The following is a 72089-nucleotide window of genomic DNA, read 5'->3' on the forward strand; positions in this document are numbered from 1 at the left end:
CCTTGGCCAGGCATGGAAGAAACCTTGACACAAATGTAAGCCGTCCGGCTAACTCTGGACTTCCTTGATATTCTGCAGGCTTCTCATACTGATCACCGCTAGGCATTTGTCGGGGTTGGCTTCGATGCCCCTTGCCGATAACATGAATCGGAGGAACTTTCCTCCGGCTACGCCGAAGACACACTTTTTCGGATTTAGCCTCATGTCATGCTTGCGGAGTTGTTGAAATACTTCCGCAAGGTCGGTTATGTGTTGGACAAGGTCTCCGGACTTGACGACCATATCGTCTACATACACTTCCATATTTTTGCCGATTTGGTGTCGAAAAATTTTATCCATCAACCTTTGGTAGGTTGCCCCTGCATTCTTCAACCCGAAAGGCATCACCCGATAGCAATAATTAGCTGAATCCATGATGAAGGCTATTTTTTCTTCATCACGAGGATGCATGCGAATTTGATTATATCCAGAGTAAGCATCGAGGAAGGTGAGAATTTTGTGTCCTATTGCACCATCAACCAATCAGTCAATGTTTGACAATGGGTAAGCATCTTTGGGGCATGCTTTATTGAGGTTAGTGTAGTCGGTACAAATTCTCCATTTTTCGTTTGGCTTCTTGACCATGACCACATTTGCCAACCATGTCGTGTATTGTACCTCCCGATTGAATCTGGCATCACTCAACTTGGCGACTTCCGTTTCGACTGCTAGTCTTCTATCGGTGCCCATTTTCCTCTTGTGTTGGGCTACCGGTCGTGCTTCGGCACATATTGACAACTTGTGACACATGAAGTTTCGATCTATTCCAGGCATGTTCGATGGTGTCCATGCGAAGAGGTCCTTGTTCCGAATGATTACTTCACTTAAAATGGAACGATCTGATCCACCATCAAATAAAAGTAGATTAAATAAAAGTGATAATTTGATCAAATGTAATAAATATTTGTATTTACGTAGAACTATCAAAATTATCAATCCGGTCTATATAGTCTGACTTGTCCTACCAATTTTAATGTCCAAATTTTTTTAATTCGATCTGATCCACCATGGGTTGATAGGCTAAATACGTCAGCCCACCAACCCACCTATTTTTTTTTAAAAAAAATAATTTAAAATAAACTACAATAAAAAATAATCTCTAATTTAAAGTAAAAACTATCAAAAAAATTAATTTAAATTAAACTCCAACCTAAAATAATCTATAATCTAAAGTAAAAATTGTCAAAATAAGTATCATACATACAATATTAAACTTAAATTAAAAAGTGTACGACTTTAAATAATCAAAAAATAAAAATAAAAATCCTTTCATGGGAGTGATTATTCATCAATATTAAACTTCATTGGAGGTTTGAGTAGATAAATTTATAGCAATTTCATGTTGTTTAAGTTTAACACCAACTTTATCTTTATCTACAAAAAAATGGTATCTTGTTAAAATAATATATATATAATAATAAATGGGTTAAGTGGATTGTTAGTGGGTTGAGGTTGATAGGAGTGTAAGTGAGCCAAGTTGAAAGTGGGTCAAACTACATTTTTTGACCTATTATGAAAATTTTTATTTTTTTAGCCCAACTCGACCGATTTTCAAGGTGGGCTGGGTTGATCCACGGGCTGGAACCCATTTTGGCAATTCTACATTTATGGCACAAAAGAACACCTTTTTATATAAGAAAGAAAGATAAAGCAAGCCTATAAGAACTTTTTGAATATATAAGAGGAGAGATCAATTTTATCTAAGAATAAATTTACCTAAATTTATAAGTTAATTTAAATTAATGAAATAAAATATTAAATGATTTTTAAAATTTTTAAAAATTTAATTTATGCATTAAGAATTTTATATTCAACCAAAATTTACTCTTGTTAAATAGATCTCTCATCTCTCTCTCTCTCTCTTTATATATATATATATATATATAAAGATTCGTTTATTTTTAGAGTAAGTCTACCTATACTTACTCCGATCAATAACTTATGTTCTACATCAAATTTCAATGATCCAACAATTGAATTTAAAGTTTTTAACGCATAAATCAAATTTGCAAATTTTTAAAAAATTTGAATACCATTTAATACTTTGTTTCATTAATTAAAATTGACGAATGATATATTTTTATGATTATCTATTAATTTAAATTAATAAAATAAAATATCAAATAATTTTTACATTTTTTTAAAATTTACAGATTTGATCTGTGTATTAAGAACTTTAAATTCAACGATTAAATCTCGTTAAAATTTGATATAAAATATAAATTATTAAATGAAGTAAAACTTACTTTTAAAATAAATGAATCTCTCCTAAAAAAAAAAAAAATATATATATATATATATATATATATATATATATAAAATAGAGGGAGTTAATTTAAATTAGCACCATTAATTAAGTCAGAGCAATGTTTTTTTAAAATATCAATAATTAATGTTGAATCTAATTATCTAAACATGTAAAATTCCATGTTGGCAGCTAACGATGAATCGGTGTGGACCAACTGGGGAAAAATCAGAAAGCAAGAAAGAAAAACATTCAGCTTAGCAAAGCAAAGAAGGTGAGTGAGTGAGAGCGCGAAGCAAAGCCTTGGAAACAGCACAGGCAAGTTTAACAATGGGAGCGCGCAAGAGACTCTCTTCTGCTGCAAATAGCAAACCCGATGAATAACCCATTCTCGCAGACCCTCCCAAATGGGCTCTCCTTTTGAACCTCTCGTTCTTCTCCCTCCCTTACTTATACCTCCTCTGCCTCCACTTCGCCATCGAATTTTTTTTGGTAAAGTGTGACACTTTTTCTTCGTTACCCCTTTTAAAAAACACACTTTTTTTAAATTATTTTTTTATAGTTAATCTTAAAGGTTAAATTACTTTTTACCCACTAATTTATTAAATTTAGGACAAAACTTAATTATAGTTATTATGGTTATTTAGGTGATGATTAGTGTTGAAGTTTTTTCCTGTAATTAATATAGATCTCATTAATATATGTTTGCATAAATTTAAAATAAAACTCCAATTCTGATCGATACACCAACGGCACATAAATTTTTTTAGCTAAGTTTTGTACTTATTAAAAAGTCTAATTTGGTATGTTAATTTCTAAAATTTTGAAATGTATTGTGGTCTTTTTTCTTTTCCTCTAATCAAGACTAATGGATGGATGTCATTTTCTTATTATACCAAGTGTAAAGCCATTACTCTCGATATGATGGAAAGGGACCATATTGCATCATTTAGAAAATTAAGGGAATAAATTAGAGCTTTTAATAATAGAGGAAAAAAAAAGTAATTTAGCCTTCATGGGTGGGTTAGCTAGATTTTGATTTTCCTTCTTTTTAATAATATAATAATATATTGAGCATTTGGTTGGATTTGGAGGGAATTTCAGTTTGAGTAGGGTTTGTTTGGATACAAGTTATAAGTATTTTTTGAGAGTTTCTCTACCGAAAAAACTTTTTATTTTTAGTAAAGAAACAGTACAAAACACTTCGAAACTTATATTGAAATAGATTCTAATACTTTCATTCGTTTGTCAATGGAATTCTTGAAGAATAGGGTTAATAATAATACATTCTCTTTTATTGGATAAAATCATGAGTGGTACTCATTAAATAAGAAGTGAGGCTCATAAAAAAATTGTGATTTTAAATAAATTTCGGTTAATAGTAGAGAGAGCGTTCTAAAGAGTATGTTACTGGTATTTTTCATTTTTGAATTTGACATTTTCAGTAGTGGAAGTGTGTCATTAGAATGAGAGGATATCACATCAGCAAATGGGTAGTTTTGGCTAATGGTTTAATTTAATAATCAATTATTAGATTTGGAACTTGTTGCATACAGAGATCAGAATGTTTGGGTGTATAAGAGTGAAAAGAGAAAGTTAAATTGAAAAGAATTAGAGGAAGGTTATTGCTGTACATTATCAAAAGCTATGAAAATGCAGTTAAAGAAGGATTTATTTATGTCATGTCATGCATGCATAGGAAGGATTATAATCTGCTTTCATAAATTTCTGGACTATTTTTGACTGTGCTGCATTTTTCTTCGCAGGCCTGATTCATTAGGCTTAGTTGTTGGTATTGTCTTCTTGGTTGTGGCAATCTTGTTTCACTATTTTAACTTCACAGCTGATTCAAATGTAAGTACATATTGTAAGTTATGAATATGGTAATATGACTATTTGGTTCAGCACTAATATCTTGAAACATATATCAATAGAAGAGTGAAGCACTGTATTTATGAACTGTTTTTAATTTTACGGTGGCTCGTTGAATACAATGCTGCATTAGCATGCATCTCTTTCATGACGTTGCTAGAATTTGTTGATGATGTTTTTGATGTTCCGTGGAGAGTGTGAGTATATAAATTTTCCTGATTTTCTTCCTGGATTTGTGCTTAATGTTAGAAAGATTTCGTTTTTGATTTTATGTCAATGTGAAGAACAGAAAATTACTACTCCCATCAATTGCTGCACGTCCTTTGTTGATGGTACATGCTGGACACAACTATGGAGTCTATAGTTATACCAAAGCCACTTGTCCTACACATTGGGATAGAGGTTTTGGATCTCGGTAAGCTTTCAGTACCTTCATGCAAATGGCTTTGGAGAAGTTACTAATTACTATAAAGATACACTATTTTGATTTTGTTTTAAGGCAGGATGGATATATAAACTATATATTGGCTGTTTTCTGCACAAATTCCATAAATATACATGCTGCAATTAATGGCCTTGAAGTTGACCAGACAGTAGTTATCTCATCAGCTGTAAGCCTGTAAGTATCAAAGCGTGTAAAAGTTATCAGAATCCACTTTAGTCATGGAAATTGATGATATTGTGGATGTGCAGATCCTGATACACAATATTATGCAAATTGCAGCATCAACTGATCCTGAATATAAGCAAAAACATGCATTCTCTATCCTGAATATTTTTGTTTATTCAATTTTATTCAAGTTTTCATTTGCCCATATATTTAAGGCCATTTGGCCAGAGATGCTCCATCATTCTTGAAGTGCCTTTTTATTCAAATTAAGACAGCACCAAACCTATAAAAGTAGTTCCATTTCATTAAACAAAACTATAATGTGGCATGCAAATGAAAAGGACAACCTAAACCTTTTCCTCCGTCCCGGCCTTCTCCATCACCCTTTATTCTTGGCTTGAAACAGAACCCTCTAGTTCAAGGCGAAGAGAACACTCACGAGAACGAGCAAGGTTTCTACCTTTTCTTTAGTTTTCTTCAACTATACCATTATCAACAAATCAATAACACTCGCAACTCCCACATTTCCTTACCTCTTATTCCTCGTCTTATGCTTAGTTTTCTTCAACTTTACCATTACTAACGACAAATAACAAACACAATCATCTAAATTTTTTTTCTCATTTTCCTCTCTACAATGAATCACTCCAAACTAAATGATACAAGCATTGACATTGAACCCTCCAATAGAAGAGTTTCCTTTGCTGAAAACCACCCAAATGAAGAACCACCCCATCATCAGCACCAAACCAATTGTAACAGCAGTGTTCCCTTGCTCCTGCAGCCATCATATGCGAGATCAAAGTCCATGATCTTCGATGAACTGCGAAACTTTCGCATGAGCCTCAAGTGGTGTGCCCTTGACCACTCTTCATGCGTTGGAAAACTCATCTCCTATATCACTTTCATCTTCTTCACCATCATTGTTCCTCTTGTCACATCCATTTTTGTTCAAGTCCCTGCCTCCTCCCCAGAAGATGACCCCGTCTCCTTCAACAAGCTTGTTCAACTCCCTGAATCTGGCCTTGCCATTATTGCCTTCTTCACTCTCTCCAGTTTCTTCAGAAGGTACCAAATTAATCACCTCATCGTGTTGCCTTTAGATTTCTTGCAATTAGACCAAGTATAGTTTGAGTTGTTTCATGTTATGTTCAACTTATATATAACTGCTTAAATCCTATGTGTTGTTGACTTGACACAATGGTTAGACACTCTCGAATCATAACCTATGGAGTCTGTAAAGCATGAGTACTTCAAAATTCATGTCACACATAAGCACTTGTTGGGTTCAGGTACATACCCGAAACATCTTCCAAAAACCAAAAAGTAAATACTTAATTTGGATAAACGAGTACTTTTTATATACTTATTGGACCAGTAACTAAGTACCATAAATAAAAACAACATCTTTAAACAAAAATAATAAAAATCAAGTTCTCATAAATATTATATTTGCTCTCAAATCTCAAGTTCCGGAGAAGAGTTTGACAAATTTAATTCTTCGCAAGATAGATGAAACTTGAAACTAATTGATTGGTGGGTTATATATGGTCCTCTGGACCATAGACGTCTTCTTATCATGAGAAAATATGAAGCACATACATAGTAGGCTCAATTCTAAGATGGTTGGAGGTTTAGTTTTTATATATACAAATATGTGTCTCCTCTCAAGGAAGGGAAAAAGTAAAGAGTTATAGAGAATGAGACATATATAACTACTTAAATTCAATGAGTTGGCAACTTGGAAAAATGGTTAAATACTATATAGACTAGACAATTATTTAGTGAAAAATCTCGCATTCCATCTTTTGAACTAACAGTTGTCATAGTACTGTAAACGGGATTTGTCTATGATCCGGTAAACTTAATTATGTTAGTGATATATTTGTTTGTTTGTTTATCGATGCAAATGTATTGCAATGCAGGTATGGGCTTCGACAGCTTCTGTTTCTAGACGCATTGCAAGAAGACACGAGCTACGTGAAACGCGGGTACACACGGGAGCTAGAGAAGGCCTTCAGATACTTGACATACATAATGCTACCCTCCTTCTTGGTGGAGCTGGCGCACAAGATCATATTCTTCTCAGCGGTTAAGGTTTCGTTGCCACACACGAGGTCGGGGTTGCCGGTGAACTCGATAGCGTTCGTGTTGGTGTTGGTGTCGTGGGTGTACAGAACGGGGGTGTTCCTGCTGGTGTGCGTGCTGTTCAGGCTCACGTGCGAGCTCCAGAAGCTGAGGTTCGAAGGGGTCCACAAGCTGTTCGAAGGGTGCGGGTCTGAGGCTGGGGAGATATTCAAAGAGCACGTCAGGATTAGGAGACAGTTGTGGGTTACCAGTCATAGGTATCGCTTCTTTATTATTGGCTGTGTTGTTACCATCACTGTTAGTCAGCTTGGTGCTCTCTTGCTCGTTTTGGCTTCCAAGGCTCACAAGACTTTCTTCAATTCTGGTGACCTTCTGGTAAGTTATTTTAGTTTGATAGAGGAACAACTACTTTTTTTATTTTTATTTTTTTTATGGTTAAAGTGGTTTCTTTGATTGTTACTCAATGTCTAACTTAAACCATATTCTTTGATTAAGAAATGTAAGTGCTGAAATACTTTCGTTAATGACTCTAATACATTATGTTGTAATATATTAAGATTAGGAGTTTAATTTTGGCATAAAGATGCTTATACAATCCACAAATTAGAAATCATTTTAAACTTGACATTTTAAAGTAATAATTAGAAAAGTCACTTTATATAATAATAGGTTGAAAATATAAATATATATAAGAGATAACTTCAACGAAAACATTTGTTAATACTATTATTATAGTTCTCTATCACATTATTGTCGACATCATTGTTACAACAGCTACCACCTCTACCACACTGTTGTCACATTACCATCGTCATTGTCATTATTATTACTACTGTCACCACCATTGTCAACAATGACAGTGACAATGGTGATGGTGGTAACATAAGAGGAGGAACTACGATGATGGTGGTCTGAGATAACTTTATTTGTAATATTTTAATTTAAGCTACTTATTTTAATCTAATAGTTGTTTTCATATTAATAAGTGTTTTCATTTGAGTCATCCATATATATATATAGAGAGAGAGGGGAATCTACTTACTCTAAGGAGCATTTGGTAGGAGAAAAGTTTTTTTTCATATCCAGGAATCATAATTCGTAGGAATAATTAAAATGTTAGGTTACTCATAAAATTTTTTAAGAATATTTATATATGATTTGTGAAAATTAAAGATTTTCATGTTTGGTTGCGATAGTATATTTTTCTTGAGTTTATAAATATTTTTTACAAAAATATTTTTTTATTAAAATAAACTCATTATATATATTTATTTACTCAAATTTTATTACAAATATGATATTAAATTATTTTATAAGTTGAAAACTTAATAAAATTATCTAAATGCAGAATTCAGCAAAAAAATAAATAAAATACTACATTATAATTAAGAAAGATAAAAATATATTATTTCATTTCATTCAAATAAAAAATAAAAAAGTGTTAATAAATACTATTAAAATATAAATAAAATAGACTTTAATAATATTATTAAAATTGACAAGGTCAATAAATAATAAGATACAAGAAAAAAGAAAAAGAAATAGAGATATGGAGGGAGAGAGAGAGGGGGAGAGGGAGAGGAAGAGAGGAGGGAGAGTAAGAGAGACAGAGAGTGAGAAAGAGAAATATAATGAGAGAGAGAGTAAGAGAGATAGAGAGTGAGAAAGAGAAATATAATGAGAGAGAGAGAAGGAGAGGTAGAGAAGGATAGAGACATAGAGGAATTTGGATCCTCTCCTGTAATTTTCTCTCTCCAACCTCTCTTCTGCAACATTAATAGTCATTAGATATATCTAATGACTCAAATTTAATTATTTAAGAAGTTACATTAATTATAAGATTAAATTTTAGCCATTAGATATATCCAATGACTATTAATGTTGTAGGAGAGAGGCTGGAGAGAGAAAATTGCAGGAGAGGATTCAAATTGGACACAGAGAGAGGGAGAGTGAGAGAGAGAGAAAGAGAAGAAGAAACTAGAAGGAGAGAGAGGAATAATATATTTTATTTTAAAAGGGATACCGTGATTTTTTCATATACATAAAACTTACCCAACCTTGGGAAAGTTAGATTCCCACGTCTCCCATAGGAATGTTTCTGTGGGAAAGTGAGATAAATATGGTTCCCTTTCATATTCCTAGGAATGTAAAATATTCCACATACCAAATGCCTTCTAAGAATATGTATTGTTAGATTTACTCTACTTAATATATAAATCAATTCTATAAATTTAAAAAAAAATTGAAAACTATTTAATACTTCCTTTCATTAATTCAAATGAATAGATATTCGTAAAAATACTTTATGCGTTAATTTGAATTTATACAATGAAACATCATATGTGTTTCAAACTTAGAAAAAAATTCTTTAACATGATTTATACATTAAAAATTTCTAATTCAATAATTGAATCATTTGTAGAACCCAAGTTATTGAGTATGATGACTGAATCTCTTTCCTCACACATATATGTGTGTATTTCATTAATGAATTAAATTAATTGCTAAATATGTATTCATCAATAAAATTTCAAAATTGATCATACGAGGACTAATTTGAATGAAGAAATACATATCTTTCAACCTTGATCAATGTGATTTCCATCCTTTGTGGACCAATATGATGGGCCCTGTATTTTTCAGTGATCATTCTGAAATTTATATTCTTAAATTTAACGTAATGCCATGTATTTTAGGTGTCATGTTTACAATAAACTATTTGCCTAGAAAAAAGAATGCTACTAATTGAGATTTGAGAGTGAGAATTTTGTAATGCAGATTTGTTCAGCAGTGCAGTTAAGTGGGTTCTTCTTGTGCATTTTGGGTGCAGCGAGAATCACACACAGAGCTCAAGGAATAGTGGCAATGGCCACACGATGGCACATGCTGGTGACTACTGCATCTGCTGAATCAGAGCACTGCAAAACTCAAGTTTCTGAGGGGCTAGCAAGTGACAGTGATTCTGAGGATTCCTCCAACATACACATCTCAGTAATTCCACCACAAGTTTCTTCTTTCCTAACCAGACAAACTTTAGGTGAGTTCAAAATCTCTCCAAAGAAAGTGTTATGAGAAAATAGATTGAGAATTTTTTTGAAACACTTCTATTCTATGTATTGTTATTAAAATACAAACTATTATGCATAATAAGTTGATTTTTACAATAATTACTTTTAAAATTATATTATTTATGATTTTTAATTGGTTAACAATATAATACTTTTAATAATGATGGTATATGACCATTAGATCCATGTATTATTAGGAAACTTGTTATTTGTGTATACTGTTTTTTTTAAAGAAAAAACAGTTAACAACTTAAATTAATTACTTTTAGAATATCAAATTAATAAAAAAAATTAGAATGCTTTTATTAATTTTAATTTTATAACTTTAAACACATTTCAAAATTTGTAACTGTCATTGGTTAATAGTATTATGATATGTATCTAACAATTTTATGTTACATATCACCTTAAAATAGTTGATAATGTGACATAATTTGATATTGCAGTGACGTATTTGCAACACAATCACAGGGGAATTACAGTGTATGGGTATTCACTTGATCGAGGATTTCTTCATACTTTGTTTGCCTTCGAATTTTCTCTTGTGCTTTGGATTCTGAGTAGGGTCGTTGTCTTGTCCTAACCTGCCTCTTTGGTTTTGTAAGTCCTAGAAAAGGCTTTGCATGAACAACCTCCTTTCTTTTGTAATTATTATTTTTCAAATTACGTCCTATTTATGATGTTGCTAAAGAAGTTTTTTTGTAGAAAAATTATTCTTTAGTTTTGTAGAATTGAAACATTTGGCCATCAAGTTCACCTCTAAGAAAAAAAAAATTGGCATGATAAAGAAGGCCAAATATGTTGTTGATATGATAATAGTTGTTTGTATTTTTAAATTTATATATTATAAATGAATAAATAGAATTTTTTAAAATTATTGTTAGTCTATGAATTTATCAATGCTTACAAATAGAAACTTTCTATTCCATCAATATTTTCATGTAGAAACTTTCTTGATGTCAAATCATTGAGAATGTTTTGTTGTTTGTAATTTGTTCCAACTTTAAAATCAAATCGAAATAAGTTTGATCCAAGATCTAGAAAATGTGTGTATTTATGATTCAAATCCAAGGTCAAAAGTTATACATTGGTTGATCTAAAATTCAGAAAAGTTTTCATCTTAAGAAATGTGGTATATTTTTGAACAATTTTTTTTCTCTTAAGTTCCACATATTCATAGAAATGACCACCTAAATCTCAATATGCCATTATCAACATCATTTTTATTATATCAATTTTTTTAAGAGCATTTCAACTAAGTATTGGAAGGTGTTATTTTTATGTATTATTTTGATTAAGTGTTAGAATATTATCTTCCAATTAATCTCATTATAACAAGGCTACAATGGAAATTCAAGTATTTAGAGAATCAAGACCATACATCAATGATGAAGGTCAAGACAAAAGTTATCAACAATCAAGATTTGTTGGTAGTTATAAATAGTTGTAACTTGTTTCCTATAGATACTAATTTGTACCATGTAATAAGGGTTGAAGCTTGTAAATACCTTACATATCTTAAACCTCAGCAACGCTCACAGATCAACAAATTATTACAATGTTATCAACCACAATTTCCTTTCTAGTAATTTAGATTTGTTTACAATCTCTTTCTCCCTACTTGTTCTTCTCCAAACTTAACTTTTCACTTCTTAATCTCCATTTCTTCTTAAAACATAATCTTTTCACTTCTTAATCTCAATTTCTTCTCCAAATTTTTACTATTTTATATTTATGCAAAATATTTTTCTTTCTACTTTATTTCAAGTTGAGAACCAATAGGTTACTAGTTTGAATAAAAAATAACCCACATGGTTATGGAAGATTTCGAGCTCTACTTAAAAAATTGTATTAGATTCTTGTAATCAAATTCCATCAAAAAATAAATTAGCATGCCAATGAGACTCTGGTTACCAAATTTTACAAAGAATTAGTCTCGAGTTAAGGGTGAGACTAAGAAGTGGTAGAATAATGACAATAGTAGCAATCCTGATTCAGAAAATATTGTCATTTACAAAACTCCATAACTTTCTAAGTCTAAAAGCAATGTTGTTCAAGAAATTCATGAATCATTTTATATGGAAGATAACAATGTTATTTCTATTCTGAATATAATTTGGAAAACCTAAGGGCTATTACGAATATAAAACATGAACACACTTTACATAATAGAATTGAGAATGTTTTGACTACTTAAATAAAAAATACTCTTTCGGCCCAAATTCCAAATTCGAGGGTGGTGCTACCCTAGCAAGGGAATGCAAATACAAATATTAATACAACTCCTTTGAGTAGATGGCCTTGAGGAATGCCTAATTGGAGGCTACAAAATTTGAATATTTAAATGTCCCTTAATCAACTACAACCAACTTTGGCACCAATGACTGCAATTTCAACTCATAATATGCAAAAATATGAATTCAAATTTTCAATAACAAGATTATCAATTTATTCCTTCTCAAATGCAAATAATGGGCATTCAAACAAATGAAAACATGTTGAGAGATAGTGATAATCTCACGGTGGGGATTATGAATCAAAATCTCAAGTTCATAAGACAACAAATGGATCATAGTAATCATAATATTGTATATATGCTTTCAACACAACTATCAACAATATTGACTCTTCTATATCAATTAATGAATAAAATAAGGGAGAAATTAGATGGCCAAATTCATCCCTCAAACTCAAAAAATGAAAATATTAGAAATAAGGGAGTTGATAAAGAACAAACTCATGGAGTAGGAAATGTAAATGTTTTAAGGAATCTTGTGACAATAAATAAAGAACAAAATGTAGATAGATTTCTAAACCATATACAACAAAATCGAAACCTTCAGATCAACCTAATCAAATTTATAATGAGAATATAGATTATGTGATTGAACAAGTATCAAATAGGCATGATTTCGACATAGGTTATTGTAGTCAGCCTCATTTTGTATCGACTTTTCTGAATTTTGTGTTATAGACTGAGTTACCTATGGGTTTTAAAATTCCTAAATTCTATAAGTTTTCAGGCTACTTAGGAGAATCCATTGTTGAACATGTGGCTCAATACCAAATTGAGTGTGGTGATATAGTGAATAAAAAATATCTTATGATGAAATATTTTTCATGTTCATTAACAAAGAATGCTTTTACTTGGTTTACTACTTTGCAACCAAATTCGATTTTTAATTGGCCTCAATTAGAAAAGATTATTCATGAAGATTTCTTTCGAGGTGAAACAAGAGTCCATTTAATGGATTTATTGAATGTTAAAAGATTTCATAATGATTTTATTGATGATAACTTAAATAGATTTAGACAAATGAATGTTAAGTCAGATGAAGCAATTCCCAACAAGGTTTTGAATATGACAAATATAATACGTATTTTTATTACTAATCTATGTAGTAGTGTTTCAGATATGAATAAGAACAGGCAAAACTAAAGCATGAAGCAAGGTCAAGCAAAATAAGGATTCAACAAAACAAGCCAAATAATATAAAGATCATGGCTTGCATATCAGACGATAATACATACCAAACGAAGAAAAGCCAAGAAAAATCCAGAGCGCAATATAAATAAAAAACAATAGCACAGCAAGACCAAGACAAAGTTGGCTCAAGCAACAAATAAACATCAGACGAAGCTAAAGGGTCAATCATACATATTCAAGTCAACAAAACAATCATCAGTCGTTGGATAATCCGAGACGAAGAAGCATTCCAGATGGAATAAGAGTTATTCATCCTCAAGACTGATCAGACGAAATGAAAAAGTCAAAGTCTAAACCTTAGACGGAGACTCATTTTCCAGACGCAAACGAAGCATGATGAAAAGCATTTAGAATCCACTAGTCACAACAAGGAAGAGCACACAACATCTCCGGTTATAAGAAAAGAGCACGGAGTTATCAAAGATATGAAAAGAAAGAAGAAAAATGCAAGAGCATGAATTCACAAGTCAAAGCTGCGTGTGTCAGGACAAGTACACCTACTTTTCAAAGAAAGGCAATGCCTCCGCAGCTACAATGATCGAAAAAGGACAAACATACCTAGGTCATGATTGAAGTCAAAAATAAAAGGAGACAAATTATGCAAAGGACTTCACGTGACACAGATTAAACAAGCAAAACATTTAATGCAAAATCAAACGCATTAAATGAAGAAGATCTATGTAGCCATGAATGAACGCTTATCTATGCCAACGGAAAGCATCGCCTCAACGGACACATTCAAATTCAAATAACGGGAAGATCTATCACAAGGCTATAAATATCAAGACCTGAGAAAAAAAGAAAATAAGATAGAAGGAATAAGCAATAAGCCAAAAACAAGTGTCAAAACAACCTTACTTCTCTTCTTGTGCAAAATTTAAATATCAGTGTAAAACTAAGATAGCCTATCTTAGTGAGTGTAGAAATCAGTTTATCCTCTCTGTGAGAGTTACATACACACTCAAAACACATTCTTGTAAAACTAGGGTTGAAAACCTTAGTGAGTGTTGAAATCATTTCATTCTCTCTGTGAGAGTTACAAACACACTCAAAACAACTATCGTCTGTAAAGCCTAAAGAGACTAGCGAAAGAATACTTGGGTAACCAGAAGTGGTTTAAGAATACTAGCACAGCAAGTGAAGTTGATGAACCAGTAGTGATTGAGAATACTTGGGGAACTAGAAGTGTTTTAAGAATACTAGCGTCAGTGAGTGAAGTTGACGAACCATAAGTGGTAAAGAATACTTGTAATCCGTTGTGATTAGTGGAACCCTTCAGTTGAAGGAGACTGGACGTAGCTCAGAACGAGTGAACTAGTATAAAAACTCTGTGCATTATTTTCTATGTTAAAAACGTAGTTTTTGCTTATACTGATCTATCACAAAATTTGTTTACTATTACTTAATTTTTAAATCATACATAAACGAAGTTATACTTGTTGAATTCAAGAAACCATTATTGAACAGACGATAGATCTTTAGATGCAAGGCATTTGTTAAACAATTATGCATTTTTGTCAAAGCATTTATAACCATACTTTCAAACGGAAAGAAGCACGTTTGTGAAAACGGTTTTAAAATCGTTCGTTCACACACATTCAACTCCCCCTTCTGTATGTTTTCATTAAACTTCAATGAAATCTAGGTGTTATACACAAAAGCCTAAACATGAGTTAGTGGTAATGATTGCTACAATTCTATATTTCTCAATTTGAAAGAAATTATTTGGCCTTTTCCCATTTTGGGTCAAGTCCATGGCACCTAAAATGTGTAGTTTTGACTCTTATCATTTGTTTTAAAGTTTTGGAAATTTATAATCACTAATTTGAGTATAAGATGATGCTGAAACACATGGATTAGTAATGAAGTATGTACATTGGTGTTCTACCCCCAATTTAGGCTTATTTAAGCACTTGCTAAGGTAAATGTAGAGATTTTGACTAAGTATTCATACTATTCTTACTAAATTATCTAGTTAGGTCACATATAGTTACTTAGCATAGTGGTGCATCTGGCTTCTTAATATATATCTAGTCTATAACTTCCTATACTCAAACACTCTTAATAGTTACCTATATTAATTCCATACATTTTTCACATCATATAAGGTATTTTACACATGATTAAAGTCCTTAACTTATAACTACAATTAAATAATACTCTTTCAACAAAATCACCATTAAAATGGCCTTTAACGTGCCTCAAACCACTCCAATCTACTATCGCAAATTAATCATTTCTTAGGATCAACTTATAGCATTAAATCACACTTTTAAGCCTCCAAATAACTTTTTCACTTTGATCCCACTTTTAGGACAACCATTATTATTTAGCATTTGCATCCTATTCCACTTACTAAATCATGATCTTGCAATCAAGATCATCGTGCTTATGAATTATACTTTTTTTACACTAATACAAACCTTAGTTCATCACTTACTCTATGGAGTTATGAGCAATTCACTAAATGCCTAGGCTACCATTTTACCCTTCTACATAAACATTCTTCCTAATCCTATCTTAAAGGTTTCATAATATATCACAAAGGATTCACTAGGTTCAGGTAAAACTAAGACATGAGCACTAGTTAACATACTCTTAAGCTCTTGAAATCTCTCTTCACACTTGGCATCCCACACGAAGGCTTGATTTTTTCTAGTCAACTTAGTCAAAGGTAAAGTTAATCTAGAGAAGTTTTCTATAAACCTTCTATTGTAAACAACTAAACCTAAGAAACTCCTAATCTCAAGCACGAACTTAGGGGTTTTTCCATTCAAGAAAAACTTCTACTTTGGATGAGTTTACTACTATACCTCCCTCAAATATGACATGATCTAAAAATCTAACCTTCTCAAACCAAAACCTACACTATTATGATTTCTCTCAACTACCTAAATAAGGCTTGGAGATCATTAACAATAGTAAAATTGTTTCTACAAACAACCATTACTTCTTACATAAGTAAGAAGTAAGCAAACAATTAAACAAACAAAAGAAATCAAGCCAAACAAACAAAGAAACAAGTCACATAAAGTGCACAAAGAAACATAACAAGTACATAACACATTGACTGAATGAACCAATCATCCATTGCTTTTTTGGTTCACAAGAAAAGTAAACACATCAAATAATAGTCTAAGCAAAACAACAACAAACAACCGATCACAAATTAGAGTACACATGGAAACATGGTCATGATACAACACACAATCCGGTTTGAATTGACTTGACTCTAATACCACTAAATGTAACATCCTTTGCCCTTCTTGCTAAAACATATAATAAAAAAGTCTTTCAAGTAAAATAATTTCATTAAAAATAATGGACATATATTTTTGCATAAAATACCTTAAGGATAGAGAACTCACATTTGCATTAAGTTCATAAAACTAAGCATAATAACAACTCTATAATTTTTTTCATAGATAAACTACTATACAAAATACGTGAAAGAAATAAGAGAGTAAAGGACTTTGGCACTCAAAAGGATAATATAAGTCATAAAAGAAACTAAACAAAAGGATCCTAATGTAAAGAAACAAATCAAGCAAATCAACTAATCTCTACTAGCATCGATGTCAAATCCTATTAGAGCACAACACAAGCATGTAGCCTCATCATCAGTACCAATCTCTCAATGATCTTAACCTAAAATGGGGTTCAACCAAATTGAAAACAATAAGAGAAATAGAAAGGAAGTAAGATACATTTCACTCATATTCTTGGTGTGAGATAATGACAAACAACCACAAGAAAAACTTAAGCATATAATATACAATTATAAATAAATCACAACAAACGTAACAAAATATGATCCATGGAATTATTAATTCATCAACAAACACAATACAATTACCAAATGTGAGATGCACTGACTTAACATGATTCTACATGCATGTGACACCAATCAAAAACACACGTCACCCGAAGGCTTATAGGGTATCCTAGGAGTACATGTTGATAATGGACACCCAACCAAGGCGTCTAACACCCAACACTTTCACTTGGGGGAAGATCCACCAGGCACAATAGGATAACAATGTTGCAACAAGTTACATCTCATGCACACAACAAGCGAAACTACGACTCCCAAATTTAGTTGTTACCAAGGTTGTGAATCCCCAAATTAAAACCATAGGTGGAACCTTCTTGGCCATTGTATTCCACATCGATACCCCGTAACAAAAATTAATTTTATGCATATGATACATGTCATACAACAAAACACAATGCAAGACTCATACACATCATTACTTAACCCATGTTCAAAATATTTTCTTTATCATTTTATCTCGGCTAGGCACTCATGCTAAGGCTTTTAGCATGGCTAAGCCATCAGCTTAGACTTCATAAGACTTTGCCTACACAAGGTTCATACATCTCATAACTTAATCATAAAAATACTACTAGTCACTACAACACTCTTAACCTCATTCTATAACTCTATGAATATATCTATCATCATACAACCTCAAGGAGTTGTTAACTTAGTCATTTCAAAGGACCTCAATTATTTTTACACAATGGGTGGTGCTAGGCGAGACTCACCTTGCACTTGGTGCTCACCTTGTACGACCTTCATAAAAAGCACCCTTTGCTCTTTAAAGGTCTTTCACCCAATGTGACTATATTAACACCCAATGTCAAAGCCATAAAGATCTACTTGAACTCTCACTCCAAGCATGGTCATGTTAGCACCTAACGTTGTCAAGGTAGAGAGTCTCCTGTTGCTCTCAAGATCATGGTGCTCAATGCCATGTCCCCAAGAATAATGTGATGGCCATTTCGTGCCCTTTCTTATAGAAATTGTGAAAATCGCTCAAGTCACAAATTCTCAGTTTTAACTCATCCTAATCAGTCAAATTGAAGCATGATACATTAATTACTTGTTTATCACACCAATTTCTTAATCTCTAACTACATTATTCTTCAACTTGCTTTATAAAATTGGGTTTCTACATGAGTCTAAGGGTTCTTTACTTTAATTCATATTCACATCTAACATACTCATACACATTTTAAAGCATTACATAATTCAAACAAAGGCAATATAAGACAAATGAACCATTAAATCGTAGAACACAAGCAAATAAAGGACTCTCAAGGTCTCCTACAGAGCAACATAAAACAAACAAATAGGATTGAGGGTTATTCCCTTTACCCAACAAGTAAACCACACCCCATGAGTGAGTCAACTCATTACTTTCTTACCTTGATAAACACTTGACGGCAACAAGGGATCTTCGCGGTGATTCTTTCATGTAGCTTCGACATTCTCTCTAAGTGTCTTTGAGTTTTGAGAGAAAAAGAAAAAAGGATAGAATGTAAATTGAAAAACTGATTCATTAACCTCTCTACCAAACCCCCCTTAACCAAATTGCATCTTGGGTTAGAGAAACTAAGCCAGAGTCAATCATCTCCTTTCTTTTTCTTTTATTAACTAAAACAATTATAACCCCCAAAATAACACTTATATAATATAATTAATATTTTCAAAAACCCTCCTTAATTTTCAAAAACTCATTCAATTAATTTTCAAAAACACATTTTATTTTAATTATTCTTTTTGATAGAAATGTGAGACCGAGGCTTAGTTGACTTCACTATTATGTTATAAGTTATTTATTTTGGATTTGTCTTGTTACATTTAGGGATATTTTCTTTTAGATTTTATTAGACTTGTATAGCCTTTTGGAGAGCCATGATATTTTCCTTATTCTTGTTCAAATTTATTATTTAGTATTTTTACTTTAATGCCAACTTGAAGACTTTGTATATTGACTCGTTTTCGAATGTGAATCCTCTATATATTGAGGCGTTTGATTTAAACTATTCCGTTGTTTTGTAAAGAAATAAGATTTAATTTAAAGTTTTATTTATTATATATATATCAGCTAGAAGGACAGAAGATATTACAAATTTTCACTTTTTATACATATAATTAAAAATAGAATCCTAGCTAAAATGATTAAATTAAATATTTGATTTTTTTTTACATAAAGCCATAAAGGTAAAAATATTACATAGAAACTAAACCAACTTGAAATTACAAGAAAAAAAATTACGGATCTTTTACATAATATTATTATATAAACACCATTATTTTTTCTTTGTATTCATCATTAATTTTTTTATTATAACCTACAAATTTAAATATATAATTTTTTTTATAATTATTATGAATCATATCATTTTTCTTTATAATGAAAACAAAATTCTTAGAGAAAAATAATCAGTATAAAATGTATTATTTATTTATTTTTATATAATTTATTACAAATTTTAGTAAATACACCATAGTTTTAAAAACCGGACCGGTCATCGAACCGGTTAAGGTACTGGGTCAGTGGGTCAAAGGTTGAACTGGTGGGTCACTAGTTGAACCGCATGACTCGATTTTTATTAAAAAATATTTATATTAAATATATTTTATACTTATAAATTTTAATAAACTCATATCTTATTTTAAATTTCAATTTTTCTATCTTATTTAAAATTATTTTTATTTTTATTTTGTAAAAAATACATAAAAAAATTATATGTTAAATGGTATATTAATACAAATTAAAAATATAAATAATATGTACATATATAATATGCTTGCAATTAATATCACAAAATAATATATGTAATATTTACATAGATATTGCATTATTAAATATATAATTTAAAATTAATAATATACTATAAAAGTTATTTAAGTTGTATATATTGCAAACAAATATATTAGAACAAGTATTCATTGTTATATTTAATAAGACTCCTTGCTTTTTTATTAAGAGATTCAATTTTCATTATTATTTTTGTGATCTATGGTCCCTTAAAAAAATTTAAAAAAAAATTAAAAAAAAAAGGTGGTTGAACCGGTTTGACCCACCGGTTCACCGATTGAACCGGAAAATTGACCGGTTCAATCTAGTTTGAAACGGGTTGACTGCATAACCGATCCAACTTCAGATTCGAACCGGCTAGACCACCGGTTCCCGGTCCAACCGGTCCGACCGGCCGGGTCGGTCCGGGTTTTAAAACACTGAAATACACATACTAAATAACTGCTATATACATTTCTTTTAAATCAAACTCTTCACCATAAGATTTAATTATCTGTCACTGGTATCATCACGTTGGTTATTTTTTGTTTCATTTCGTATACTATTACTGAAGGATTTTTTTTTTTTTTGTTCATTCAATTTTATTCAATTCTTCATTTTCCCATATATTTAATTAAGGCCATTGGGCCAGCGATGTTCCATGATTCTTGTAGAGCCTTTTTATTAGAATTATTAAGACAGCACAAAACCAATAAAAGTGGTTCCATTTCACACCTGAGCATCACAAAAGAAAACCACAATGTGACATGCAAATGAAAAGGACAACCTAAACCTTTTCTCTGTCCATAATGTGGCCTTCTCCATTACCCTTTATTCTTGGCTTCAAACTGAAACCTCTAGTTCAAGGCAAATAGAACACTCACGAGACCAAGCAAGGTTTCTAGCTTTTCTTTAGTTTTCTTCAACCATATAACACTATTAACAAATAAATAACACTCACATTTCTTCACCTCTTATTCCTCTTCTCATGCTTAGTTTTCTTCAACTTTACAATTACTAACAATAAATAACAAACACAATCTTCTAATTTTTTTTTCTCATTTTCCTCTCTACAATGAATCCCTCCAAACTGAATGACACAAGAATTGACATTGAACCCTCCAACAGAAGAGTGTCTTTTGCAGAAAACCACGCAAATGAAGAAGAACCACCCCATCATCAGCACCAAACCAATTGTAACAGTAGTGTTCCCTTGCTCCTACAGCCATCATATGCGAGATCAAAGTCCATGATCTTCGATGAACTCAGAAACTTTCGCATAAGCCTAAAGTGGTGCGCACTTGACCACTCTTCATGCGTTGGAAAACTCATCTCCTATGTCACTTTCATCTTCTTCACCATCGTTGTTCCTCTTCTCACATCCATCTTTGTTCAAGTCCCTGCCTCCTCTCCAGAAGATGACCCCTTCTCCTTCAACAAGCTTGTTCAACTCCCTGAATCTGGCCTCGCCATGATTGCCTTCTTCACTCTCTCCAGTTTCTTCAGAAGGTACCAAATCAATCACCTCATCGTATGTTGCCTTGAGATTTCTTAGAATTGGACAAAGTATAGTTTGTGTTCTTTCATGTTATGTCCCCTTAATGGTTAGACATTGTAGACTCATATATTGCAGAAACTATTATTTAACGAAAAATCTATAAAGCATGAGTATTCCAAAATTCATGTTGAACACTTACCTGATATGTACTTGTTGGATTGTGTATATACTCAACATTTTCCGGTCCAAAACAAAAAAAGAATAAATACTTATTCAAATACATGAGTACTTTTTAGATACATATATCGGGCCAATAACCAAGTACAATAAATAAAACTATATCTTTCAAAAAGACATAAAAAATCATGTTTTTGATTAATCATATTTACTATCAAATCTCAAGTGCTATAGAGAAGAGTTTGACTAATTTAATTCTTTGCTAGTTAAGTTGAACTTGAAACTAAATGATTGGTGGATCATGTACAATATGCTAGAATCTCCAATCTTCAATCCATTGCATCGAAACCTCTTTAACAATCATCATTATTTTCTTATCACGAGAAAAATTAAGCGTACAATTGGTTCAATCTTAAGATAGTCAAAGATTGAGATTTTGTACATATACAAATCTTTGTCTCCTCTCAATCCTCTCAAGACACAAATCTTTGCTCAAGTCCTATGTGTCGACATAATTGTTAATCAGATTACAATTTATTTAGTGAAAAACCTCGCACTTGATCCTATCATGTTCAAAATCTTTTTGGATCAATGGCTGTGTCCCACTACTACAAATAAGATTAGTCTTTGACACGACAGACAGCGATACAAGTGACATGACAAATATGCATATTAGTGATTAATTATGTTAGTGATATGTTTGTTTGTTTGTTTATGGATGCAAATGCAATGCAATGCAGGTACGGGCTTCGACAGCTTCTGTTTCTAGACGCATTGCAAGAAGACACGAGCTACGTGAAACGCGGGTACACACGGGAGCTAGAGAAGGCCTTCAGATACTTGACATACATAATGCTACCCTCCTTCTTGGTGGAGCTGGCGCACAAGATCATATTCTTCTCAGCGGTTAAGGTTTCGTTGCCACACACGAGGTCGGGGTTGCCGGTGAACTCGATAGCGTTCGTGTTGGTGTTGGTGTCGTGGGTGTACAGAACGGGGGTGTTCCTGCTGGTGTGCGTGCTGTTCAGGCTCACGTGCGAGCTCCAGAAGCTGAGGTTCGAAGGGGTCCACAAGCTGTTCGAAGGGTGCGGGTCTGAGGCTGGGGAGATATTCAAAGAGCACGTCAGGATTAGGAGACAGTTGTGGGTTACCAGTCATAGGTATCGCTTCTTTATTATTGGCTGTGTTGTTACCATCACTGTTAGTCAGCTTGGTGCTCTCTTACTCGTTTTGGCTTCCAAGGCTCACAAGACTTTCTTCAATTCTGGTGACCTTCTGGTAAGTAAGCACATTCAAATTTAGTGTGTAACTTTGATAAATAAAGTTATGACTATTATTGTAATTCTCTATTTCATTATTTTCGTCATCATTACAACTGCTTCCACCTCTACTACACCATCGCCACATTGTCATCGTCATTGTTATTGTTATCACTACTGTTACCACCATTATTAACAACGGTAGTGACGATAATGATGGAGGAGGAACTACGATGATGGAATCACCCTATATATATATATATACTCTAAAAAGCGTTTAGCTGGGAAGAAGTAAGCACATTCAAATTCAGAGTTTAACTCTGAAAAGTGAAAAGATTTATACATTATTATCTAATTACAATCACTTTTAAACTAATCCAATGCATGTGTACACATTGGACTAATGTATGACCATCCATGTATTTTTCAAGATTAATTTCAAATTTATTCTTTTAAATTTAATTTAATGTGGCATGTGTATATGGTTACACTTTTCAGGTGCCATGTTTTTAATTAATAAGGTACTCCGAGTACAAAATTTATGTATCTATTCTCCTAATTGAGAGTGAGAGTGAAAATTGTTTTGTGATGCAGATTTGTTCAGCAGTGCAGATAAGTGGGTTCTTCTTGTGCATTTTGGGTGCAGCGAGAATCACACACAGAGCTCAAGGAATAGTGGCAATGGCCACACGATGGCACATGCTGGTGACTACTGCATCTGCTGAATCAGAGCACTGCAAAACTCAAGTTTCTGAGGGGCTAGCAAGTGACAGTGATTCTGATGATTCCTCCAACATACACGTCTCTGCAATCCCACAACTTTCTTCTTTCCAAACCAGACAAACTTTAGGTGAGTTCAATAATCTCTACTAGGTGTTAGGTGAAAATAGGTTAGCATTCTAAAATAGTTATACTCAAACTTATCGATACATCATTATTAAACTCATATTATTATTTAAATGTAAATAATTATGTTTAATAAGTTGATTTTTAGAATAATCATTTTAAAAATTATATTAACAATTTTTTTATTAGATGACAGACACTATAATACTTTTTATAATGGGGATAAATGACCATTAAATTCATGTATGATTAAGAAACATATATGTTCTTTGTGAATATTGATTTTTTAAACTTTTTGTTGAAAAAAAAATTGAACTAAACAACTTAAATCCATTACTTATATAATAGAATTTATCAAATTAATATAAAATAGGAATTACATTTTTTTATTAAATTTAATTTTATAAATTTAAACAAATTCTAAATTAATAATTCTCATATTAGTTAGTAATAATAATATGATATGTATCTAACAATTTTATGTTACATATCACCTTAAAATAGTTGCTAATGTGATATAATTTGATATTGCAGTGACATATTTGCAACACAATCACGGGGGAATTACTGTGTATGGGTATTCACTTGATCGTGGATTGCTTCATACTTTGTTTGCCTTTGAGTTTTCCCTTGTCCTTTGGATTTTGAGTAAAGTTGTTGTCTTGTCCTAATTAAATATTCAAGTCCAAAAAAAGGCTTTGTGTGAGTTGCCTCCCTTCTTTTGTAATTATTATTTTTCAAATTGCTTCCTATCTATGATGTTGGTAAATAAGAGTTTTTCGTAAAAGGGCTACTCAATGCTTTTGTAGAATTGAAACATCATGTCATGTAGTTTAACTCTAAGAAAAAAAAAATTGGCATGATAAAAGGAGGTCAAATATATTTTGTTGATATGGTAACAAAGTAGTTATTCTTTCAAAATTTATATATTATAAATGAATAATTAGATTTATAAAAAAAAATTCTGTTAGTTTAAAAATCTACGTACTTATCTATAGAAACTTTTTATCCATCAATATTTACATATAAAAACTTTCTTGATTTCAAATTATTAAGAGCCTTTGCTTCTTTGTATTTTTGCTTTAACTTTATAAGTAAATTGAAAGAAGTTTCATCTTAGATGTAGAAAATGTACGTACTTAGGATTCAAATTCATGAACAAAAAGATATATATTGTTTGATATAAAATTTAGAAAAGTTTTCATTTTACGAGATGTGACTTTTTTTTAACAAATTTTTCCTTAAGCTCTACAAATTCAAAGCGTTCACCTATATCCCAATGTGTCACACATACACAAAATACATCACCACAAAATGAATTTTTACTTCATTTCCCTGGTGATGGACATAACACCCCTCCAAATGAACAAAGCACTTACCTATACACACTAATTCAAACCCCATACAACGTAAACCAACTATAACAAAACCTAGAAGCTTTTCCAAAAATAAAAAATAAAAAAAGAACACTAACCTACTTACAAGACTACCATTACTTTCTTAAAGGTAGCAAGTATGTCATCTCTCAATTCCTTTCATATGACAATTTATCTTCTAAACACAAACATTTTTCTTTAGATATTTCTACTATAATTGAACCAATATGATGCACTAAGTCATATTAGCTAGTGGTCAAGGGTTTTACCTATACTACAAGTATAAATTACTTGGAGACTTTTAATGTTGTGGTTAAAATGACAACTAGGAGGTTTCCCACAAATGAGCCTGAAAGTAACTTCCCATGGATGAGTCCATAAATAACTTCTCGTACATGAGTTTGTAGGTAACTTTCCATGGATGAGTCCATAATTAACTTCTCGTACATGAGTTTGTAGGTAACTTCCCATAGATGAGTTAATGACAACTTTTCCACGAATGATTCCAGAAATAAGTCCATGGGTAATTTCTAATGGATTCGTCTATAGGTAAGTCATGATGAAATTTTCTATGAAAATGCATTTTCAGTAGTTATTGAAAGAGACAATTTTTCATCTGTAATGTTACCTAGGATTTTGGTTTGTAGATATTCCATTGGTAAATTGGAATCAATTACAGATTTTGGACTTTACTTAAAGATTTTGTCTAAAGATAATGACGACTTTTCTTATGATGACAATCAATTTTTGAAAGCCCAAACAAATATTCATTTCCAATATGCGTTGCATTCAAATTTATCAAAAACAATATTGGAAATACATTACATAAATCAAAACAACCTGACGACTTTTCTTATGATGACAATCAATTTTTGCAAGCCCAAACAAATATTCATTTCCAATATGCGTTGCATTCAAATTTATCAAAAACAATCTTGGAAAACAAATACATTGCATAAATCAAAACAATCTGACTTCACCTTTCGCCACCATGGAAGGTCACGGTCATGAGTTACCACAAGTTCGCCATTACCATCGATGCCACTGTTGGGATTAAAACAAGTCCCACATCGATAAAATAATACAACAAATAACAACTTATATAATACAAACATACTTCAATGATTGAGAGGCCTTTTGGGTGATGACCAAAAGCAAAACCGTGAGGGCTAAGGCCCAAAGCGGACAATATCTCATCATTGTGGAGTATGTTTGTGTAATAACCTTATAAAAATAACTCATAAAATATTCTCGCCTTTTGTTTGATAACCAAAAGCAAAACCGTGAGGGCTAAGGCCCAAAACGGACAATATCTCATCATTGTGAACCGTGAGGGCTAAGGCCCAAAACGGACAATATCTCATCATTGTGGAGTATGTTTGTGTAATAACCTTATAAGTATGTTTGTGTAATAACCTTATAAAAATATTTCATAAAATATCCTCTCAGACAAATACCGTAAAAATAACCCCATCAGCCACTGTATTCAATCCCCTTTTATCCTTTCATTTTCTCACATCTTTCTTATCTCATTAATTTTCCCTTACGTTGCCCATGTTTGTGGGTGTTGCATATATGGTTGCATGGATGTTGCATATCTAAGATGAAAGCAAACAAAAATAAGAAAAATAAACGAGTTGGTGCTTGAATATTGAGCAGCGGCACAACTATGAAAAATGAGGGATAGAAAACAAGTTGTGTTGTAAAGGATGAAGACAAAGAGGAGGAAAAGAAGAAAAAAAGGGTAGTATGGAAATCTGAATCGTTCAGAAAATTGAATGATCATCTAATGGTATTAAATATCTTTCCTATGGTGAGAGACATGATATCCATACCCACCTTAGCTTGCACCTTGTTTTGATACAAAGAGATCAACAATTAGTTTTTATTTCTTTCTTGGCACCTTATGGGTGTATTCGAAAACAAGAAACAACGAATAGTTGCTAGATCTTTCTCTTAGACAAAGTATAAGATTCTAGCTTAAGCCACCTACTGGGTCCAATGTGATAAAATGGACTTGAGAAGGCCCAAATATTCCTGAAAGCCAAAGAGGTTAAAAAATATTGGATGGGGTTGAATATTTATATTATAAATTACTATTTTGTTTTATTTCCTTTAAAATAATATCTTGGTAATACATGGATAATTATTATCCATTGATTAACATCAATTTAGGTCTATATAAATATAGTCCTATTTGAAAATCATTATCAATGAATGAAGAACTTGAGTATTTATTTTGTAGTTTTATTTCCTTTTTATCTTATCCTAAATTTAGGAGTAGTTTTAAAAATTAGCTCTCTATCATTTGGTGCTTATATTAGCATACTCCACCTCTCGTGCAAAACCACCTTTGGGCCATTTCCTCCCAATTCGCGACTATGCAAGTTCGACTCACAAATCAACAAATTTTGAAAGATTATCATTAGTGTTGCTTTTTACAAATCATGGACTTCATCTTTGAGTACCTTACCAAGTTTACTACAACCGCATAATAAACGTCAACCTTAAGCCATTAAACCCATTACATTGCTCAACCCTTTCAACTTTTTGCAATAACACCTTTACAAATCTCCCCTTTACCTTTTATGCCTTTGCAAACCCAATACACCAGTTTGCTTGCCTCATGTTATTCAAGCGAATGATCCCACACTCATTTCTAATGACGACTTTCACACCTCAACTCCACCACCGAATGCCATTTTCTAGCCTAGTGGTATTTATTTCTCACCATAATCATATCCTTTCCCACCCCACAAGACTACATCCCACCCCTACACTCAAATAGAAAATCCCACCACTCTTCATCATACAACTTTATTATCTTATCTCAAATTCAATTTGTCACATGCCAGTACATCTCCCATAGAGAAACCCCTAAAATTTTAGGATTTCCATTACTCAACTTATCTTCTTTCCAATAGTAGTTATGCAATTCTAACTACTCCCTCGTACCACAAATTAATGCACCTTATCTTTTCCCAAGCTAGTTGGCCCTAATGTTCTATCCTAGTTGTTGGATTTGCAATCTCCACATGGACCCAAATCTTAGTCATCACCTAAAAGCACCATGTGGACATTTATTGCAATGTCCACTTGGCCCAAAATTAGCACCTATAATTGCTCTACCTTCACAAATTTGACCACATCACCCTTACCTTTAAAGTTATGTTGGCCTCAAACTAGTTCGTGTACATCAAGTCCTCCATCTTTGGATTTATGAATAAGGTTTGGCCATATCTTCACGAATCCAATCCAAAAGCAAGGACGATGGAAAATGTGGTAACAATGTATGCAAATGCGATAGTGGTTATTTTTCTAATGCGTTCGATAAAATAAGGGGATAATTTGTGAGTTATAGTAGTGAGTTATTTTATTCTTTAAGTACCTATATGTGATATGAGTAATGATAATGTATAATGTTATGATTTTGATGATGTTAGTGTTTGAGGTTCAATGATGATGTTATGATAATAATGTTATAATGATGAATGTTGTAATATGTGGTGAATGGATAATAAGAATGTATAATGTTGATGTGTATATGAGATAGTGTTGATGACAACATGATGCATAAGGTGATGTTGATGGTGGTAATGTTGATGTCAATGAGATATGTACGTTTAGGCTACAACAGACACTGATGAGATCCAAGTAATGCTTGGTATTTTGTGGAGAAGCCCAAGGCTATAGTCTAGCAAAGAATCACCACATAATTATTGCAAATATGTGTTGTGTTGACGTGGTTTGTGGAGTCCATGCATGCATATTTTTTTGTAGGATAATGTGAATCTATACAGGTAGGTCTCAAAGATCATCTGATGGAGGACCATCCTTGGTACTTCATGTGAGACCCATCACATGGTTCATGGCTAGGAGAATGGAGAGATACCATGTATGGATCCATCTCCTAGGCCCAATTTGAGTAGTATAGAATTTGGTGAGCCTAGATCATGGGCAAGACCCTCTTCAACACACCATTATCAACCATGGAAGGGAGGTCTCCATCATCATCTACCTTGACCTTGGGATGTTATGGTGAGGAATCTCATGTGGTTGGTATGAGGCAACCACAACCAATTATAACACTTTGACAACACTCTGATAGACGTCTCCTAATTGAGGATGAATTAGGGGGATCATTGGAGGGAGGTGATCCTTACATCAGAGGGAGGTAGTTTTATTCCATGGCTCTTAGGTTATTCTAAGTTAAGGATAACGAGGAGATTCGACACCACATGAATTTGATCCTAGCTTATGCATATTAACTATAATTGTTTGACTTATTTGAATGAGGTTCAAAATGAATTGATATATTTGAGATGTATGTTGTCTTAATGATGGATACATGTGAGTGTTTGTGTGTAGCCTAAATATGATGTATGTATGTTAATACTACTTTTATACATTATATATATTGTACATGAATGAAATGTATTTTCACCTCCTATATGTTATTGTATTTGTACTTTGATTGATCGACATTTACAATCTTACATCAAGTATAAAAGGAGGAATTTGATGGGAAAGTTTAATGTTTCACTAGTATTAGGAACTACTCTGATAATGAGACATTGGGACTAAGAGTTTACTGTTGTTAGTCATAGTCGAAGTTAATTTCCATGTAATGATTTTTTTTTTATGTTGGAAGTTTGTGAAAACTACCAGTTTATGCCCAACTTTTGAATTTATATAGTTATTTGGTTTTACTTTATTCAAAGTTTTAATTAAAGAGATCTGAACCTTTATACTATAAAGCGATACTTAAACCTTTTATTACACCTTTTTCATTTCAATTACGTCTTATGAAAAATATTTATTTAATAGTATCTGGGGTAAAAGGTAGAATTGTCAAAATAGGTCACTCAGCTCGGCCAGATCTGTCCCACTATGGGTTGGCCAATAGGTGGGTCAATCCAACTCGACTCATCTTCTAATGAACTTACAAAAATATAAGCCCTGCTCGTTCCACCATGAGCTGGTGGGTTAAACAGGTTGACTCACTTGATTTTAAAAAAAAATTAACAATATTTTTTTTTCTAATCTCTAGCCATTTATATTTTTTTTAAATTGTTTTGTTAAATATTTGTCTAGCCAAAAGTTTGTTTTTTAAATATCTATCTAGCTAAATCTATTTTCTTTTAAATATATTTTTTTATAATGTCCGACCACACAATCTTTTATTTTTATTTTTATTTATTTTCTTTATCTCCCATGAAAACAAGTCCCTAACCTAGTAAGTAAGCTAGTAAGCCTCCTTGTGTGACATTCGAATGAATGAATAAGTGGACTGTGGGTTTTTAACTTCTTTTTGCATGAGTGAGTTGTGGATTTTTCATTTTTTTTTTCCCTGAATGAACTCATGAGCTAGTCCGACTCACAATGGATTTAACTTGGCTGAGCCATGTTTTTAATGGATTGGTTAAATTTTTAACAGTAGTGGAAGTTTTAATTTTTTTTAGCCCAACCCGACTTAAACTCGCTGTGGATTGGATTGACTCATGGATTGTGATCCTTTTTGACGGCTCTATAAAAGGGTGTTATAAGATGCTTAGGATTGAGAGTACCATTATTAATTTTTGTTTATTTTGAAGGATTTTGTTTTCAATGGTTAAGACTTGATCGAATGAGCTCTTTCTTTCTTTACACTTTTGCATCCTTTTTAGAAGGATTTTGTTTTTCAATGGTTTTAACAAGACTTAAGCATGAGTAAGCTCTTTCTTTGTTTACACTTTTGCATCCTTATATTTTTCTAGGAATTTTACAATACCCATAAATAATATAGCCATATTATATTATGAGTAATAAAAATTATATAAAGACAAAAATAATGAAATGTACAATATAATAATGAATAACAAAATAAATTTTTGTGAAAAAATATCTCATATGACAAAAATCAAATAAAAAAATCCTAAATCCATATAATTCAAATAATATGAAAAATATACTATTTATCTTTTTATTGTAATCTTTCTCCTTCATCTAGTTTAAATTATAAAATTATGATCATAATTCTATGCACTCCAATAATGTGCTAAAAATAATTTATATTTAAATTAATAACGTTCAACAGAATTAATAAATACTTGTGTTCTTTAAGGATATTGTCATATATGATTTTGACTATGTGTGTAGAGATGACTTTGTTGAAAGAGATAAAATTTGCTTTAAATCTCTATATTTAGGATCTATTTAAATAAACTTTTTTTTTTATAAATATTTATAGTAAAAAAAATAAAAAAAATATCTCTAAAAGAAAAAATAATAATTTATGTATAAGTTAATTTAGAGAAACTCTCAGATTAATTTCTCCAAATTATCATTTTAACTTATAGTAGAATTTTTTTGGAGATCGAAATAGTAATAGCTGGTAGAATCTGGGCAATGGCCATAATTTATATATAAATATTAATTTTAAAATTTCAGTAATTAAGAAGACTTCATGGCCCAATGGATAAGGCGCTGGTCTACGGAACCAGAGATTCTGGGTTCGATCCCCAGTGAAGTCGTGTTACATATATTTTTTTTTCTTCATTTTTTGTATATTATTTTCCTTTTCAAATCGTTTTTAATTGATACACATAATGTAAAGTAACACCTTAACGGCTAGGAATAAATAAATATTTTTCTCCAGCCATATGTACCTATATTGACATATATCTGCAATTTAAAATTAATTAAATTATTTATAAATTAAATTGTTTTAATTTATTCTAATATAAATAATTTTTTATATATATTTTTTAACATGTACTTGTGAGTATCGAAAATATTTATAAAACTAATTGTTTTACTTGTGTAATACACTATATATTTAATAATTTATTTTAAAAAATTATACTGTATTTATATTAATAGTAATTTATAAATAAAATGTACTAATATTATTGTTATCATGAGATAGTGAATGAATTATTATACATGGATAAAAAATTATTTCGATATTAACCCAGTATTTAATTTAATATTAAAGACTAAATTATGTAAATATTGTAATGTCTATAACTATTAATAAAGGAAATACATTTTTAAATAACCGTTTTCTTCTCTATTTTTTTTAATCTTTTTATTCATTTGGTTATAAAGTAACTCCTTATAGATAAAGGATAAAATGAAGAAAATATATTAAAAAAATGTAACTGTCTGTATAACTGTTAGTCTAGTTAATATATAACTGAAAATAAATATAAAATTAATTCATATAAAAAATTAAATATAATAGACCTTATAAAACTTATACAATAAATGTTAATACTTAATGAAGAATAAATATTAAAATAAATACTTTAAATATGATAATATTAATGTATAGTTAAAAATAGTTACAAGATTAGGCAAACTAAAAGATATATTAACCTAAATCTAATTATACACTTGCTACAATGAATAATTGATTATATAGAGGAATGTTAAAAATTATACCACTTCTCATCAATTGCATTATTCGTTAATATATTCATTATCAAAATATATTTTTCATGAAATTTTTTTATTCGCGAATATACTCGTTCATGTAATATAGGAGAACTTACAACTTACCATTTTAGTAATTTTTTTATGATAAACATCTTAAATGTAATTAGCTATAATGTAGTGTCATATGGTATTTTTGTAATAACTATTAATTAATATGAATTTTTTATTTTATTAAAACTGAAACTACTTAACTTATGTGTCTAAATTGCATTAGAAATACTTTCGTATAAGATCCCATGTAAATTGATATTGTAACACTCTGATTTTCATAAAATTATATTAATAATATGTCAACATTTATCTTAATATTTTAATGTATTTATTAGAAGAATTTTTAATATTATTGAGCTATTTGATATGAACTTTATTTTGATATAAAAATTATGTTATTTTTACTAAAAGAGAGAATGAGCTCTATTTTATTTATGAGACATGATTTATAATGATTATTTTTATTAGTGATATATATGTAACTTTTATGAAATGTATTTATTAATAATACGTTTGTATGTATTTTAATATTTTAATGTGTTTATTAGAAGGATTTTTAATATTATTTAGTTAGTAGATAAGAGTTCTATTTTTATATAAAATATATGCTATTTTTACTAAAAGGGAGAAGTATATTTTATATTATTTATCTATTTTACGTGAGCTCTATTTTAATATAAAAATGATTTTAATTAATATTTGAATTATTTGCTATAAGACTATTTTTTATGAAAATATGTTTTAATCAAGAATTATGTTTATGTTATTTATTAAAAGGAGAAAATATGTTTAGTTATTTTATGAGAAGGAAAGGAGGGACGTAGTGGTCTTTTGCTAAATATTATTATTATTATTATTATTATTATTATTATTATTTATTTTTATTATTTTTAAGAAAAGAGGTGGTTAGGAGTTATTTTCACGCTTCTCGCTTTCTCTTTCTTTTCTACGTGTTGTGCTCTGAAGACTCAAGAGAATCATGAGGAAGAGGTCACTGGGAAACTGTATGCACTTCATCTTCTACTCATCAAGGTAAGGGGGGAGTGAAAAACCTCACTCGAGGGTGTGGGAATAATTATTGGGTTGCAGGATTGAGTCCCAATCCCTTGCTTGATGTATGACTATAGGAACATGCACTTTATGAAAGTTTTCTGATTTTCTTTCTGATTGTTTTGTTGCATTCCTTGTGTGATTTTGAGTGTGAATATGCGTTCAATTTCGAGAATAGATAAGTTTTGATATGAATTAAAGTGCTTTATGGGTTCCTACGAGAAACCTATAAGAAACAGACAAATTTTAAATATTTTCTCTTTTGGCTTTTGAGTTTTCTATGGTTTTCCTTGATGATTACTGAGTATGAATGTATGCTTAATTTTGAATTTGAATAATCATTCCTCCTATCCTAGTAATTTTTAATGAATCCATTTTTATACGTCACAAATCTATGGCATTGTGATGGAACTAGTGGAAGTAGATTGAGATTTCTTCCATAACTCCATGCTTAGGACCGAATATGCTCTTGAGATAAACCTTCAAGGACTCTTTGAAGCTCCATGAAGCAACTCCAATGGAGAGGAAGTCTTGAGAGGGATTCGGTTACTTCTCTTGGATGGAGAAGCTTGAAGAACCTAGGCTTAGGTTTGAAGAACTTTGGAGGATTTCTTAGAGTAGAAATCCCTCACGGTTTTGGAGACTCTTGATAAGAGAGAAAATCTGATTTTCATTCTCTAATATGTTCAAAAGTGAGTACAAGTGTAGGAAAATCAAATATATAGGGGAAGGTAGCTTGTAGGAGAAGCTATCTTTAACCATGGTTCACTAGGAACCATGGTAGGGTAAGCTTTAACTCCCACGGTTTAGGTAGCTTGTAGGAGAAGCCAACCTTGACCATGGTTCACTTAAGAACCATGGTAAGGTTGTCTTAACCTTCCTAGGTTTAGAAGCTTGCAAGGCAAGCTTCAAAACCTAGAGGTGCTAGTTCAAAAATTTGGCCAAGGAGGAGAAGGAGAGCTAGGCGGCCTTTGGGTCATTTTGCTCCTTGATTTAATTTAAAAAATCTTGATTTGGTTTAGTTAGGTTCATCATATGATGATGAGACCTAGCTAAATCAAATCTATGAAAAATTAGGAGCAAAATGAGTCCAATATGCAAAATTTTGTCTAGGCCCAACTCAGGCCCAATTTCTAAACACACACCCTAGCTTTGCTAATTGTCACCCCTTTTTCCCTACTGAAAAAATACACAATGAATGTATCAACTAGGGAGGTTAAATGGAGCTAAACTCTCCAAGTAGCCTACCTTAAAACCAATATACAAACACTAGGAAAAAGCAAGTAAAGTGCCTCACAAATACAAAGGCAAAATAACCTATACAAGAGACTATTTACAAAATATATGAAAAAGGTCTTTAAGATCATCCCATTCCTCTTGGTTCTTTTAGTATATCACCTCTTGGATTCCTTGGCCTTGGCCATAGTCTATCACATTGTCTTACCTCTTCCATATGGAAAAGGAACTCGGTATTCAAATTGTCAATCTGGACATGCCTTGCCCCTCGTACTTTTGCGCAATTAAGTTAAATGTATCCCGATTTGATTTGTCGGGTTTGCATTTGATTACTAGCGACTTAATTATTAATTCGCACAGATTAGATTTGTCTTTTTTATTCTTATTTATTCAAATACAAGGAAGGTGTATTATTCTAAATGAAATGCAAGGTAGAATGCAAAGACAATTGAGAAATTCCGTAAACACCATTCATATTGATTTGTTTGTTCAAAGAACATTTTTTACACAAAACTTTTCAGTATATTTTGACAATATTGTAGCAGCCTAGAGAAACTCGTACTTGATTGATATCTCTATAGACATGCCTTCTTATTTGTCAATTTTGTAGTTTTCAGCCTTCAGTTCTTCTCGGATTCTTCTTCACTCTTACTATCTCCATCAGAATTAACCGTCAATGAAATGGGGTCTTCGGGTTCACCATTGTTTCGCTGATTACCAAAGTTCTTAACTTTATCGACAAGGTCGATGAGTTGGAGAAACAACATGCGATTAGGAGTGTTTTGATAATGAGTCGAAGGAGTAAAGGGTGTTTAACAATAATTTCTTCAACTCCTTAAACTCATGATTTTCTCGTTCTTAGGCAGAGTTCTTTTGTTTCAGCCTCCCAAACGATGTTCTTACAAAGCAGCCTCTTTCAATTTTATTTTTTTTGCTTCAATTCTTCTGCGTATCTCCTTTGAAATGACTTCAACTCTATTTTGAGCATGGCATCCTTTTTTGATGACTTCGCTTCAATCTGGTCGAGATATTCTACTTCATAAGAGGTACACAAGTCTAAAATGCTTATGCAGTAGCTTCCTTCTAGGTTGGGAGATCATTTTGTTGAAAGAGCAATGATAATCTCAAAATCTGGTCGAGCTTCCCATAGTACTAGAGATGTAGACTGATGACTCTTGTAGCTTGGAATGTTTACTTTTCCCAAAGGTCTTTGCATGCTATCATCTATGCCTTCTGTAACTAATGAAAATGTGTTAATGCACTATCCTAAAAATGCATGATATTGATTTTCTACCTAGATTTTATCGTGTTTTGATTAACTATGGGAGATGATGCATGATAAGAGCATTTTTATTCATTATTCTTATACACTTTTTTTTAGGTAAAGAAACTACCTATATGATGTTATTATATGATGATGTAAAGACATACAGAAAAACATTAATTTTGTTTTTAATATCTATTTGTTTGCCTAAGGTCCCAATCCATTCCTATTTGAAATAAACATGGTATACAAACAATGCATCAAACAAATGCTCAAAAACCATACACCTGTAGATAGTCACGTTTAAATCTATGGTCTATGGTCCCTGTCAAAGAAAGTGCATTGGGTAGGACAATTCTAATTATCCTCACTAGTCTTTAAAGGGTCTCAAGATGCCCTCATTATAGGGACCCAATACCTTTGTTGCTGTCACTTGACAAACTCTAAGGTTTAACGCAATATTTCAGGCTAGAGTAACCGGTTATCACCTTAAGTGTGATTTCCGACAAGGCTCACAGGCTCCAAGGCCATTCTTGGACCAGTCATAAATCAACCACCCCTTATGTTTACACGCTCATGCCCCCCAGGTATAGAGGGAACTATTGTGTGCAAAAGTTTGTGTACAATTGTTCATTCCAAACAGGTGCGAAATTTAAACAAATAAACATACATTGAAGCCAAACAAGTAAATACATACAAAATAGATAATGGAGAAAGGGGAAAGTATTTGAACTATTATTCTTATTTTGTTAATTTCATCATTTATATGGGCTTGACCCTCTTTAAGCTTCCCAGTGGAGTCGTCATCTGTCGGAACCCAAAAAATTCTGATCTTGTTTGCAAACGGTTTCGACTTCCATTTAAAAATCTCATTGTTTATGTAACGTAGTATTTTAGAAGGCTATGGGTGATTTAGTAGCCCAGAACAGGCCGTTCCCAAAATGGAACGGGCCGTTCCAAACTACTAAATAGGCCTATGAATTTTGGACTGGAACGGGCCGTTTCAAAATGGTCATTGTGAGTTAAATTCAACTCTAGAACGGGCCGTTCTGGTTTCAGAACGGGCCGTTCTGCATGTAAATTTTACATATGATGAAGGAGCCCAGAATGGGCCGTTCTGGATTTGAAACGGTCGTTCTGGCCACTTCAGACTTCTATAAATAGAGGTTGTGCAGTTGAGGAGAAAGAGAGGTTTTTAGAGAGAAGTTTTAGAGAGAAGGACTCTGGACTAGGAAGCTTGCTTTGGGTGGATTGAAGTTCCGGGTTGAGCTTCGGAAAGGAAATTTCACTTCTTCTCAGTTCTTGGCTATTTTGAGCCAATCTTTAGGTAAGGGAAGCTAGATTGTATGTTGTTTGGTTGTATGTGAGTTTAGGAACTCATATGGAGTTGTATAATTACATTGAGATGTATGATGAATAGAAAGTAAAATGAAGAGATGCATGTTGAGTATAGTGTTGTAAACTAAATGAGTAGTTGTGCCAAATAGAAAATGCGTTGAATACATGGTATGTTGCTAAAGTTGCTATATTTATGTGTGGATTATTTATATGTTGTAAAATATGATAAAATGATAATGTTGTGAGTTGTGAGAAGCATGATGTGAAATGTGTAGTCGTGTTGAGATTTGTACAAAATTTATTAGTAGACCATGTTGTTAAGTTGTTAGAGAAGAGTTGTATGTTGCTATAAAGTTGTATGTTGTGCCGTGTGTTGAAAAGATATTATTTTATGATGATTGAGTTGTAAATTATGAGTTGAGCTAATAAGTTGTTGAGTTGATTGTGTTGTTTAAAGTTGAAATGAGATGGTGTGTTGTTAAAATGTGTTCTTAAACAACGTTGATGAGTTGTTGTGCTGATATACCATGTTGTCTAAGTTGAAAGTTGATTGAGATGATGAGTTGAAAGTTGTGTGTTGTTTAAGTTGAAAGTTGATTGAGATGATGAGTTGAAAGTTGTGTTGTTTAAATTGTTAAGCTGAGTTGTGCTATTGAGTTGTAAGTTGATTCAGTTGTGATGATAAGTTTTTGATCACTAGGACTAGAGGAGATGTTTTCAAAGTTGTTCATCCCATTGTGTGGATTGAGATAGTTGTGGTACTTTGAGAGCCCAATTTGTTGAAAATCCTCCTTGGGAAGTTGTCCCTTCGAGTGGATGTTGTGTTGTTCTCCTCTAGGACTTACACTAGTGGAAAAAAGGCTTTTAAAATCGGTTATTTTGGACTTTTAAAATTGGTTATGGAACCGATCTTAAAAGAGCCGATTTTGAAAAGGTAGACTTTTAAGATCGGTTATAAAACCGATTTTAAAAGTAGACTTTTAAGATCGGTTGATTTATAACCGATCTTAAAAGTCTGGACAGTGAAAAAAATTAAACTGGAACGGGCCTTTCCAAAACTGGAACGGCCCGTTCCAGTCTGTTCAAAAGGACCAAAAACTTAACTTTCAGTACGGGGGGAGAACGGCCCGTTCTCCATGGAGAACGGGCCGTTCTCCTTGCAGAACGGGCCGTTCTGCAGGGAGAACGGCCCGTTCTCCCTACAGAACGGGCCGTTCCAGGTTCGAATTTTGCCCAGGCTGAACCTACAACGAAAATAGAGGTGAGAAAAGTACGAGAAAACAAAAAGAGTTACAATAAGAACATGAGAAGAAGAAAATGAAAATGAAATTTACCTTGAAAACTTTAGCAAATGAGAGCGTAGAGATTAAAAAAAGGAATGGAAGGAAAGATTAAAGAGAATGAGAATGGATGAGAATATAAAAGATTTCTGACCATACTTTTAAAATCGGTTATTTAAGAACCGATTTTGTATACAACATACAAAATCGGTTCTATAATAACTTATTTTAAAAGTAGCACTTTTAAAATCGGTTCTTAAATAATCGATTTTAAAAGTGTCACTTTTAAGATCGGTCATGAAATAATCGATCTTAAAAGTACTTTTAAGATCGGTTATTTTATGACCGATCTTAAAAGTGGCACTTTTAAGATCGGTTATTTTATGACCGATCTTAAAAGTGGCACTTTTAAGATCGGTTACAAAATAATCGATCTTAAAAGTGTCATTTTTGTGTCAGGCATACTTTTAAGATCGGTCATTAAATAATCGATCTTAAAAGTACTTTTAAGATCGGTTAAATTTTAACCGATCTTAAAAGTGTTCATGTTATTTACAAAATTGCCACTACGTCACTTTTAAGATCAGTTACCTTATAACCGATCTTAAAACTCCGATTTTAAATCCAATTTTTGCACTAGTGTTAGTTGATCCCGTGTGTGGGCAAGGTCGTGGCACACGTGTACAAAGCGACCACGGTATAGGGGCAAGGTCGAGCTATACTGATTACAAAGCGACCACGGTATAGGGGACAGGCCGAGCTATACCGATTACAAGCGACCAGATGTTTAATGTTGTAAAGTTGTTATGGTGCCTATTGTTGTAAAGTTGAACAGTTAGGGGCATATGGTAAAGACATATGTCCTATGTTGAGATACATAGTACTAAGATGATAAGTTGAAAGTTGTTTTGAAGTTGGATCCCTTAGTACTGTGTGGGCGGCATGGAAGTAGTCGATCCATGTCATGGTTGAATGACCAATTTGAGTAAGGTATCTGGTTAGAGATGTAATCTTTGACTAGGTACTGGAGGGTGCGTGGTACTTCGAGGACAGTGGGTGGGCTAACTCCATGGATTGGTGATGCTAGCCAAGGCCGTGGTAGGCTCACACCCAAACCCTTCTGTCCTGGCAATAGTACTGGACCTCCGAGTCTAAGTGGCACACCTGAGCAATCACCTATTGTTGTCTATACCTGGTTCTCTTCAAAGTTCCTAACGATGTCTTATACCTGACCTGGTTGAGATAGGTCAAACACTGGATTCGGTAGGGTTAATGCCACCTAGATTGCTCAACCTCAGTTGTTAGAAATTTCTGAGTTGAAATGTCTGACGATGCATAAGTTGTTGATGAGTTGATTTGTTGTTTATATGAGTTGTACATATGTTGTTGTATTGTTAAGTTGTGATTGTGTTGTATGTTGATTCTGTTGAGGATGATGATAGTGTTGTTATGTTGTAAGTTGCTTAATTGTATACAAGTTGATGATGATGTTAGTGTCGTAGATTACATGTGTTGTAAGTTGTTTTAAACATGTGTTGTTGAGAGGTTTGTAATACATATGTGTTGGTTGTTGTTATGATGAATATGATAACTATTCCAATGATTTGTACTGTAGTTGCGTTGAAATGTTGATACAGCATTGATATGTGGAATCAAGTTGAAATGATGTTAAGATGTATAATATATGTATTGTTTATCTTTTGAGTCGAATGTGAAGATGATTATATAGTTGTATTTCATATTTGATATTTATGAGTTGTTTATTGTCTCTAGCTTACCCTTGCATGTTTCCATGTGGTTTAGACTGCGATGATCATATGTTGTATGGGAGCAGGACAAGGATAGGCTGGGAGATAGCTGCTAGAGGCCACAGGAGGTGCCTGGAGATGAATATTTTTTTCTAGGCTACCTTATAGTATCATATTTTGTTGTATATATCTAGTTATTGTTGGTTGCTTGATGAGCAACTTGTGTTGTAAATATTTTATTATACTATTCTAGTATATATTTTCCAGTAGTGTGTAGTGTTGTTTCGTAGTGTGATGGTCACGGCGGGTCGTTACAGTTTAGGGAATGTGTAGAAACCAGGTTAATCTCTAATCAATGATTTTTTGAAAAATAAAGTTCTTAGGAGTCGCCACTAATGTTTTATTCAAAACTTCAAAAAAAGAATTTTTTTTAATTGCAACAATGGCCTTCATAGCCAAAATTGGATTCAGGGGTTGGTTACATGTAGAGAAGGTGTTAGGCACCCTACAACGCTCTGATTCGATACCCTATGACGAAATTAGCATAATAAAGAATAAATAGTTCAAATATTAGTTCCCCCTTTTATTGATTATTTACATGATATATTTATTACAATTATTTATAGAAATAGGGGTTTTAACCCAAGCATTTGAAAGTAAATTGTCTACATGATTATTACTCGTTTATGGTATATTCGTATATATAAATAGTTTAAATAAAAGAGATGAGATTACTGAAAATACCTCTAAAGCAAACTTTTATTGAATGATCCTTCCAATATAGAGTCAAGGCGCGTTTTAGCAACCTTTTTCACTAACAAATAACCTCACTTACTCAAGAAATACAAAAGAGAGAAAGAAAGAAAATATGTGAACTATACGGGACCTTAATAAGCCAAAAATTCCTCCCTTTAACACTGTTCACAAACTCTTATTTATAGGTCTCAACTCATGCTAGAATGGCCCGTTCTGATAATCGAAACACGACCCGTTCTGGATGAGTTTGTTATGGATAATTTTTAATTTTAGAATGGTTCGTTCTGAAATCAGAACAGGCTATTTTGAATTTGAAATTAACCTGTAACAAACTAGGTCAAAATAATCTGTTTCGGATTGGGAATGACCTGTTTTGACCTAGGATTTCTAGGTCATTTTGAAAGCTTGAAACGACTTGCTCTAGATTGGGAACAACCCGTTCTAGGCTCCTAACTCAACTTTTGGGTTTTCAGGTCTTCTGGTATCTTCTTGGTCTTGTTTTAGGTACCCCGGATGAAATCGGGTGTCTACAAGTACCATTTAATTTTTTTAGTTTTCATATCTTTAAGGGTCGACCTTGTGCACTTTATTTGCAAGGAGTGGTTGATAAACTCAAAAGGAAACTAGCTTCATGGAAGGGCACATTGCTTTCTATCATAGGGTGAGTGCAACTAGTAAGTTCCATTATTCAAGGTAGTTTGTTGTATAGATTTCATGTTTATACATAGCTAAAGCAGGTGATTAAACTTGTGGACACTATGCTTAGGAATTGCTATTGGTCGGGTGATTCATATACATGTAAGCATGTCATTGTGGCATGGAAGTAGGTGTGTGCGCATTTTAAGAAGGGTGGATTAGGTCTCCATTCGACCACGATGTTAAATGAGGTTGCCACTCTCAAGCTTGCATGGAAATTTTTTACATGGCTCGCAATAATGGGCAACTTTCATGTGTGCCAAGTTTCTACGACATAGATAGCATTTGCAACGCTTTAAATCATCTTCTATCTGGCCTTCGATAAAATGTCATTTGTGTACAATTCATCAACATACAAGTAAGGTGCTTAGTGATGGAAAACACGTTAATTTATGGGTTGATATTTGGTGCATAGAGGTCTCCATTAGGAGGGTCAATGATCTTATGGTAGATAACTCTTGATGCATCCTTTCTTGCCTATTATATAGAATACTAGAGCTTAAACATGCATAAGAGGTCTGCACTCTTCTTCATCAAGAAGACAAGCTAATATGGGCCCTTACAATTCATGGTGACCTGACATTCAAGGAGGCTTATTCATTTTGCAGATCATAGGGATGATCTCCTGCTTTAACTAATGTCATTTGGTCAAGTGTAATAACACCCTCAAGATTGTTTATATTTTGATGGCTCTTACATCAGAAGCTTACTATTGATGAAAATCTTCGCTGGCATGGTATCACGGTGGTCTCTATGTTTAGCCTTTGTGGTGTTGCTACAAAATCTTCAAAGCATTTATTCCTTCAGTGCTCTTTTGTACTAGTTATTTGGTCTTGGCTGCAAGATGTGATTAAAATTCCTATTGATCAAGTCGCACCTAAGAGTCTTCTAAATGTCCTCCAGAAGTAGTGGAGTAGTTAGGTGAAAGATACTCTTTCAATTTCCTTGGTACATGTTATCCAGGTAGTCTAATTTTGTAAAAAATAGTCTTCATTTTCAGAACAGGGGTATCCTTATCATAAAGGCCATATCTTTGGTAATATCTTATACTATCATATTGGGCTCAGCTTCCCTAGGTTATTCACGTGATTGGACGAATAAAAACATTCTCTAAAGCGTGGGTTGTTTTGTTTATCCCAAAAGGAGAAGCACATTATATAGGTTGATTGACATACTGTTGAGAATCTGAATCAGCATCTATTATTTGAGTTTATTTCATATTAATGGAGCATTATTAGAATTCCTACGATTATGATTTTTTAATATAGGAATTATAGGTGCTGTTACACTTTTATGAGTATTTATATTTGTCATTTAATTTTATGTTTATGAGCAGAATTTGTATCAACTTTCAATCATGTATTTAAAAGGTTACAAGTATGAATAAAATATATGAGTTTAAGCCTTCTAATTCTTCTTGAATTCCAACATGTGGTATCAAGAGCTTGCTTCTTACGGGCTGTGAGGAAAAGTTTATTGAGCGCTAAACACATTGAAGTTGAGTGCAAACACAAAATTGAGTGATTTATTGTTTAAATAATTTTTGGTGCAAGGATGTCTACTTCCACTAATTCACCTGCAATTCCAATGTTTAATGGTGAAAATTATCATATTTGGGCCGTCAAGATGAAATTTGTTTCAAGATCTCAAGGCTTATGGAATGTTGTAATTTCTGAAGCTGATCCACCACCATTGAGAGAAAATCCAACCATTGCACAAATCAAAGCTTATGAGGAGGAGAAGCTGAAGAAAGATAAAGCCATCACTTGTCTACATGCAGGACTTACAGATCATATTTTTACTAAAATCATGGATTTGGAAACACCTAAACAGGTGTGGGACAAGATTCAAGATGAATTTGAAGGCAGTAGCAGAGTCAAATCTGTTAGACTTCTCACATTGAAGAGAGAATTTGAATTGATGAAGATGAAGGATAATGAATCTGTCAAAGATTATTCTGGCAGATTAATGGATGTTGTGAACCAAATGCGACTTCTTGGTGAAACATCATTTATAGATCAAAAGGTTGTCGAGAAAGTCATGGTTTCGGTGCCTGAAAGATTTGAAGCCAAGATTTCTGCAATTGAAGAGTCTTGTGATTTGCAAACTCTCACAATTACTGAATTGACCAGCAAACTTCACGCACAAGAGCAAAGAGTCTCCATTAGAAGTGATGAAGTTGTTGAAGGTGCCTTTCGAGCAAAGCACAATGGAAGGAATTTTGGAAAGTCACGAACTTTCAATAAGAACAAAGGAAAAGATGAAGGTTCTTCGAGAAAAGGAAATTTTTTGCCTTGTTTTCATTGTCAAAGAACCAACCATTCTAAAGAAGATTGTTGGTTTAAAGATAAACCACTTTTTCACTGTAATTTTTGCAATAAAAATGGTCATAGTGAAAAGTATTGCAGATTAAAGAAGAATCAGCCTGAACAACAACTAGAAAAACAGGCAAATGTGGTTGAAGAAAAAAATGATGATGAAGATGAGTATTTATTTATGGCATCTCAAGAATTCAATTCACATGAATTGAATACTTGGCTCATTGACAGTGGTTGCACTAGTCACATGACTAAATATTTATCATTTTTTACCTCCATTGACAAATCAATTAAGCCAAAAGTTAAGATGGGAAATGGTGAAATTGTACAAGCCAATGGAAAAGGTACAATTTTTATTGCAACCAAGAAAGGTATGATAATTGTTAAAGATGTTCTCTACATTCCAAAATTGGATCAAAATGTTCTTAGTGTTCCACAAATGCTAAGGAATGGTTATGGAGTCTCTTTTAAAGAGAATTATTGTTTTATCATGGATGAACATGGTTTAGAGATTGCAAAGATTGAGATGACCAAAAACGGTTTTTATTTGAAATTTGATTTGATTGAAGATCATGATTTTATTGCTAAAATTGATAAGAGTAATATTTGGCATGAAAGATTTGGTCACACTTTTAAGCAAGATGTATTTGATATGACAAATTCCAATAAATGGTATTCAAAGACAGGAAGAGTTAGATTGAATAACAGAAGATCAATTGGCAGACATCTTCACAAAGGTACTTCCAAAAGGAAAGTTTGAGAACTTGAGAGGGAAACTTCGAGTTAATAGCTACTGATTCAAGGAGGAGTGTTGAGAATTTGAATCAGCGTCTATTATTTGAGTTTATTTCATATTAATGGAGCATTATTAGAATTCCTACGGTTATGATTTTTTAATTATAGGAATTATAGGTGCTGTTACACTTTTATGAGTATTTATATTTGTCATTTAATTTTATGTTTATAAGCAGAATTTGTATTAACTTTCAATCATGTATTTAAAAGGTTACAAGTATGAATAAAATATATGAGTTTAAGCCTTCTAATTCTTCTTGAATTCCAACACATACACCAACACTAGGATTCGTCAAATGTAATACAGACGTAGCAACTCAAGGTTGTTTAGGTCATGCAACTAGCAGGGGTATCTTTCGTGATCATCATGGTGCCTTCCTCGGAGAGTTCGCCTTATATGTTGGTATTATGACTGCTCTACATGCATAACTTATTGCAACCCTGATGGCTATATTTGAGGCGTGCAACTCAAGATGGCGCAACTTATGGTTAGAATGTCATTCCAAATTGATGATTTTGGCTTTATCCAACGAACATGTTGTATCTTGGGATCTTTGGAGTAGTTGGTGTCATACTCTAAGCATTGCTTCCAAACTGTTTTTCTCTACATCTCACGTTTTCCAAAAAGGGAATGTTTATGTTGATAGGCTAACTTCATATGGTTTATCTCATAGAGTGTCATTTACTAGGTGAGATCACCTCCCAAGATTTTGTAGTGATGCCTTTTTACATAACTGTAATGGTTTGCCTTTTCCATTTTTCTTGATTTCTTAGTAGGTTTTGGTCTAGTCCCCTATATCATTATGATTTTTCTTCTTTTTAATAATATTGGGCATGTGATAGATGATTGTTAGACCTGGGGTGCCAACATTGTTAGGATGTCTAGTATCTATAATGATTTTTGCAAGCCCTATCTTTTATTTTTTAAAAATAATAAATGCCTAAATTTTGTGAATGATTTTAATATGAGAATTATTAGAGAAAAGGTTTTAAAATGAGTGAAATAATTGACATGTAGAAAAGTTTATCGATCATTTGTTATCATAGTATATTCAAGACCATTTTTAGAATGTGTGCACAATAAATATGAGAAATGAGATTTTAGAATGAGTAGGCAATAAATAAATAAATATATATATATATATGGGAAAATGAATACATTTTAATATTTTATAATCACAATATAAATATATTTTAATATATGGAGATTAGACATGAAAACAGGATGGGACCATGCATTTAGTATTACCAGTATTTTAGACTATGCATTCTACAATACACAAGATTAAATATTTATTATATATAACTTAAATTTATAATAAATTATATTCAAATAAATATTATATTTGAATATGTAAATCATATTTAAAATTTGTATAAATAAATATTTAAAATATATAAATTATATTTTAGGTTTAAGATAAATAATTTACATTATAACATAATATTATTTTATTTATTGATAATTTATTTTCAAATATTAAAATTTAATTTATAAATAATTATGATCAATAAAGTAAATTAGATAAGTTAAGAAAATCTATAAAATTCCTTTCATTGAAGAAAAGTCATTATATAAGATAAAAATTCGTGTTTAATAAATAAAAATTATTAAAATTAAGATTAAAATTTATGATATCTACTTAATAAACACCTATGAAAGTATAAGGAAGGCAATACAAGATATAAATAAATAAAAAATTAATAATTTAAATATAAATATATTAAAAAATTAATTAAAAATATATATTAGAAGTATTGAACATCTTATTCATATTTTTTAAAAATAAAATTATATTTATATCATTTTTATAATTAACATTCTTATGCTATATTTATATTATATTTAAAGTATTTATACTTATGTAAAGTGTATTAATATATATTAATTTATATTTATTAAAATATTATTTTTATCTTTAAAAACATTATTTTATTTATAAATATACTAACTGTGTTATTAATATTAATTTGTCAATTATATAATTAGTACTAATATATATATATATATATATATATATATATATATATATATATAATTTTTTAAATTTAATCGCAGAAGTAATATGTGAAGTCCCACATCGGTTAGGAAGGAGAACGAATATATATGGGTGTGGATACCTTCCTTGTGTGGACGCGTTGGGGTGGCATGCGTGCTATTGCCAGAAGCAAAATCGTGAGGGCTGCGGCCAAACATATATATGGCATGCTTCGTTCTCCTTCCTAACCGATGTGGGACTTCACATAATATATGTATCTTTGATATTTATAGTATATATAATAAGTTAGTCAATAATTTATATAATTTTATGAATATTATTATTATTATTATTATTACTAATTTATGATATTAATAATATATATTTCTTATTTAGTAGTAATAAATATATCAATACGTTTCTCATTAAAAATATATAGTATATTACTTTTATTTATACGAGTAAGGTCGAAGTATTTCGTGTCTCTATTAAAGATAAAATAAAATAAAAATTAAGTAACAAATATATGTTAATCTAATATTATAATTAGTTAATTAATTTTAGGATCTTGATTTTGATAAAAATATTAATTTTCTAATTTTTTAAAATGAAATGGATATAATGGTCAACAAAATATAGAGACCAATGTGGTTACTAAAGGGAGTATCCCTTTTATATATTAGTATAGATTAATTTCAGGGTCTTGATTTTGATAAAAAAAATATTATTATTTTTCTCATTTTTTTAAATGAAAGGGTATAATGGTCAACAAAATGTAGAGACCAAGGTAGTTACTAAAATGAATATTTCCTTTATATATTAGTATAGATAAATCTAATTAACTATCCATAATCTTCTAATATCTTTTGTGTGTCTAATTAGTAGAGAGACAAAGTATCTCGCGCCCTTTAGAACTTATATATATATATATATATATATATATATATATATATAGGAGGAGGGTTCAAACGAAACCGGTGTAACTTTTACTAAGTGTTACACCGTTCAATAACTTTATATTAAATGTGAATTTTGAAAATCCAACCGTTAGATTGAAAGTTCATATCTCTTAGATCATATATACAAAATTTTATATTAATCCAAGATGATTTGATACTTCATTCTCATAAAACAAAATTGACGTAATATATAATTTTAAAATATACTAAAATATGAACACTTTGATTATCTTCAAGTTGTTGTTCAATTTTAACAAAATTTAACATATATGATCTAAGTGATATGATCTTTCAATCTAACAGTTGGATTTACAAAATTCGCATTTAATATAAAGTTATTGAGCGGTGTAACATTTAGTAAAAGTTACACCGGTGTCGTTAGAACCCTCCTCATATATATATATATATATATATATATATATATATATATATATATATATATATATATATATATATATATATAAGGGAGGTTATAATTACACCAGTGTAACTTTTACCAAGTGTTACATCACTCAATAACTTTATGTTAAATGTGAATTTTGTAAACTCAACCGTTAAATTGAAAGTTCATTTCATTTTATATGTGTATATCAATTTTTGTTAAAATTGAACAACAATTTGAAGGTGATCAAAGTGTTTATATTTTAGTATATTTTGAAATGAATATATTACGTCAATTTTGTTTTATAAAAATGAAGTATCAAATCATCTTGGATTGATATAAAATTTTTTATATATGATCTAAGAGATATGAACTTTCAATTTAACGGTTGAATTTTCAAAATTTGTATTTAATATAAAGTTATTGAACAGTATAACACTTAGTAAAAAATTACACCGGTGTTATTATAACCCTTATATATATATATATATATTATTTTGATATATAATTTTAAAAGTATTTTGTGATGATATTAATGATTTTTTAAGATACATATAGTTAATTTTAAAAAAAATCATAATAATTTTTAAAATAATAAATAAATATGTAAGAAGATAGGGTAGTGTAGTATTTGTATTTTTCAAGAGAGAAAAGTATAATTTATTCTAAAAATAATATTGTGCTATAATATAAAGTCTTTATCTTAAATCAAAAATATAATTTATATGTTTAAAAACATTTATTTCTACAAATTTTAAATATAATAAACCTCTATATATCAAATACAATTGATTATCTTCTATAAAAACATATTTAAAGTTTTATTTTTATATGGGAGATTTTTAGAGTTTTTTTTAACTTTTTATCTAACCAGTATTTTAGTATGTTCATTTCGCATGCAAAGTATTTATTATATGTAACCAAAAAAATTATAATCAATTATATAAACAAATAAATACTACATTTAAATATATATATCATATTTAAAATTTTAATTTTAAAACATATAAATTATACTTTTGCCTTATGATAAGTAATTTAAACTATGACACATGATTATTTTTACTTAATGATATTTTTTTTATACAAATATAATTTAATTTATAAATAAATATTATAAAAAATATAATTAGATAAGAAGTTATAAAAATCCATAAAATCACTTTAATTGAAAACTAATCCTTAAAAAATGTTTTTGGAAAAGATAATTTTTTTCGTCAAAAGAATTGGATAGCTAAAAAAATGTTTTAGATAAGAAATTAAAAAAAAATACTTAAAAACACCTTTATTGAAGAATAACATATAAAAACGTCCTCACACAAGATAATTATTTATATTTAATATATACAAATTGATTTAAAAAAAATTTATCATAATTATTTATAAATTATATTTTAATAATTTAAATAAATATGTAAATATTATAAAGAGAATACATTTTACTAACTATCCTTTTGGTCTCCACTTTTTACTAGTGAACTTTTATACCTTTCAATGTAAAAAATATATATATCTTTTATAATTTTTAATATTTATCTGTCTCTAATTATTAGAGAGAGCTCTCTAGTACAATTTATTTCATTTCAATAATTTATTTTTGGGGTTATTCATTTTAGAAATTAAAAAAAAAATTAATTACCTCAGAAGGGTTAAAAGAAGTCATCCACAACGCATTATGACAAAATGATCATCAGCAATTAAATCTTGAAGAAGGAAGTTAATGATCAATGGCTAAGGTACCACACATTCAAGAATTTTCAAAGTTAGAATCCGACACGAGAAAGAAGCTTGATGGTTTTATCACGTTCAGCAATGGAGAAAAAGATGATAGGAAGGAAGAAAATGTAACCAAAAAAGACCTGAAATCTTTAGAATCTGACCTAAAGTATGATTTGCGAAAGAGTTTAGCATGGGATAGTGCCTTTTCGATATTGGTACCTGAGCATGCTCAGCTTTTGTCATGCAATTATTTGGAACCTGAAACTAAGAGTGTCACTGGTGTATTCAATTTAAGAAAGAGTTTGGATTGGGATAGTGCCTTTTTCACAAGTGAAGGAATTTTGGATCATGTGGAGTTATCTCTCTTAAACAAAGGTTTTAAGAAATCTGAAATAGATATGCTTCCTCCAATAGAAGAACTAAGGATCTCATCCGAGTCAAATTGTACTATATTGATAGTGATGTATCCTCATTAGCAACTCTAGAGATTTCTACCAATCAGCTTGGAGAAGCATCCAACACAGTTGCTTCAAGCTTCAGAAATATTCAACATTCAACATTCAACAGCCTTCTAGTATTCGATGATTTCTGCTTAATCGATCTCAAGTCCACCACACGCGATTTCAGTTGTGCCCTCCTCATCGCCTTCTTATATTGAAGTATTTTAAATTAAATTAGAAATAAATTAAACAAAAAAATTAAAATTAAATTAAATTAAAACTTTAAAATATTATAAAGGACTAAATTAAAGTTTTAGTCCTTATTTTTTCAATCTTTCTTGTATCATAATCATAAATCATTTTAAACATTATAGGTGAATTAACTTTAAAACTGAAACTTTGATTATTTTAATATGAATTAAAATATTTAACTTTTTTTATAAGTGAAAAATAAAACAAATTTACTATAAAAATATAAAAATATTAAATACCTCAATCTCACTAGTATTAATAGTATAAAACTAGTAAGCAACCCGTGCATACGAGTGAGGTTGTTATTAGTTTATATACTATTTTTTCAGATTTTTAAATTATAATTATTTTAAAATATTTAAGACTTCTCTTTAAAATTATTTTGTGTCTTATTTCTACAATGTTGGAATTGTTTTTATCTTTATTCTAAAATAATAATAAAAAAATACCATGAGATAAAAATATAAGTAAAATATTGAAAGTGAATTTAACATTATTCTTAAAGTAAAATGTTTTTTATTCTTCACTTATAAAAAAAGTTAAATATTTTATTTCATATTAAAATTACATATATATTATAGAAAACAAGGATATAACAAAATAATTAAAGTTTCAGTTTTAATAACTACTCTTTTAATTTCTATTTTTTAGTAGACAATTATACTCCTTAAATATAAAAAAAATATATATATATATATTATTTTTAAATAATTCATAATTTATAATATTTATTTGTGTCTTATTATTAAAAACATGAAATACTTCACCTATCTAATATATATAAATATAAATAAATAAATATTATATTTAAATAACAAGAAAAGTTCAGTGATCGATGGTCTTCTTCTTGATCGCAATCCCTTTCTTCTTATAAGCTTCCATCTTTCTCAAGAACTCTGCCAAAAACGCTAGAAGTGTGAGTGATTGCTTGTTAAAGTGAATTTAAGGAACTCCAGAGAGCATGGGTGGGTTGAAATAGGAGAACATGGCGCGTGAAAACAAAGAAGAAGAAGCGAGTGCGAAACGATGCTTGTGCTTTGTGTTTCTGATATGATTCCTGTTGGGATACAAACAAGTCCCACATCGATAAAATATGACAAATAATAACAACTTATATAATACAAACATACTTCAATGATTGAGAGGCCTTTTGGGTGATGACCAAAAGCAAAACCGTGAGGGCTAAGGCCCAAAGCAGACAATATCTCATCATTGTGGAGTATGTTTGTGTAATAACCTTATAAAAATAATTCATAAAATATCCTCTCAGACAAATACCATAAAATAACCCTATCAGTGGTATCAGAACCGCAGGTTGGATTCGGTGACAACCGCTTTGGGCCTTAGCCCTCACGGTTTTGCTTTAGGTCATCACCCAAAAGGCCTCGGTTAGGTCCCTTGTTTGAGAGGAGGATTGTTGGGATTCAAACAAGTCTCACTTCGATAAAATAATACAACAAATAACAACTTATATAATACAAACATACCACAATTGTCCGCTTTGGGCCTTAGCCCTCACGGTTTTGCTTTTGGTCATCACCCAAAAGGCCTCTCAATCATTGAAGTATGTTTGTATTATATAAGTTGTTATTTGTTGTATTATTTTATCGATGTGGGACTTGTTTGAATCCCAACAATCCTCCTCTCAAACAAGGGACCTAATCTTTCATGCAGCGGAATCTGTCTTTATATGGCACATTATATTTTATGAGTTATGAGGGGTTATAGGGTTATTGGTTGTCACCGAATCCAACCTGCGGTTCTGATACCACTGATAGGGTTATTTTATGGTATTTGTCTGAGAGGATATTTTATGAATTATTTTTATAAGGTTATTACACAAACATACTCCACAATGATGAGATATTGTCCGCTTTGGGCCTTAGCCCTCACGGTTTTGTTTTTGGTCATCACCCAAAAGGCCTCTCAATCATTGAAGTATGTTTGTTTTATATAAGTTGTTATTATTTGTCATATTTTATCGATGTGGGACTTGTTTGTATCCCCAACAATCCTCCTCTCAAACAAGGGACCTAACCTTTCATGCAGCGGAATCTGTCTTTATATAGCACATTATATTTTTATGAGTTATGGGTTATAGGTTTATTGGTTGTCACCAAATCCAACCTGCGGCTCTGATACCACTGATGGGGGTTATTTTTATGGTATTTGTCTGAGAGGATATTTTATGAATCATTTGTATAAGGTTATTACACAAACATACTCCACAATGATGAGATATTGTCCACTTTGGGCCTTAGCCCTCACGGTTTTGCTTTTGGTCATCACCCAAAAGGCCTTTCAATCATTGAAGTATGTTTGTATTATATAAGTTGTTATTATTTGTCATATTTTATCGATGTGGGACTTGTTTGTATCCCCAACAATTCCCTATCCATGTTAAGCGCCGTTGGATGATAGGAGCGAGTTTTGATGAACAGATGGGATCGTCTGTTTGGATGTTTTGGAATATTTGCTCGTTGGCAAACCATTCAAAATGTTGGGTTTGGGCCTTGGAGGATAACAATGTACCCAAAACTTTTTTTTTTATATATAAACTAATATTTTGACATATATAATTTATATGTTAATTGTTTATTATATAAAAAATACTTTAAATATTTAAATATATTTTATATTTATGATAAATAATTTATATTATAATATAAAATTATTTTATTTATTGAATATTAATTTTAAAAATATAAAAATATAATTCATAAATAATTATGATAAGTAAAAAATTGAGTTAAATAAAAAGTTAAAAGAATTTTTAAAATCTCTTTCGATTAAGAAAAATTTATAAAAATATTCTCACATAAAATAATTATTCATGTTTAATATATAAGAGGTGATAATTAAAATATAAAATATAATATATATATATATATATATATTAGATTTATGATAAATAATTTATATTATAGTATAAAATTTATTTTATTTATTAATAATTTATTTAAATTATTAAAATATAATTCATAAATAATTATGATAAATAAAAATTAAATCAACTTCTATATATTAAATGTAAACAGTTATCTTGTGTGAAAATATTTTTATATGTTATTCTTAAATAAAAGTGTTTTTAAGTATTTTTTTAATTTCTTATCTAAACTATTTTTTTAATTATCCAATTCTTTAAACAAAAAAAATTATTTTTTTCAAAAACATTTTTAAGGATTAGTTTTCAATTGAAGTGATTTTATGAATTTTTATAACTTCTTATCTAATTATATTTTTATAATATTTATTTATAAATTAAATTATATTTGTATAAAAAAATATTAGTAAGTAAAATTAATCATGTGTCATAGTTTAAAATATTTATCATAAAGTAAAAATATAATTTGTGTGTTTCAAAAATATAAAAATTTTAAATATGATTTATACATTCAAATGTAGTATTTATTTGTTTATATAATTGATTATAGTTTTTTTTTGTTATATATAATAAATATTTAGCACACGAAATGAACATACTAAAATAATGTTATATATTTATTATAAAGATGATAGATATATAACTCCTTTTGGTATCCGCTATTTAATAAACCATTATATTTTTTGAATATTAAAAAAATCTTATAATTTTTCTAAATAATTATACGTAATCTTTTAATATTCTGTTTATGTATAACTATTAAATTATATTTGTATAAAAAAATAACTAGTGTTGTATAATATCTACCTATGTATAACTATTAACTAAATAATTTTTAAAATCTCTTTCGATTAAGAAAAACTTATAAAAATGCTCTCACATAAATTAATCATTCATGTTTAATATATAAGAGGTGATAACTAAAATATAAAATAAAAAATATTTTTTGGATTTATGATAAATAATTTATATTATAGCATAAATTTTATTTTATTTATTAATAATTTATTTAAATTATTAAACTATAATTCAAAAATAATTATGACAAATAAAAATTAAATCAATTTATATATATTAAATGTAAACAATTATCTTGTGTGAAAACATTTTTATATATTATTCTTCAATAAAAGTATTTTTAAGTATTTTTTTAATTTCTTATCTAAACCATTTTAGTTATCCAATTCTTTAAACACAAAAAATTATCTTTCCCAAAAACATTTTTAAGGATTAGTTTTCAATTGAAGTGATTTTATGAACTTTTTATAACTCCTTATCTAATTATATTTTTATAATATTTATTTATAAATTAAATTATATTTGTATAAAAAAAATAATAGTAAGTAAAAATAATCATGGGGGTCATAATTTAAATTACTTATCATAAAGCAAAAATATAATTTGTGTGTTTCAAAATATTAAAATTTTAAATATGATTTATACATTTAAATGTAGTACTTATTTACTTATATAATTGATTATAATTTTTTTGTTATATATAATAAATATTTAGAACGCGAAATGCACATACTAAAATACTAGTCTATACCTATTATATAGGAGATAGAAATATAACTCCTTTTGGTCTCCGTTATTTAATAAACTATTATATCTTTTGAATATAAAAAAATCTTATAATTTTTCTAAAGAATTATACTCAATCTTCTAGTATTCTGTTTATGTATGACTATGAGAGACACAAAGTGCCTCAACCCCTCTAGACTTAGGAGATATAGTATACTTATTCTATTATCAAGAAAATCTTATAAATTTTTTCGTATTTTTCTCTCTTCGATGTCATGCACAATTATTATAAAAAATTTATATATAGTTATTCATAGAATATATATATATATATATATATATATATATATATATATATATATATATGTTTGAGGGGTACAATAATCTACTAAAAAGTGGATATCAAAACCGATTACATGTCTCGATATCCTCTTTATAATATTTAAGGATATCAAAAATATTTATTAGCTTTATAATTAGGTATCAGTTTCACATGTTTTTTCCCAAAGATATCTAAATTTAAAATGTATTTCATAGAATTGATGATGATATTAATAATTAGTTATATTTATGATTGATTATCAAAATAATTACTTTTATTTTGCATTTAATTAAACATAAATTAATGAGACTAAGTTTAGTTAATTGAACAATGTGCATGAATTGTTATAAACATGATAAAAAATTGATTCTTACACATATATAAAAGGATGTAAAAAAAAATATATATATATATATATATATATATATATATATATAATTTGAAGTTGAAAAATGTTGATATGACAAAACAATGTCAAGTAATTAGATATTATATGATAGTATAAGATAGTAGAATATGCTTGTAAAATTATAAATAAATCAAAAAGGATTATTATCGATCTAAAGTTTTATTATTAAAATTACAATTTTATTTTTTTTTAAGAGATTAGCATATATTATACATTTTCTTTTATTTTTTTATACCAACAAGAATCTTAGACACAATTAACACAATTCCAAGCGTGTGGTTCAGCGTTGGGGGTTGATCCACGCTTAAGCAATGTCAAGGGTTCGAATCTTGTCTTGTGTATGTAGCCGCGTTAAATCTTGGGGCATCCAACCTAGTGAGGAGATTAATCACTACACTATCATCCTAGATACTCTAGGGACAAACCAAAAAAACAAAGACACAATTAACACATAATTAAAAAGCTTAATGAGATGGATAGTTTCTCTTGTGTCAATAGGACTATGACTACCAAAAAAAAAACTATAATTTTTTTTATATCTAATTATTTTATTCTTGTATAAGCTATCTTAAGTTATTAAAAAAATATGATAATAAAATTAAAAGAAGTCAAACTTATTTTAATTTTAATGTTATTTTATAATAAGACAAAAATATAAATGTATAATTCCTAACACAAATATTCTGAAATCAAGTACAAATTTTTTTTAAAAAATTATACTTTTTATTTCATTGTGTACAAACTTCTTGCACAAGCTCTTTTTAACTTTATTCTATTTCTTACTTTATTATTTCACAAACTTATGAAATAAGCTAAAATAAAAAAGGCTTCAACTTCAAATTTATAAGTTTCTCCTCGCATTGTCTCGTCTTTGTTGCACAATTTCACTCCGAACATCAACTACAAAAGTTTGTATCAACTTGCAATTTGTGAGTCTTGGACAATGAGTGTGAGCAGAACATCAAACATAGTAGCACCAAACGATAAATATGATAGTCGGGAAGCATCTAGTGAAAAATAATATAAGTAATATTGTTGCATCTACATCGGTTGAAACAACGGTGCTAAACATTGTTGCATCTACATTAGTTTGCAACTTTTTTGTTTATAAATTGTCTCTTTATTCATTTATTCTTTTATTAGAAGCATTGTAGACTTTGTAGTTTACTTTATTATTTCAAATTGCATATATTTAAATTGTCTAATCTAATACAAAAATATATATTGTTAATTTGTTAGAAAATGTGATTTTTTTTACTTGAGTTACTTTAGTAATTGTTGCTATTTGTTATGCTTAATTATTATAAAGAATTATTTTGTGCTTTTTTTTTAAAAAAAAGATAATTGGTTCTTATGTCTAATTGATTTCTTATTTTAGGTATGAGTAAAATGAAAACAATTGATGATTTTTTCTAAAGAAAGGAAAATGATATAAATGTTTCAACTAAGTCTTCTACATTAGAGACATTTAACCTCAATATTTCATCTTATGAACAAGAGCAATGTGAGGCAAAACGTCCAAGATTTCATCCCATAGAAATGAACAATTTTGGTATTGAATTAGATCATGAATTGTGACCAATGATTTGGGAGTTTCTTATAAATCAAAATGATGAAAGTCGTCGTGCTCATCTTAAATGTGACTAGACCAACCTATTCTCAAAAAGTATCCTTAAAAAATATGATGATCATCCTCATTGTTTCAAGCTTTTTGGTTTGAATTATATCCTTCTTAGTTGGATTATTCTCTTGAAAAGGATGTTATATTTTATTTGTCATGCTATCTTTTTGGTAAAAAGGCTTCTAATCGTCTAAGTTCTAATATTTTATTGAAAAAGATTTTAATACTTGAAATAATATAAATGGTGGAGAAAATTGTCCCCTTTATAAATCATGTTGGAAAAAATTCAAATTTTTCAAATGATATTGTTGTTCAATCTTGTTAGGCTTTATTGCAAAATCACAACATATTGATCAATTTATTAGAAAGCAAACATTAGAAGAGATTGAAAATAACCAACTTAGACTTAAAATTAGCATTGATTGTGTTAGATGGTTAACTTTTCAAGCTTATGCATTTAGAGGTCATGAAGAAAGTATTTCCTCAAAAAAAATAGAGAAAATTTTATTGAGATGTTGAAATTGTTAGATGTTAGTAATATGCGTCGTGAATGGAATGACTTGTAAGTTTTGGTACCTAATGACTATCCACGTGCATATTATATGCATTATTATGCTCACATATTACAATTAGCATTGGTTACAACAACAAAAGAAGTAGTTCATATTCATAAATTTTTTACATATTTGACTTTTATTGTAAACATTGTTGGTGCTTCTTCTAAAAGGCATGACCAATTGCAAGCTGCTTAAGAAATTAACATTACAAACATGATTGTTAATGATGGACTTCAAATAGGTAAAGGTGCAAATCAAATGGTTACTTTACAAAGATTTTGAGATACTTGATGGAGTTCTCATTTTCAATTCATTTGTAGCTTAATGAAGATGCATGATGCAATTTGCAAAATTATTGCTAATATCATTGGTGAATAGGTCACTTATTCCCAATGAGGTGATGCTTCTACTCCGAGCAAAATATTATCATCGTTTAAATTTATTTTCATACTACACTTGATGTTTGAGATCATGGGAATTACTAGTATTATTTGTTAAGCATTTCAATCATGCTCTCAAGATATTTTAAATGCAATGAATCTTGTTTGTTCTACAAAATCACTTCTTCAACAACTAAAAAATGGTGGATGGTTTAGTTTGCTAGAGAATGTGAAAAAAAATATTTTCAAAAATATGAGATAGGGATTCTTAATATGGAAACATAATATGCCTTTAGAAGAGGACGAACTCGTTAACAAAATTTAACTATGGAGCATCATTATTGAGATGATATTTTCTTAGTTGTAATTGATTCATAGTTGCAAGAATTAGATTCAAGGTTTAATGAGAAGGTTCTGGAGCTTTTAACTTTAAGTACATTTTTAGACCCTAACAACAATTACTAAGAGTTCTACGTTGATAATATTTGCAAGTTAACAAAGAGTTTTTATTTTAATCATTTTGTTAATCAAGAAAGAATTTAGTCTTCATATGATATTATAATTTTTATGAAAATATGAAAATTATAATACTAATATGTTATGTTGATAATATTTACAAGTTAGTGAAGAAATTCTATTATGTTGATTTCACTAAATAAGAAAGATTTCATTTGAAATTTCAATTGAGGCATTACATATTTGACATTTTTCACCATCAAACTTTTCATGATTTAACAACACTCTTAGAGTTATGCCAAAAATTAGTAGAAACAAGAAATTCAAATAATTATCACTTGGTTAATAGATTGATTCATCTTATTTTGACATTTTCAATCTCTACAACAATTACAAAAAAAAAAAAAAAAGAACTTTTTTAGCTATGAAAATTATCAAAACAAGTCTTTATAATAAAATGGATGATGAATTTCTTTCAAACAACTTAGTTGCTTATTTGAAAAAGACATTGTTAGTCTTTTTAGTACTCAGACAATTATCGATGAATTTGAATCTTTGAAACTCAACTTTTATGAATATCTTTGTAAGTTTTTATTTTATTTAACTTATTACTTTAAAAATTTTTTATATCAATTTGCTAGTTTAAATATATTAATTTTAAAAATATTTATATATGGCTTGACCACCTCATAAAAATTAAACTAATTCCACCTCTACAAAATGACTTCAAAATATAAAAAGTATAATTTTTGTGAACTAGCAAAGTTAAATATCATATCTATTTAAAGTATTAATTCATCTTCTTATCTTAAAATCAAAAATAGTGTTCGAAATTTACGATAAGTGACTCTAGAGAGAAGGTTACATATTTTTTTTTAAAAAAAAATATTATGTGATAATTGTCCTCATTAGTGAGAAACTCACTCCCATATTTAACAAAGACTTCAATGAGAAACTCACTCCCATTTACAACAAGACTTCATGGCCCAATGGATAAGGCGCTGGTCTACGGAACCAGAGATTCTGGGTTCGATCCCCAGTGAAGTCGATAATGTTTGTCTACATTTATTTTTCCTCTTGGCAATTTTTCTTTATTGGTTGTTGCGTAATTCCGGTTATTCCTTCCCTCTTAATTAATTAATGTGAAAAAATCACAACCCTGGTAAGGTAATTTGTAACGAGAGCCTCTTTTTATTTTTATTTTTTTTAATTTCTGGGGCAGTTCCTTTCAGAAAAAAGTTAAATTCATAGTAAAAACACATGCATCTCGTTAAGCTGTAATAATTTACTTTTGCAAAAATGAACAATGAGCACAACTATACGAGTATAAACCAACAACTTTCTCTTTTGCTGCATTCTTTCACTATCAAATAGAAAATACATAGTGTAAGCATGTATTGTGTTATCTTTTACAATAAATAACTTGAAAGTCTTACCTACCATAATTTTGATTAATCGACGGTTACAGTGACGTTGCATAGAAATTAAACTCTAAAAAATAGTTAAGAAAAGAACATTGTAATGTTCATTTACACTCTTGGAGAAGATCACATAGGTGCTTAAGGGTGTGGGAGAAATTTCCCAGGCTTGATATGAGCTTGTCCCCTTGGCGTCTTGTAAAGTCAGTATGGGAGTCCTCTACATTCTGTGAGCCACCTCCCTTATAATCTGATGCTGATTCAGTAGCAATTGCTTCAATCTCTACGGCTAACTCTTGCAATTTCAGAGTCAATGTTTCCTCATTTTCTTCCCTGCTAATTGTTATCTTTTCTGTGTTCATAGGTTTTGGCCTTTCAATATGGTGGTTTTCATGAAGCTCCACTTTGCCATGGCTCTTTGATTGCATCACCAAGTGCTTTGGAGGCCTTTCTGCAGTGCATTTCAACTTGGGTCTTGATTTTAGGAAGTCTTTCAAATACTCTTCTTCTGAATGATCATCCTCAGGCCATTCGTCATGACTTTGTTCAAGACATTTCTTTGGCTTTTTAACCTGGTGACTTGATTTACTTCGTTGCCCTCTTCTTTTGGACCCTATTCATTGAATTCATAAAATTCATCAGTTGAAAAGTTCTAAGCAGTAAAGACAACGAAATAAAAGTTGTATGATAATGCTCCAAACGGGATCAAACTACTTAGTTTCATTCACTTGCTAAATAATTCAAAAGTGAGGAAAAAGAGAAGAAATAACAAATGAAATTATATCGTGTTGATGGTTTCCTCATGCTATGATTTAATTACAAGAACATATTAAGAAAATTTAGCACCAAGATTGACAAATTGGATATTACTGAAGTAAAGGAACCAGAGAGAATTTTATTGAATTAATTTGAAGAGAAACAAAATGAATCTTCTCTTAACGCTCTTAGTCGAAAAGTATGCCTAAAGGGATATTTTCATCACCAACAATAGATGTGACCCTAAAATGGTAAAATATGGGAAAATAGTAGCTAAGGTATAGATACTAATTGGCTATTAATCACATGACTAATATCACTAATATTATTGTGATCATTTCAGATTTAAACTGCCTTAGACAATCATTGAAGAGCCAAATTACTTATTTACTTTTAAATCTCCCTATGTATCATGGTTCTTCATCAATTTGCAACATGTCTATCAATGTTTTAACTTTTTAATTAAATTATTTAAAATTTATGTCAAGTACAATTTGTAGGCTCCAGTCACCTTTTATTTTCTCAATTTACTACGACCTAGTGTTATACAGGAGGAAAACGAACCAAACTCTGTTAAATATCCAATTTTACATATCTCTAGACTCGTGCCATTAAAATGTGTATCAGAATGCTTTTTATTTAATGAAAAAAAATCATTTTACATCTTAAATTTATATAAGTTCCCTAATTACATCTTCAAATCAACTTTTATTTATTTAAAGGAAAAAATAATAAGGGAATAAGTGAATAACGAACCTACTAACTAAAACTTCCTGCCTAGCAATGTGAGGGGAGAAGACACTATACACCAAAAATAAGTTTTGCAGTTATATCAGTATACATAATGCAAAATTAGCACATGTTGTTCGTTGAGGAACTAAACAGTAAACACATTGGTGCTACTGCACGTTGACAATGTTAAAGTTATGTCAGATGGCGTGGCTCATGACAAAGAGAAGATCACATTTGTAAACACCAACACTCAAGTCATTAAGAATTTCAAGAGTTTTGACCCAAAGCCAGGCTCTAAAGGAGTTTATAATTAAGAACCCCCTCAATTTCTTTTCATGAAATTTTATCATTAATGAGGACCCTAATTCCACCCAAGGCCCCTGGCTCTAAGTCTGCATCCACCAATGTAAACCCTAAACTCTTACATATCACCTAATTAACTAAACATTAACACCAATAACTGGCTTCCATTATTTTTTAATTACCATTCAGCAACAATACCATCTGGAAAATACGTGTGTCCTTTAGAACTCAGGAATACATTTAAGTTGTATGCATGCTTAGTGGGAAGCCTCGTCAAACTTCCCCATTCTATGCAACACATACAACTCACCCAAATTTATGGTCAAAAAGACACAAACACGTTCAACCAGGTGTTCCTACCGGGACCATAAATTACTGCTATTAACCATCTACAAAGCATAAATTCCACATTTAACCACGCCACATTTAAATGCATTGATAAAAACTACTTAATCAACCAATCACCATAATAAAGATTGTAGATAACATATTGACACCAATGTGTACCAAAACGAGAACAACAACAAAGGCACATAATAGAACTACACCATGAAGAAGCAACCTTAAGTCTTAGATACAACAAATCAAATGAATAAATAATCTTAAACACTAAGTAGCTAAGGTCTGCTAGCTCCAGATACAAGTTTGATTCTTGATCAAAATAGAAAGAAAAAAAAGTTAAAATTATATTGGTTAAAGATTCTTGATCAATAAGTTATATCTAAAAATTAAAATATATATATATATATATATTAGACCTTCAAATTATTAAATTCCAGCAAATTAGTAAAACTAGGACAATAAGACTAATTTAAAATTGATTTCAACGATTAAAATTAAGTAAATAGTTAATGCACTGTTACATTGTCATTCAATTATAGATTATATGTTTTATATATGATAAGTTTGATGACTTTACACAATTACCTTAAAAGTTAGGATTTAATGGTCAAATACTACCCGTATACAAGGTATAGCACACTATCAACCAGCTAAAAATCACCTATAGTACTACTTTTGAGGTAGTTATCCTAAAAGTCTAACAAACTTACCAAACATGATTTCGGTACTACTTCAGAGATAGCCACTGTAAAAGTCTAACAAACTTAACCAACATGATTCTTGGATTGATCAATGATATAATTTTTTACTTGCATTAGGCATATTAAAATTTGAGTTTAATTTTCATGTATTCCCAGCTATCAAAAAGTCAGCAATTTTATTACAAAACAAAATTAAAAAAGAGAAATTAAAATCACCTAATATTTAACATTTAGTTAAGTTAGGTAAAATTAACTGTTACAAAAATTATGGGAGTTCATGGATCGGATTTTTGAAAAATCCAAACTAAGCCAAACCGATCTTTTTTATAATAGTAAATTAGTTAATCAATTTGATTTTTATAAAGTGAATTAGTTCAATTTTTAAAATATATGGATAGGATATTTTTAAACTGAACTGATATGGTGCAGTACAAGTATCCATTTATATTCATAATATATGTATCGTTTCTTAAAAAAAAAAAAAAAAGAAAACACTGAACCGATTTACTATGCAAAATTGGATTGGGTAACTGAAACAGTTTTGCAAAATGAATTGGTTCAATTTTTTCGCTATGGCTCGGTTAACTTCGATTTGGTTTTTTTCACAACCACCCGGCCACCCGTAACAAAAACCATCAGTCTTACCACTTATAAAGAATCTACGATACAATATATTTTAGTGCCTAAATTTTTATGAATTCTTGTTTTTAGTCCATGAAGAAATTTTTGTTTTGTTTTAGTCTCTAAATTCTTCTCCATGACCACAGACACCAAAATGTGTTAACTTTATAAACTAGAATTAGAAAAAACTAAAAACAAAAATTGTCAATGGAGTAAAAACATACTAAATCTAAAAATCCATGCATCAAAAAATTCAAAATTCACACAAACACCACTCAAAAACCAACGAGCCAAAGCCAAGACAACAACAAAACGAAACGCTGCGTACCGATTTCAACGGTGGCATCACGCGCCTCGTTCCCCGCTTCGTTATCGCTCTCGGGATCAACCAGGCCCCGCTCCTCACGCGCCCTCACGACGCGTCCGACGGCCTCGAACAGCTCGCGGTCGAATCCGGGGAGGCCGCCGTCGTAGTCGGAGAGCAGCGCGCGCCACTTGCGGCGGCACTGCGCGAGGCTCCGCCGCACGTCGAGCGCGGCGCAATTCTCGGCGATGATGTTCCACTGCTGGTACGAGGAGAGCGCGGCGGAGCAGTCGGCCTCCACCGCGGCGACCTCGTTGACCAGAATCAGCGCCTCCGTCACGCTCCAATCCGGAGCCGCTTGGGAGCGCGTGCGCCGCGAACCGCTGCCGTCGTGGCTGACGTCATCGTCGTTCTCATCCATCTTGGCGTCGATTTGTGACAGTGGAGAAACCGCGAAGGAAGGTTCTTTTCCACCAGAAGGAGGTGCGTTGTAGTAGCATTAGCCATTAGCGCTAACCATGCCCGAAACCCTCGCTCCATTTCTCGTTCAAACGGCGACGTATTGTTATCCGCTTCCCATTCCATGCTAAAAAAAATAACCAAAAAGGGAAAGACTAAGACCTAAATGTATGTACTATTTTTTTATTTTTTTATTTATTATTTTTTTTAGTTTTATTTTATTTAATAATTATGTTATTATTGTGAATTATCATTATTCACTTATATTCTTTCTATTTCCAACATTTTTTCTATGTGCAGTATTCCAAAAAACTAAGCATTATTTAAGAGAAACTAGTTTAATTCTACGTATATCAACGATTTGTTGATTGTTTAATATTCAAGAGTTGTCATTTCATTACAATTATAGGTTAAATATATTTTTAATTTTTATTTGGTTGAAAAAAACTTAATTTTCTCAAATTTAGAATATAATTTTGAACCATTTTTATTTATTAATTCAAGACAAAAATAAAAAATTTAAACAAAATTATGATTTACTTCTTCTTGAAACTATTTTATTTGCTAAAGGTTATACAAAATTGAGAATTCTAATTTGTTTAAATCCTAGTAATGGAAATACTTAATTAGAATGTATAGAAACACAATGGCTTATCATAAAAATTAAATTTATATTTGTTTTTAATTGTTAACTAAAAAAGAAAATATTTTGAAAAGGAGAGAAAAAATATAATGAATTTCAAAATCCTTCTTTGACTATATAATCATGAAATTTATCTCACTAAATTGATAAATTTATCTCACTAAATTTATCTCAATTTTAGGAGCCAAGTCTTGATGCCAATTGAAGTGAATGTTAGGGAACAAGAAAGGGAGTTGAATTGTTGTGCTTTTTAATTTTTTATAAAAATCTATTCTTCAAAAGGTAAACTTCTAAGTATTCAAAATTAGTGTATTCTTTTAAAAAAAAATCTTTATGAAAATCTATTTGAAAAGGTAAATTTCTAAGTATTCAAATTCAAACTTAGTATATTCTTTTGAAAATAACTTTGGAGCAAGCTTGTTTTCATAATAGATTGTGCAATAATAAATATAAGATGTAATATATTAAATGAAATAAGTAAACAAATAGAGTTAGAGAGATTTACACAAACTTGTGAGATTTTCACTGTCACAACCAATTACTGTTCAGAACAACTCAACCATTTGTTGATACGATAACACCATTACATAACCACCTATTTTAGTGATACACACTCAACCACTTATTGAGATTTGACACTCAACAACATGTTGAGAGAACCAACCTAACAACTACCTACTATGAGATTACACAATCACTATTGTGATTCTTTTTTCCCTTCCCACACCTCTGTAACTCAGATTTGGGTAAGAATGACTTTTTACAAAAATGGCTTTTGTATCCTAGCTCTCTGCTAAGATTACAATAAGTTTTCCTCAGTTAGAGCTTTCACTAAGGAAGATTCACACTTCACTTTTGTATTACAAGATTTATACAAAATGTTGAACTGGAGATCTTTGAATAAATCAAAGTATGAAGCAAAGATTATAGCTTTGATAGCTTATGTTTTTCTTACTCTCTTTTATCTTGCTTGCTTCAAAACTGCAGCCTTGGTCTTCCTTCTATAGCTACTAAAATAGATTTGTTATGGCTTGCTTAGTTTTTAAGCAATGTTGATCTCATTGTACTTTCTTTTTTTGGTACTGTCAATTTTTTCTTCAGATGATAGTACATTTTGAGTAGATCTTCTCTTCAAATCTTTTGAGTAGAGTCTTTAGTACAAGTCTTTTGAGAAACTGTGTTCTAATTGAATCCTTTTGATAGATGATTCAAAGTGTAAGTCTTCTAAGCTAAGTTTTTAAGAGATTTCTCTTGAGAATAAATGTTTTAACTTGAATTTTTTTTTTAACAGAGACACAAGATGCTCATCTTTTTTATTAGCATAGTCAAGACTTTGCTGCTAAATAGTAGTTTAAATAAATTGAATAATGTCTTGTGAAGTTTCTAAAGTGTGATACTTAGGCAACCTTCTAAGTACTTAAAAAATAATTCTGAAACACTTAAAAAAAATTATTAGTACTTTACATGAGAACTCTTCTAAATTAAAATTTGAAACCAAGAGTTTGTCATTTTTAAAATATATATTTAGGCAGGATTCAATAATCTTTTAGACAGGATCTTCAAGACTTTTCTCCTGAGAAGAAATGTTTTGCTTGAAATTGTCTGATCAATAACTTAGGATACTCAACTTCTTGTTTGGGACAAAAATTGTCTTTTATGCTACTTAACAATCCTTAGTATAAAATCTTATTTTACTTTGTCATAAGGATTTTTTTTATTCAAGAAACTATTGACTCATATAGTCTTCTCTCCAATCTTATTCTTATTGAAACACTTGAACAAAATTATTAGCACACAAATAAGAACTTTTATACATTGCAATATAAATGTAATTGTTGAAGCACTTCAGTTTTAAAATAAATTGTAATATAAATGTAATACAAAGAAAAAAAAATTAATGATAAAGATAACAACACTTTATAATCATATTATATTTTTTTATTTAATTAAAAAAGTTAATAGTTTTAATTTTTAACATAATATAAAATTATAATACAATTAAATATATTTTTTTAAATTGAGTCCTCTTATATATGAATTCATTTTGCACCTCTAGACAACCTCCAAAACCAACCTTACATATCATGAAGGTTAAAAGATTGAAACAAACTAAAATAAATAAAAGTAAAATATATTATATTATAAGAAAAAAATAGTACAAAAGTCATAGACAAATTCTCCAAACCAAATATCTTGATGAGAGTAGACATAATAATATATAGAGGAAATTTAAGTAAAATGTTTTTGATTTGCACTACATACTCAAACTTGGACTTTTTTTTATACCATTTTTTATTTATCCAAATACCCTCCCCACCTCTTACTTGGGCCCTTCTTTTTTCAGCCCATTAAGAAATCGGTTGCTCAATCGGTTGTTAGGAAATCGATTTTTCTCTTGGTTTTTTTAGTTCATTTTTTACTTTATTTTTTGTTTTTAATTTTAAAAATTATTTTAATTTAATTTAAAATTTAGAATTTAAATTTAGAGAATAATATGTTTTAATATTTAAATTTTATTTTAAAAATATAGATAATTTAATAATTTAATTTAAGAATTTAAATTTTTTTCAATTAACATTTTTAAATAATTAGTTTAGTGATTCTATTTAATAAATATATTTTTTAATAATATTATAATATTGGTTTATAAAATAGTATATATATTTAATTTTTTAATATTATTAAGAATGAATATTATTAACTTTAAATAATGTTAAATTTAAATTAATAATATAAAATTTTAATTAATTTAAGTATTTGATGTTAGTGATTAAATCTTTCAAAAAAAAAATAGGAAATTAAAATTTGTAATTCATTAATACAATTGAAGAACTGCATTAAAACACACTTGAATACATGATATTAAAGAAAAATATACAATTAAACAAACACACATTGAAACTTGGTTGAATACTATCCATTAGAAGAACAAGTTGTTGACTTTAAGGTTGTTGATTTGAACTCCCTAGACGAAAAGGACATTTCTTCTTAGAATGACTTGGATTCCTACACATGGAACACCTTTTTGGTTGTCTAGGTTCAACCATATCCACTACAAGAAAAATGATTATTATCTACGGAATATTATCTACGGAATTTTTCCGTAGATAATGTTTAGTTATCTACGGAATATTATCTACGAAAATTTTTCCGTAGATAATTTTTAGTTATCTACGGAATATTACCTACGAAATTATTTCCGTAGATAATATTTAGTTATCTACGAAAATTTCCGTAGATAACTTATACGAAAATTTCCGTAGATAATTTATCTACGAAAATTTCCGTAGATAACTTCACCCATAGATAAATTTCGTAGGTAAAACATTTTATTTGAAATATCAATTAACATTTTTTATTATCGTTTCATTTTAATTTATTGTAAAATAATTAAAATATTTAATTTAGCATCATTAAAAAAATAATCATTATAAGATTTAATTTTTTTAAAATTTAATTATTTATTATAATACTTTTAGTCACCGTATCGACCAAAAAATATATTTTTGATTAAAATATATTTTAAAATTTAGTTAATTCATTATAATATTTTAAAATAAATATTTTTAAAATTGTTATTAGATAAGTTATCTACGGAAATTTTCGTAGATAACTTATCTACGAAAATTTCCGTAGATAACTTCACCCATAGATAAATTTCGTAGGTAAAACATTTTATTTGAAATATCAATTAACATATTTTATTATCGTTTCATTTTAATTTATTGTAAAATAATTAAAATATTTAATTTAGCATCATTAAAAAAATAATCATTATAAGATTTAATTTTTTTAAAATTTAATTATTTATTATAATACTTTTAGTCACCGTATCGACCAAAAAATATATTTTTGGTTAAAATATATTTTAAAATTTAGTTAATTCATTATAATATTTTAAAATAAATATTTTTAAAATTGTTATTAGATAAGTTATCTATGGAAAAATCTGTAGGTAACTTATCTACGAATTTTTCCGTAGGTAACTTATCTACGGATTTTTCCGTAGGTAACTTATCTACGGATTTTTCCGTAGGTAACTTATCTACGGATTTTTCCGTAGGTAACTTATCTACGGATTTTTCTGTAGATAAGTTATCTACGGAAATTTCTGTAGATAACTTATCTACGAAAATTTCCGTAGATAACTTCACCCATAGATAAATTTTGTAGGTAAAACATTTTATTTGAAATATTAATTAACATATTTTATTATCGTTTCATTTTAATTTATTGTAAAATAATTAAAATATTTAATTTAGCATCATTAAAAAAATAATCATTATAAGATTTAATTTTTTTAAAATTTAATTATTTATTATAATACTTTTAGTCACCGTATCGACCAAAAAATATATTTTTGATTAAAATATATTTTAAAATTTAGTTAATTCATTATAATATTTTAAAATAAATATTTTTAAAATTGTTATTAGATAAGTTATCTACAGAAATTTCTGTAGATAAGTTATCTATGGAAATTTCCATAGATAATTTATCTATGGATTTTTTTGTAGATAAGTTATCTACGGAAATTTCCGTAGATAACTTATCTACGGATAATTCCGTAGGTAAAACATATTTTTATTATCTTTTCATTTTTATTTATTATAAAATAATTAAAATATTTAATTTAACCTCATTAAAAAAAATAATCATTATAAAATTTAATCTTTTTTAGTTTAATTATTTATTATAATACTTTTTAGTTACCGTATTTACTAAAAAATTATTTTTAATTAAAATATATTTTAGAATTTTAGTTAAATACCTCAAGTTTAGAATCATATAAGTAGTGTATCCAAATCTTAATATAATATCATAACCACTAACTCATAGATAAGGTAGTTCCTCTCATGAATTATCAATTGCCTAGAACATAAGCTACTATCTTTCCTTCTCGCATCAACAATGCATCCACATTCATATTATAAGTACTACTATATACCATAAAAAGACTTACTAAAATCTAGTAGTATCAACACTAGTCAATCTTTCGTTAAGAATTCGGAACTTACTCTCACACTTACTATCCCACATAAGGACAATACTTCTCCTAGTGAATGTAGTTAAGGGCAATGCTATCTTAGAAATTCCTTCAATAAATCTCCAATAATAATAAGCTAGCCTCATAAAACTCTTATTCTCACTAACTAGCTTAAATGTCTCCCCACTTAAACACAACTTCTACCTGAGACAGATCCATGTTTACCTCAACTGGAATTTACAGGAACTAGAAAACTTATCTCATACAATCAAAATAAATAAATAAATAAATCAATCAATAAATAAAATAAAATAAGATAAAATAAAATAAAATAGTAATACTTAGATAACTTAACATACAACCTTCTTGGATATATCTCCACCCTCAACTACAAAATGATCATACCACACCCTAAGGTCAATCTCACTAACCACACGACATTCACCAATTGATCCCTAAGGTCATCTATCCACATATCAACATACATGCATATTAAATCATATTAGAATACCTACTTTAAACCTTCAAATATACCATCCATAAGCATGTACATGAACAACCCTTACCACATAGCATCATACAATCTTAAACAACCTCTCAATCCACATGAAAACACCTCAAAACATCTTAACAAAATCAATTCTTATCCTTGCATTGCCTACTAACCCAAAAACATTATTACAGCCTACTTCTCCTTTCAACAACTATCAAAGAAAACAACACACAGAGAGTTCTACTCATCCAAATGATCTCAAACCTATCTCAAACGAAAGCTAAGAGAATAAGCTACAACTCATAAGATTCTAAAAAGATCATCTTCTTAGCTAAAAATTTCAAAAACCGCAGCAGATATATTCAGCGCTTACAGCTAAACCTTTGATCACCAAAGTAGCTATAACTGGAGTTCTAGACCCCCGTTTTACTTGATTCCAGTTCCATTGGAAAGATAACGTCCAAGGATACAACTTTTGTGAAGACCATAAAATCTAAATCTGTCAATAAGGTACTCATACTGGCACAAAAAAACTGCAGCGAAAATATCCTCTACACCAAACAGCATTAGTGTATCAATATATCTAAGGCCACAAAAATACCTCAACCCTTCCAAACTCACACCTCAACTTCATATCAAAGTTTCTCACTATAAATCTAAACCAAACAACTCACATATTCAGTACAAAAGACTTAGAAAATAAAATTCACATACTACCTAAACCATAAAAGGTCAACATACAACCATCAAACTCTAGAAATCATCAACACTTCAATCTCTCCTTAAGAATACCAAAACTCCAATTCTCAACATACATCATCCTTGGATTCAATCGCTACAACTATAACTTTCAAAAATTCCACCAATCGTAAACTCTTAATACACAAAAAAAAATTAATGTCCTAACCAAAGCTAAGGCCTCAATAGTTCCTAAAATATTAGCACAATATCTCGTCTATCACTACTCGCACATATGCTTGCAACACAAGCGATATCACTCAACCACTACTTCTTACGTAAGCAAGAAGTCTCAAACAAATAAGCAATCATAAGAATGAAGAAGAGCGGTCATAATGGTATTAGCTAACACTATCATGACTATCATTCCTCTAATTATAAAATAACTTAACAAGAAGAACATCATCATCATCAAAGCAAAACATCATCAAAGTACACAACAAATAAGACACAATCAGAGTACACAACAGAGTCATGATAAGAACATAACACACACGGTCGATTGGATCGACCTGCTCTGATACCACTTAATGTGATACCCTCTACCCCAACATACATATACAGTAATTATAAAAAAAATAAAATATTTCATCATTAAAAAT

The 72089-nt window shown here is 30.0% G+C and overlaps 3 protein-coding genes, 1 long non-coding RNA gene and 2 other non-coding genes across 12 annotated transcripts; 4 read left to right on the forward strand and 2 right to left on the reverse strand.

Moving 5' to 3' along the window:
* Nucleotides 1-2484: 2484 nt before the first annotated feature.
* LOC109789776 (Ras guanine nucleotide exchange factor K) lies at nt 2485-10796 on the forward strand. 7 transcript variants are annotated; one of them, XM_020348808.3, is made up of 8 exons: nt 2485-2776; nt 4051-4138; nt 4441-4571; nt 4660-4775; nt 4850-5834; nt 6692-7229; nt 9633-9891; nt 10369-10796. In XM_020348808.3, the coding sequence occupies exons 5-8, from the start codon at nt 5404-5406 to the stop codon at nt 10503-10505; spliced, it is 1365 nt and encodes a 454-aa protein (XP_020204397.1). In that variant the 5' UTR covers nt 2485-2776; nt 4051-4138; nt 4441-4571; nt 4660-4775; nt 4850-5403; the 3' UTR covers nt 10506-10796. The 7 variants fall into 7 exon arrangements, with proteins under 7 accessions (XP_020204397.1, XP_029125349.1, XP_020204398.1 ...); XM_029269516.2 differs by having other exon boundaries at nt 4446-4571; XM_020348809.3 differs by having other exon boundaries at nt 4446-4571; nt 4881-5834.
* LOC114915187 (uncharacterized) lies at nt 9370-19425 on the reverse strand. Its single transcript, XR_003803114.2, has 2 exons — nt 18621-19425; nt 9370-9872 (listed from the first exon to the last, which is right to left on the reverse strand). It is a non-coding gene; the product is annotated as an uncharacterized LOC114915187 (long non-coding RNA).
* Nucleotides 19426-20853: 1428 nt separating this feature from the next.
* LOC109789781 (uncharacterized) lies at nt 20854-24672 on the forward strand. Its single transcript, XM_020348816.3, has 4 exons — nt 20854-21508; nt 22415-22952; nt 23528-23783; nt 24314-24672. Exons 1-4 carry the CDS (start codon nt 21075-21077, stop codon nt 24448-24450), a joined length of 1365 nt encoding a protein of 454 aa, XP_020204405.1. The 5' UTR covers nt 20854-21074; the 3' UTR covers nt 24451-24672.
* Nucleotides 24673-31594: 6922 nt separating this feature from the next.
* Nucleotides 31595-31667, forward strand: TRNAR-ACG (transfer RNA arginine (anticodon ACG)). The gene has a single exon. It is a non-coding gene; the product is annotated as a tRNA-Arg (tRNA).
* Nucleotides 31668-59965: 28298 nt separating this feature from the next.
* Nucleotides 59966-60038, forward strand: TRNAR-ACG (transfer RNA arginine (anticodon ACG)). The gene has a single exon. It is a non-coding gene; the product is annotated as a tRNA-Arg (tRNA).
* A 279-nt stretch (nt 60039-60317) lies between these two features.
* Nucleotides 60318-64752, reverse strand: LOC109789780 (sequence-specific DNA binding transcription factor). Its single transcript, XM_020348815.3, has 2 exons — nt 64192-64752; nt 60318-61021 (listed from the first exon to the last, which is right to left on the reverse strand). Exons 1-2 carry the CDS (start codon nt 64586-64588, stop codon nt 60516-60518), a joined length of 903 nt encoding a protein of 300 aa, XP_020204404.1. The 5' UTR covers nt 64589-64752; the 3' UTR covers nt 60318-60515.
* Between the last annotated feature and the right edge of the window lie 7337 nt (nt 64753-72089).

The sequence above is a fragment of the Cajanus cajan genome, chromosome 9, assembly GCF_000230855.2.
Source record: "Cajanus cajan strain Asha chromosome 9, NIPB_CcT2T_4, whole genome shotgun sequence".
Taxonomy (NCBI): Eukaryota; Viridiplantae; Streptophyta; class Magnoliopsida; order Fabales; family Fabaceae; genus Cajanus; species Cajanus cajan.

Coding starts and splice junctions, on each gene's coding strand:
- LOC109789776 (XM_020348808.3), top strand. CDS start 5,404: ATGAATCACTCCAAACTAAATGATACAAGCATTGACATTGAACCCTCC. Junction 5,835..6,691: donor CTCTCCAGTTTCTTCAGAAG/GTACCAAATTAA, acceptor ATTGCAATGCAG/GTATGGGCTTCGACAGCTTC. Junction 7,230..9,632: donor TCAATTCTGGTGACCTTCTG/GTAAGTTATTTT, acceptor TTTGTAATGCAG/ATTTGTTCAGCAGTGCAGTT.
- LOC109789781 (XM_020348816.3), top strand. CDS start 21,075: ATGAATCCCTCCAAACTGAATGACACAAGAATTGACATTGAACCCTCC. Junction 21,509..22,414: donor CTCTCCAGTTTCTTCAGAAG/GTACCAAATCAA, acceptor AATGCAATGCAG/GTACGGGCTTCGACAGCTTC. Junction 23,784..24,313: donor CCAAACCAGACAAACTTTAG/GTGAGTTCAATA, acceptor TTGATATTGCAG/TGACATATTTGCAACACAAT.
- LOC109789780 (XM_020348815.3), bottom strand. CDS start 64,588: ATGGATGAGAACGACGATGACGTCAGCCACGACGGCAGCGGTTCGCGG. Junction 61,022..64,191: donor TGATGCCACCGTTGAAATCG/GTACGCAGCGTT, acceptor TTCAATGAATAG/GGTCCAAAAGAAGAGGGCAA.